This window comes from Salmo trutta, chromosome 13, assembly GCF_901001165.1.
Source record: "Salmo trutta chromosome 13, fSalTru1.1, whole genome shotgun sequence".
In the NCBI taxonomy this organism is placed as follows: domain Eukaryota; kingdom Metazoa; phylum Chordata; class Actinopteri; order Salmoniformes; family Salmonidae; genus Salmo; species Salmo trutta.
In genome coordinates, this window is record NC_042969.1 from 65,220,214 (window position 1) to 65,292,302 (window position 72,089).

At 43.8% G+C, this 72,089-nt stretch overlaps 2 protein-coding genes across 14 annotated transcripts in view; both read right to left on the minus strand.

Moving 5' to 3' along the window:
* Window positions 1-2,376: 2,376 nt before the first annotated feature.
* LOC115206335 (synergin gamma) lies at window positions 2,377-46,327 on the minus strand. 11 transcript variants are annotated; one of them, XM_029773144.1, is made up of 25 exons: window positions 46,278-46,327; window positions 40,817-40,857; window positions 38,617-38,750; window positions 36,425-36,552; window positions 36,184-36,289; window positions 35,906-36,020; window positions 34,921-35,265; window positions 33,239-33,517; window positions 31,615-31,677; window positions 31,250-31,446; window positions 28,702-28,974; window positions 28,379-28,515; window positions 27,589-27,704; window positions 27,283-27,348; window positions 26,738-26,770; window positions 25,079-26,077; window positions 15,415-15,990; window positions 14,125-14,291; window positions 13,872-13,925; window positions 13,652-13,748; window positions 11,195-11,343; window positions 9,513-9,623; window positions 9,186-9,224; window positions 4,753-4,791; window positions 2,377-3,796 (listed from the first exon to the last, which is right to left on the minus strand). In XM_029773144.1, exons 1-25 carry the CDS (start codon window positions 46,310-46,312, stop codon window positions 3,665-3,667), a joined length of 4,431 nt encoding a protein of 1,476 aa, XP_029629004.1. In that variant the 5' UTR covers window positions 46,313-46,327; the 3' UTR covers window positions 2,377-3,664. The 11 variants fall into 11 exon arrangements, with proteins under 11 accessions (XP_029629004.1, XP_029629003.1, XP_029629009.1 ...); XM_029773143.1 differs by having other exon boundaries at window positions 31,615-31,680; XM_029773149.1 differs by lacking the exon at window positions 33,239-33,517.
* A 10,044-nt stretch (window positions 46,328-56,371) lies between these two features.
* The window catches only part of LOC115206337 (hepatocyte nuclear factor 1-beta-A-like), an 18,052-nt gene continuing 2,334 nt past the window's right edge, over window positions 56,372-72,089 (minus strand). Inside the window, exons 2-10 of one of the 3 annotated variants that reach the window (XM_029773155.1) lie at window positions 70,980-71,179; window positions 70,365-70,635; window positions 69,744-69,979; window positions 63,103-63,254; window positions 61,500-61,626; window positions 61,045-61,236; window positions 60,626-60,744; window positions 59,783-59,827; window positions 56,372-57,832 (exon numbers count right to left, since the gene is read on the minus strand). In XM_029773155.1, the coding sequence (XP_029629015.1) occupies window positions 57,812-57,832; window positions 59,783-59,827; window positions 60,626-60,744; window positions 61,045-61,236; window positions 61,500-61,626; window positions 63,103-63,254; window positions 69,744-69,979; window positions 70,365-70,635; window positions 70,980-71,179 (1,363 nt within the window). In that variant the 3' untranslated portion in view covers window positions 56,372-57,811. Of the gene's footprint in view, window positions 57,833-59,782; window positions 59,828-60,625; window positions 60,745-61,044; window positions 61,237-61,499; window positions 61,627-63,102; window positions 63,255-69,731; window positions 69,980-70,364; window positions 70,636-70,979; window positions 71,180-72,089 lie in introns of all 3 variants that reach the window. The other 2 variants (XM_029773154.1, XM_029773156.1) reach the window with 2 other exon arrangements.

Genomic DNA, 72,089 nt, shown 5'->3' on the forward strand with positions numbered 1-72,089 from the left:
TAATTATGTGGATTGTAATTAATGGATATTTTGTGTATAGGTTGATGCATTACACATTAGGGCAAATGTTAAAGTGGAAATTGCAAACTTTAGAAGCCTTTCTAAACCTTGAATACACTACAAGTTTGCATTTCCTGCTGTGCAAGAAAATTCTCATCAACAAAAGAGTGATCAAATTAGATCCTACATCTGTAAGCTTACTTTTAATTAAAGCAGCTGATACTTTTTTTCCTGGTATATATAATGCTTTTCTATTTAATAACAAGGTACAGACGGAGAACATAGTCAATATTCAGACAAATAATAATCACGCTTGTTACACCATTGATGGCATAAGAGAAGGCTGCCTAAAAGGGACATGATTTTCTAAAGCAACCAATCCTCATACAGGAGTGGGGAGATGCACTTTGTATGACAATACCTTGACAGCAAATGAAAACTACAGTAACCTTGGTAATGGTCACCAAGTGCAGTGGTGCTGTTAGTGATGAACATTAACACTGAATCAATGCCTGGGCACAGTAATCAATTGCTGTGGCAAGCAAGTGCTGTGGAGGAAAAAATGGTGGGAGAAGGTGAGGAAGAGAGTATACTGTATGTATGAATGACAGACTGAGTTCATGTTCATTTGAAAGTGAAACTCAATAAAAATGGAGACAGAATGTGATGGGTTATGAATAGCCCAAGCATCATCAAAGCAGTTATATTTGTCCTCGTGTTCATTACAAAACCATTTGGTACGACGACTTCTACTGAAACACAATCATGGATGTTTCAGAAAACGATCACAGAAAATCACAGAATTCTTGCTCCTTTTCCATAGTCATATAGTCAAAGATTGAAGTTCAATCGAGAGAGGGAGACTGACCTTGAAGTAATTCAATTTAAGCAGGGGTGAATGAAGTCATTCTTTCTCAGTGATCGGTTGACTGAGTGGGATTCTATCCTCTCTTCAAGCCTGCCTTTGACTCATCTGTCCATTCCCCTTTAGAATGAACACTGATGAGCTCTAAATCCATGGCCCTGTTATCTGGATCAGTTTATAGAAATGACATAGATGCTGAATACTGTCATCTATTTGTAATAAATCATTAGTGATTAATACATAGTAAGGAATTCTGTCATTTTTAAACTGAACAATTGAAAGTGACTGTAGGAGATATCTGACTAATCTTGTCAGTGCCTTCTTCAAAGACCCATATTTCACCAGACAGGGGTTTCAAATCCTTCATTTCAAAGTACAAGATCTTGGACACAAGTGAAAATCTTCACAGATCTCAAGTCATTTAAGCCTCAAGCCTTTTTAAATCAGCAAAACTACAGCTCAGTCTGAAATATCACCCAGATTAGGCTGTGAACACTAGCTTTCATGGCCGATAGGATGTTTGTATGAATTCTAAAGAAAAAAAAGGAAAATATACATTTTTCTAGGGACATCAAAGTAATAAAAATCCCCACTTGTGAATTTAGGGTAAAGCCATTACTTGCGAGTCAGGTGAGCAAAAAATCTGCCTTTAATCAATACTGTAACTGACAATGGGCAGAAAATATGAAAGAGCCTGTGGCTGAGGAATAGCAGTCAATACAGTAGGGTAGCACTCCCTCCCATCTCTCCAGACCCATTCTCCTCAGGGGATCCTACGAGGCACAGCCCTGCAGACAATACTAGGCATGAAGAAGACAGGACATGGGGACAGACGGGTGGGTCTGCATTTCAAATTTACAAAGCCTTATTATTCAGTAATTTGAGCATTTGTAATTTTCAGTAATCTGGCAGCTCACGGTGAGAAGACGGAGAGAGGAATTCATTTTCAGCAGGATGTTCAATTAGGGAATGGTGAGAGATAAAATGTATGTTGGAGAACACACATACCTGTCCTGTACACATGAGACAGAATGATAATGAGACTGGTTCCATGCATGGTGCCACTACAGGCATCTTTTTCATTTGATTGTCTTAGCTCTCCGTCCTCCAGCGATGGCCCAGCAGGCTTGTCTGAAGTTAATGTATTTCATTTGGTCACAAAGTGATAGAGATGAAACCTCTCTGGTCTGAGAAATAACATGTTATTGAGTGAAAAATTAAAGACGTGACAATCTCAAACCATTTGGCATTTTAGGAGAAGTAGTGCTAATATGATATTGCTGCATTAGACTCTGAACCTGACTTTGTTACAGATGTCATCCAGATTAAACGACTCGTGCTATTGAGACAATAGAATGCCTTCAGGATTCATGTTGACATTCAAACCAACCTTGATTATATTCAGAAAATATTGAGAAAAAAAAACCAATTCAGCAGAATTGTACAATACTCTTAATTAATGTGTATGGTAATAGGCTTCCAGGTAATACATTCATTGATTAATTGATTAATGACCATGAAAAGTATTTAATTTATGCATCAATGTATTATTTATGTAAATGTCATCACTTCACATTACAGTTAGTCATTGTAATTACAATACTATGATACTGTAATCCACACAAAGTGCTGCTGCAATAGTAGTCCATAATCACAGTTGACTTCATTCAAGACTTAGATCTGCAAAAACATCACCATCAGTGCGAGTATATATACACTGGCACAGCAAGACAGAAAAACAAAACCCACAGCCAACAATCTTTAAGAATTAAGACTCCCTTTCAAGTCCCAATGTCACAAAAAATTTCAAACAGCACATTAGCATTAATTTAGATAAAGCAGTCCTTTTCAAACAATACAAAGACATTAAAAAGCAGTTAATGTCACACAATACCTAAAAAGTTAAATATCAATTAAAATGTTAGCAACCATAGACTATCCTTTTAGAGACCCGACCGTAAAATTGATTCAGTTCCAGCAGTGTGATGATACCACAACCCCGAAGAACAAAGGACAAACTACTACTGTAAGACCGAAACACCAACACAGTCCCTCTTTCTTTGCTGAGCTCAAGCATTAAAGAGTAACAAAGCAACAAGTGACAATCAAGGGAAACGACAGAAAACTTTACACTTCAGTTCGTCTCCAAGTTCCTTCATTAGTAGTATATTGCACAGTTTTAATAGTTTGTTATGGACTTGTTGAGTCACAGAAAGAGTGCATTACAGAAAACGTTGAGACCCATTACCCCATTCATATAACTGTCCACATTTTCTCCTGCTCTGACATAGGGACTAGACCTCCTCTGGGTTACCGTAGCACAACATTGGTTCATTATCTGAATAATGTTTGCCAAAATAAATTCTGCCAGAGAAGTCGCATAAGCATCAATGCTAAAAGGCCAACTTGTAACTTCTATTGCATTATACTGTATATGAGACCAGACAATGGAGAAAAAAAAATGAAAAATGAGAAAATGACACCATTTATAAAGTATAATTTTACAATACATTATGATACAGAATAGTCTTTACTGTGTCAAGCCTTGAATTTGTACAAACTAGCAGATTTGCACTTCTTCACCGCCGCAAAGAGCACAGAGTACCTCTGAGAGAGAAAGATAGAGAATAAAAGGCAAATAAATAAAGATGATTCCAGTGACTTCTGAGGTCTCTCTGTGATCTCTGTATTCGCAGCCCAAGGTGTGAGGCTGTGCGGTGTGCGGTGGGGAGCCCGGCTGTTGCACCTCGCCGGTGTTGATTACCTGGCGCCCGTTGCCATGGCAGCGGTGTCTGCAGTTCAGAGCAGGTCGGGCAGAATGAGGCCCGGCGGTTTGGGCTCCACGCAGTTAATCCAGAAATTGGCACAGCTGGCGTGGTACTGGTGGCCCCCATACGGCAGCTTGAAGTTGTCCGTCTCTGAGTTGAAAGCCTGGCGGAAGGGTCAAATAAGAGCGAAACGGGGGGGATGTTAGGACAAGGTTCTACTGAATAGTTAATAAACAGATGAACTTGGCAGTAGCTCAGGCTAACAAATAGAAAGCAGTGGTAAAGATAAATCAACGATCAACACAAGCTAAATAATTGATCTATGAGAGTAATGCTAGAAGCAGGGATTTGTAGGTAGCTTAACCTGCATACAGTATCTCCACTGTGGCATACAAACAAGGGGTCAATGAAAACTGGTCCTTTGAAAATATGACTCATGTTTGGCACAATGATCTGTTTACTGATCAATAAGACTGCTGCTCATTGCCTGTCCTCCTGACTGTTAGTTGAATATATTGAGATAGCTGAATGGAACTCCCACATAACATCTGAATATAGCCGTTGAGAAAATAAACTGAGTGAACTGAGAGGGGCAGAGAGCTGTTATGTGAGCTTGCATTTAGCTGAGCCCAGCTGTAGCAGCAGGTTGGTGATAAGGAGGAGATGCTAATGTTTAAGAGTTTGCATAACCCCTCGTCTCCACGTCCTCCCTCTCCTCCTCCTCACCCTCACCTCCCCCTCCACAGTCCCAGCCTGCAGAACTGTAATGATGTGCAATTTACCCATCAAACATGATTGTGCCAACACATATAATGTGGTGAGACATAACAGAAGTAGAAAGTGCTGGAGAGAGGATATGCTTGGGAGAGTTAGACAATTTGAAAACAGATGGAGGAATAAAACCAAAATGAAAGGTCAGCATGATTAATCCTAGGTGACCTTTCTAACTGTAATCTAAAGGTTAATGACTCTCCATTAGGAAACCAAGAGGACAGTGCTGCTCATGGTGCCACAGGGCTCCAGACTAGAAACACCACCTGTAAATGCAAGGGGCATCATGCCTAAAGAGGGAGGCTACAGTCTACTGCTGCTTAAGAGGCGGAAATAAGTGAAGCATACCTTTACCCTTAACCTCTTGTCATGGTCTTTAGCCAGTGCCTGTAAGTAGCATAAGAGGTGTCAGCATTTTCCTGGTTTCATGCATTGTCCTGAGTAAGCAAAGTTAAACTGTACAGTAACTGAGGATCAGTCCATCAGTTTGTACAGAACGGAACGTTGGTACACCAAAGGAATTGAAAGAGCAACATTCCAAGAGCCCCAAAGTGAAAGAATCTAAAGTACCACCTTACAATCATCCATCTAATATTCCAATAAACATCAAACAGGGATGGGCATCTTTCAAACAGGGATGGGCAGGATTCAAACAGGGATGGGCAGGATTCCAGACTCTGCAATAGACTGAGAGAAATACTGTGCAGTCTGCAAAGCGATGGAATTAGGCATCCACTGCCAAGTAACTTATTTTAATGTTATTGGCCTATTTCCAGATAAAGTCATAACCAAATTAAGCAAACTGAAAGATAATTTAAAATACAGTATATTTCAGAATCTGACATTTATGAATAATAATGCATCATACTGCATAAATTATTATTGGGAAAAAATCCAAACCAGTACTTTTGGGAATGATTGCACTCATTAGCATTTATCACTGACCAAAAATAGCAATACTTCATTAAACCCAAATGATCACTCAGAGAGTTTATAGCTTGTTGCAGTCTCCAAGGAACAAACTATGTTTAGATGCTACCTTTTGCTTAGCCTGATAGCAGATCTGTATGTGCTGTAACCAACTCCCTTGTCATTCGTTGTCATCCCATACATGTTTGACATGACAACAAGCACATCAGAGGACTTGGCTAAAACCCATTCTGATCTGCTACCAGGCTACATGGTGCTGCTGTTGCCCATCCCTGACTCAACATATGAAGGTGAATGGATGAAGAACATGGAGACAGGTCTCCGTTGGATAAGTTAAAACCCAGAACCGAGTCAGCAGTATCAAAGACCAACAGCCTAGGTCCAGTCTGTCAATGGTGCCCATCATAATACACTGCTCAAAAAAATAAAGGGAACACTTAAACAACACAATGTAACTCCAAGTCAATCACACTTCTGTGAAATCAAACTGTCCACTTAGGAAGCAACACTGATTGACAATAAATTTCACATGCTGTTGTGCAAATGGAATAGACAACAGGTGGAAATTATAGGCAATTAGCAAGACACCCCCAATAAAGGAGTGGTTCTGCAGGTGGGGACCACAGACCACTTCTCAGTTCCTATGCTTCCTGGCTGATGTTTTGGTCACTTTTGAATGCTGGCGGTGCTTTCACTCTAGTGGTAGCATGAGACGGAGTCTACAACCCACACAAGTGGCTCAGGTAGTGCAGCTCATCCAGGATGGTACATCAATGCGAGCTGTGGCAAGAAGGTTTGCTGTGTCTGTCAGCTTGGTGTCCAGAGCATGGAGGCGCTACCAGGAGACAGGCCAGTACATCAGGAGACGTGGAGGAAGCCGTAGGAGGGCAACAACCCAGCAGCAGGACCGCTACCTCCGCCTTTGTGCAAGGAGGAGCAGGAGAAGCACTGCCAGAGCCCTGCAAAATGACCTCCAGCAGGCCACAAATGTGCATGTGTCTGCTCAAACGGTCAGAAACAGACTCCATGAGGGTGGTATGAGGGCCCGACGTCCACAGGTGGGGGTTGTGCTTACAGCCCAAGACAGTGCAGGACGTTTGGTATTTGCCAGAGAACACCAAGATTGGCAAATTTGCCACTGGCACCCTGTGCTCTTCACAGATGAAAGCAGGTTCACACTGAGCACGTGACAGACGTGACAGAGTCTGGAGACGCCGTGGAGAACGTTCTGCTGCCTGCAACATCCTCCAGCATGACCGGTTTGGCGGTGGGTCAGTCATGGTGTGGGGTGGCATTTCTTTGGGGGGCCGCACAGCCCTCCATGTGCTCGCCAGAGGTAGCCTGACTGCCATTAGGTACCGAGATGAGATCCTCAGACCCCTTGTGAGACCATATGCTGGTGCAGTTGGCCCTGGGTTCCTCCTAATGCAAGACAATGCTAGACCTCATGTGGCTGGAGTATGTCAGCAGTTCCTGCAAGAGGAAGGCATTGATGCTCTGGACTGGCCCGCCCGTTCCCCAGACCTGAATCCAATTGAGCACATCTGGGACATCATGTCTCGCTCCATCCACCAACGCCACGTTGCACCACAGACTGTCCAGGAGTTGGCGGATGCTTTAGTCCAGGTCTGGGAGGAGATCCCTCAGGAGACCATCCGCCACCTCATCAGGAGCATGCCCAGGCGTTGTAGGGAGGTCATACAGGCACGTGGAGGCCACACACACTACTGAGCCTCATTTCGACTTGTTTTAAGGACATTACATCAAAGTTGGATCAGCCTGTAGTGTGGTTTTCCACTTTAATTTTGAGTGTGACTCCAAATCCAGACCTCCATGGGTTGATAAATTGGATTTCCATTGATTATTTTTGTGTGATTTTGTTGTCAGCACATTCAACTATGTAAAGAAAAAAGTATTTAATAAGATTATTTCTTTCATTCAGATCTAGGATGTGTTATTTTAGTGTTCCCTTTATTTTTTTTAGCAGTATATTATGCCAGTGATGCCATCAACACCACACCTCTACTTCTAGTTGGAAGACAGACAGAAACTACCTGCACTCTGAAAGATAATAGTTTCCCTGTGGCTCAGTTGTTAGAGCATGGTGTGTGCAACACCAGGGTTGTGGGTTCGATTCCCACGGGGGGCCAGTACAAAAAAATATGCATGAAATGAAATGTATGTATTTACTACTGTAAGTCACTCTGGATAAGAGTGTCTGCTAAATGACTGAAATGTAAAATGTAAATGTTTTATCAGCTTCTGTATTAAAACGCTTTCTGTGATTTCATTATTCTCTGAGGGGATGTTATTCTCTGTTTGGCTTTTATGCTTTCTTACAAATGTTCCTCTGGACAAAAGTTGAATTAAAAGGTGGGTTATTAATCTGATGTCAGATAAAATAAATAAATAATAAAACTATTATTCAGCCTGACTCAGTCCACGCGAAAGAGAGAGAGAAAGATGGAGATGAACACAGAGAGTGTGAGAGAGAAAGATGGAGATGAACACAGAGAGTGTGAGAGAAAAAGATGAACACAGAGAGAGTGTGAGAGAGAAAGATGGAGATGAACACAGAGAGTGTGAGGGAAAAAGATGGAGATGAACACAGAGAGAGTGTGAGAGAGAAAGATGAACACAGAGAGAGTGTGAGAGAGAAAGATGGAGATGAACACAGAGAGAGTGTGAGAGAGAAAGATGGAGATGAACACAGAGAGTGTGAGAGAGAAAGATGGAGATGAACACAGAGAGAGTGTGAGAGAGAAAGATGGAGATGAACACAGAGAGTGTGAGAGAGAAAGATGGAGATGAACACAGAGAGTGTGAGAGAGAAAGATGAACACAGAGAGAGTGTGAGAGAGAAAGATGGAGAAATACCCTAACCCTCAGCAGATTTCTTAGCACCTGTGCTCCCAGCTCCTGACTGATCTGATGCGTGAGCCACATCAGCTGTCTAAACTCAGCCATCCCCCCTCCGCCTCGCCTCACCAATCTATCTCTAGCTAAATGATGCAGGGGAACATCGCAACAAACAATCAAAGCAACCTTGCCCCGCAGACTGTTCAGTCAAACAATACAATTAATGGACCCCAATATGACAAATAGTTACTGATGATCAGGGTTTGACAAGTGGAAAAGAAAGTGTCATAAACACATTTTAAGTCACAGCAGAACTCAAATGATGAAACAAATGAGCACACAGATATAGATGAGTATTGTTTAGACTTGTTGTTAGTAGCTGGTAAGAGGTGAAGTGAGAGGTGGCTGTCAGATGAGGGTTGAGCTAAAAGCCTGTTATTGTCAGAGTAAAGCTGCATGCTTCACTGACCCTCCAGAAACCTTCCCACAATTCCCTCAGCCCAACCAGAGGTGCCAAAAGAACAACTTCACTCCTCTCACGTCCTGTCTGTCTGTCTCCTCCAACTCTCTTTTTATCTTCCTCTTTTTCTCCGTCTCTCTTCCTGAATTGTTATCATCTTAACAGGTGTCATTTTATCATCATTGTTTCATCACCTTCTCTTCTAAGACTCATAAATGAAGGTGACCTGAAATCATTTTGGAGGGATATTTGGTGAAATCGGATTGTCTGGTCATTTCTAACACATCTGTGCATGAACACAGTGCTGGCAGCATCTCAAATAGCACTCTATTCCCTGTATAGTGCACTAGTTTTGACCAGGGCCCATTTTGTCTTTTGGGATGCAGTCAGTGTAAAGGGAGGGAGCTGTGAGGAAAAGAGTGTGCTGTCATTTTGGCACCCCATCGCCTGTCTATCAGTGGAGAATTTGGCCCCCAGGCCCCCAGTAGCAGAGAGTGAAGTGAGATTCAGTTGACAGTTCACGGCCTCATACTCTTTTAAACAGACGTCCAATAGTTGTCTCTTCTTTGCTCTGCAAAATGTTCAAAGTCAAAGAAACGATCATTTAGTTATTATGCGTCAACCACTAGTTTAAAAACAACTCTAAAATAAATGGCAAAATGATTCATGGTTTATTCAGCTTGAGAAATTTGTTGGAACGGATTTGTAATCAAATGTTTCAACAGTTGTTGGGTCCATCTGTTGAGGGATTGAGGGTGTGTTGGTTGGCAATCATGATTGTGTGTTGACTGAGAATTACTGTATGCTTATTGTGTTGTGTGTCCTGTACATTAGTGTGTGTGTGTGTGTGTGTGTGTACCTTGCTGAGTGAGTCCACGTTGAGCAGGCACACGCCACAGGCCAGCTCCTTGGCGTTCTTGATGCCGTGTCTCAGGATACAGGAGGAGAAGTCCAGCGAGCTCTCATCAGGCTGTACAGAGAAACACACAACACAACATTACACAAGGAGAAACACACACACACACACACACACACACACACACACACACACACACACACACACACACACACACACACACACACACACACACACACACACACACACACACACACACACACACACACACACACACACACACACACACACACACATTTTAATACTTTATTTGAATCCACAAATTGCATTACATTCCAGAAGGATTCAAAATGCATGGACACTTAAGGATACAGAAAGCACCTTCTCATAACAGCTGAAACAGAGCAGTACCTAGCCAATTACGTTGTGTTAGGCTGGCCTGCAACCTGGAGGCCACGTACTGTAAGCCTATGTTTGTGACCGAGACACACGGTTGGTGGCTTGCCTCCTGTATGGAGGTGCTGGCAGATTGGTCTGTTCATAGTGGGTGGGGCACACTATGTTGCTACGCCTCACATCAACAACCATTTGCAACTTTACAAAACACTGCATGAAACGAGGGATCTACAGTTCTGAAATTTGAGGAAATGTACCATATTTGCAAGGATTTTATAAGGGTGCCAACCAATTTACATTTAAACAAATAAGTTGTATATTTAAGCAATAAGGCCCGGGGGCTGTGGTATACGGCCACCATACCATGGCTGAGGGCTGTTCTTAGGCACGACGCAACACATTCAAGGCTCGAACAACCTGGTTTACAATACCTAGATACAGACCACTAGCTGTACAGGTGTAGCAGCTTCCTCTCCAACACTGAGCTACAGAACAATAGCTCAAAGGAATAGACATGTCTCTATTCATTCATTAACCAGCTAAATGAACTGAAGTAGAAATATGTCTTTAATCTGGGAAATGAAAGTAAATACAGTCCATTAGTCTGTTGGCAGCAGAGCTGTGTGAACAAGTGAGTGTGCCCAGACAGCGCTCTCTCTCTCTCTCTCTCTGAGGAGGACAGAGCCTGCAGAATCAAAAAGCAGCTGCAGGTCTACGGTCTGAGATAACGTAGCATTACTACTCACTCACTGACTCCGTCTCCCTCTACCTCCCTCTGTCCCTCTCCGCTAATTCTCGCTCTTTCTGTACTGACATTATCTCGAGTCAGGAGATGACCAGCCTGTATTATCTGCTGGCATTTGAGAAGCAATGTTATTCCTGAGGCTGGCTGTAGAGGATAAGGCCACCACATCTCCTCTCTGCCTCTGTTCTCAACACATCACTACAGCCTCAACAGACAGCTCTACACTCCCTGTCCCCTCAGCTACACACACTAACAGATACCACCATAGGGCTTGGTTTAGTACACGGTCACACAATCAAGGTTTCATTGATAATCCTACTAGACAGTCTTTATCCACTCAACATTTCATCAGGAACATTTTCTAGACAAAGTTGTTACAATCAAGTGTCAATTTCTCAGGTCTGTGTGTAGCCTAACCAACTGAATTTTAGGAAGGGAGGTCTGTGAGTGTGTGTGTTGACTGTACTGTGTGTGTGAGTCTGAGTCTGGGTGTGTGTGTGTGTGTGTGTGTGTCTGTCGGTACAGTACTGTGTGTGTTTCTTACCGCCAGGTTGGCCAGGGACATGAAGCCCATGAGGTTGTTCCAGACGTGGCTGATGTCCTTCAGCAGCTGCTGCAGCTTCTCAGAACACACGGCCGTGGCTTTGATCCCCAGCTCCACACGCTTGGTCACGCGGTACACCTCCACCACACCTGCCACATAAACACAGGTAGACAATAAGACAACACCCCTGCTCCCAGTTCTCTCCCACAGCCAGCTCCAACATAAGCCAAAGATAAGACAGTGAGAAATACAACAAAGACAATAAAAAACAGCTAACATGTCTACACTCCCCTATGTTGAAACCAACCTGACATAATGTTGGCTGTAACACTACCCTCCCTGGGGATTGAAGGGTTAACATGGAAGGGTTGTTGATAGAGTTGTTGTTCTCCGTTGAGAGGTCAAAGGTTTATAATGGTGTGTTTTTGGAAGAAGACTCATTGGTGGTACACTGTGTTCTGTTCTCAGCCCCTCACAACGGTATGTGTGCCTGTCCCACTCTCACCGCTCATTAAAAAGACACACTGCTGTCTGTCTGGTCAGATACACACTCTTGTGCATCCCAACTGGCACCCTATTCCTTACATAGTGCACTGCCTTTGACCAGAGCCCTATAGGGCTGACGGTCTGTGGATCCTAGTGCGGGGCTTGTCTTCGCTCGGCCTGACGGACTGTGGATCCTAGTGGGGGCTTGTTCTTTAATCCCTTAATTATCTCTGTTCCAGTTGCTGCTCCAGTGGGAGACCAACATCATATAATGAAAGCTGTTTTCCTTTTCGTCTCAAATGTTACCTTATTCCTTTTGACCGGGCCCTTTGAGACGCATCCACAGTCTGTCAAGCCGGGCGAAGACAAGCCCCGCACTAGGATCCACAGTCCATCAGGCCGAGCGAAGACAAGCCCCGCACTAGGATCCACAGTCCGTCAGGCCGAGCGAAGACAAGCCCCCACTAGGATCCACAGTCCGTCAGGCCGAGCGAAGACAAGCCCCGCACTAGGATCCACAGTCCATCAGGCCGAGCGAAGACAAGCCCCGCACTAGGATCCACAGTCCGTCAGGCCGAGCGAAAACAAGCCCCCACTAGGATCCACAGTCCGTCAGGCCGAGCGAAGACAAGCCCCGCACTAGGATCCACAGTCCATCAGGCCGAGCGAAGACAAGCCCCGCACTAGGATCCACAGTCCGTCAGGCCGAGCGAAGACAAGCCCCCACTAGGATCCACAGTCCGTCAGGCCGAGCGAAGACAAGCCCCCACTAGGATCCACAGACCGTCAAGCCGAGCGAAGACAAGCCCCGCACTAGGATCCACAGTCTGTCAGGCCGAGCGAAGACAAGCCCCCACTAGGATCCACAGTCCGTCCGGCCGAGCGAAGACAAGCCCCCACTAGGATCCACAGACCGTCAGGCCAAGCGAAGACAAGCCCCCACTAGGCTCCACAGACCGTCAAGCCGAGCGAAGACAAGCCCCCACTAGGATCCACAGTCCGTCCGTCCGGCCGAGCGAAGACAAGCCCCCACTATGATCCACAGTCCGTCAGGCCGAGCGAAGACAAGCCCCCACTAGGATCCACAGTCCGTCAGGCCAAGCGAAGACAAGCCCCGCACTAGGATCCACAGTCCGTCAGGCCGAGCGAAGACAAGCCCCGCACTAGGATCCACAGTCCGTCAGGCCGAGCGAAGACAAGCCTCCACTAGGATCCACAGTCCGTCAGGCCGAGCGACGACAAGCCCCCACTAGGATCCACAGTCCGTCAGGCCGAGCGAAGACAAGCCTCCACTAGGATCCACAGTCCGTCAGGCCGAGCGAAGACAAGCCCCCACTAAGATCCACAGTCCGTCAGGCCGAGCGAAGACAAGCCCCCACTAGGATCCACAGTCCGTCAGGCCGAGCGAAGACAAGCCTCCTCTAGGATCCACAGTCCGTCCGGCCGAGCGAAGACAAGCCCCGCACTAGGATCCACAGTCCGTCAGGCCGAGCGAAGACAAGCCCCCACTAGGATCCACAGTCCGTCAGGCCGAGCGAAGACAAGCCCCCACTAGGATCCACAGTCCGTCAGGCCGAGCGAAGACAAGCCCCCACTAGGATCCACAGTCCGTCAGGCCGAGCGAAGACAAGCCCCCACTAGGATCCACAGTCCGTCAGGCCGAGCGAAGACAAGCCCCCACTAGGATCCACAATCCGTCAGGCTGAGCGAAGACAAGCCCCCACTAGGATCCACAGTCCGTCAGGCCAAGCGAAGACAAGCCCCCACTAGGATCCACAGGCAACACTGGAGCGCTGGATAAATCTCTCAGAGGGGATCAGGCAGAGTTTGGGGTTCTAGCTGAAGACTGTTGGACCTTGTTTAACAAGCTCAGGACCTCCCTGTCGGCGTGTGTGTGTGTGTCGACGTGTGTGTGTCGGTCTGTGTGTGTGTCGGTCTGTGTGTGTGTCGGTCTGTGTGTGTGTGTCTCACCCAGTAGGTAATCCATGCCCTGAGCAGACTGGATGACCTCAGTGCAAACAGTAGAGCAGCTGATGCTGTTTAGGGTGTTGTTGGCTTTAATGATGACCTGGGGACAGAAACAGACAGCAGAATGGGTTAGGGTTACACACACACACACACACACACACACACACACACGTTCAGATACGGCAAAACAGGAGAGGGGGAACAGTCCTGCACACTATCTTACCTGTACAGCACTCTCCAGGCACCTCTGCCACTCATATGCATAGCGCTCACTCTCCTGAAACAACATGCTATAGTTGTTAGAATGACTTCAGATATATGAGAAGACATTTACACATTTCCATAAAGACACTTACAAAAATACAAAAAAAAACTAAAGAACTTATTAAGGCTACTGAAATCAATGTCTACTGACTTGTAAACACTCTACAGAGCATCTGGATAATTGGAATATAGTTAACATGTCTGGGTCTCACCTCCACCTCCCCAGTCAGGTCCTTGTACTTGTCTCTGATGACGGGCAGGGCAGGCTTCTTCTCACTCAGGGTGCTGGAGCGGTCTCTGAAGGGCTGCTCCGGGGCCGGGGAGGGGGGCGAGCGCCCAATCTCCTTCTCCCCCAAACTGTGGCTACGCTTGTGGGAGCCTGAGGCAAGGAGAAGAGGAGAGAGTGTCTTGATACGTACATAAATAGTATATACAGGCAATGTCTGGCATACATTCAAATGCCATTTTAATGGCCACTTCTACTAACCCAGAGATGTTGGCTAATTCCAGATATGCACCCGTTTGTTTACTATGGCATAATTGGGACTTTTTACTGAGCTCATTTTCTGTTGTGGCTAATTCCTTCCGGACAAGGACACAGACGTCAAAACACTTTATTTACAACAAATGATAATTATGTACAAAAAAGCGCCACGGCAACCAATGCAAGTATGAATAATTCATGATGGCTCACTCATTCACACAGACAGACACACACAGAAAAAACAGACAGACACATAAAAAAAGACACACAGTCACATGCTGAGCCCAAACTATGCCACAGGGGCTCTGTCTGTCTGTGTCTGTGTCTGTGTGTGTGTGTGTGTGTGTGTGTGTGTGTGTGTGTGTGTGTGTGAGAACCAGGTAATCACCCCCTGCGGAGACATGCATCATCCTCCCCACAGCATGACAGCACTAATACATTCCCCCATTACCTCACACTGATCAGATTACCATTCAATAAGGACAGAATAATAAAAAGTAATTAGGGTTAACACTGGGAGAGAAATCATTGAGGCAAATGAGCCTTTATCACTTTGGAGGTAGGAATCGCTAATTAACTATGCATGAAACATAACACCGGAAAACAGCAGTAAAAAATGAACACACAAGGAGTGAATACGGTTCATTTCGTCTGGGCATGGATTTTCTGGGCTGCGCTGTTAATTAATCTAATTTGCCTGTGTTGTGTACGAAGGATGTGTTTTACAGTCTCTGGGCTGTAGTCACCACATTGCCATCTATTGTCTGTCAGTGGAACTGCACTGAGCTGCAGGAGTAGCCACAGATGCTCCAATACGAGGTGATGAAAGTCCTGCTATGTCACATCACAGCCAGCGGATCTGATTCACACCACTACATCAGAACTAGAAGGCATGGCGTAACTGGACACAATATACCACCATCTACTTACTGAGGATCAGAAAATGTACGTATATCTACTTATCAGAAAATAAATCAACAAGAGGAAAGAGAGACAGAGTACCGATCAGATGACTCACCTTGTACAGAGAGGTCAAAGGTGGCCAGTTCGCTCTTGATCATCTCTTCACTGGACTTGACCTTGGTCTGAGAGCTAGCCTTCAAAAAGTCAGACTTCCCAAACTTGGCCTTGTCCCCCTGAAAGGCCCTGAACTCATCCGAGGCCTCGTTCAGGTTCCCCTCTGAGCCTGGCTCGGCCGCTGCCGCGGGGGAGTCTGACTTCTCCGACACCGTGCTGGCAAAGTCCCCAAAGTCATCATTCTCATCCCCACCCAAACCTCCCGGCTCACAAGAGCCAAAGTCAGCGAAGGCCTCAAACTTGCTGTCGGTCGACCCACTATCCTTTGTTGAGAAGGTGGTGATCTTAGTCTGGGCGGTGTGTGTGATGGGGATATTCTCTGTGCTGTCGAACGACGTCTCCTTCCTGTGGACTACGTCTGAGGGGAGAGAGGAGGAAACACCAACACTGTCCAGGCCCAGATGCTTCTTGGCCTGATCCTGAGCGGACAGGCATTCCTCTCTGTCTGACCAATCATAGCTGGCCAGGCTGCTGACCGCTGACGTTCCGAAGGGGTCAAACTTCACGTCGTCTCCTTCTGTAATGACATCAAAAAATACACACTGGTACCTCTAAGTGGGAAAAGGGTGCTGAAATGATAGCTACTACTCAGTCAGCCATGATAAAGTGAAAAAGCATTTGGGCAAGCTATGATACGTTATATGAAAAATACTTACTGTGGAAGCCATATTGTTTCTGACGCTGAATGTGTGTTGACTTACAACAAGCAGCTTTACTTTGCTCAGAGTACCACCTCATCTCCCCTACATTGTAACAGCGAGATCAAATGCACTGCATTTAATCTTGTGCTGCACTATAGCGTGTGTAAGGGTTCACTTACTAGGATGTGATCACCAGCTTAAAGGAGGGATAAAAAGCTGAAATTGATTGGGTTCTAAAAATATCTTTCTTCACCAGTCTATTTCCAATTGGTTACATAGATGACAGATAATATAGGGGTACAACATACGCTCGTTGCTCACATACAGATACAGTGAAATATTAGTTTGGATAATACCAATAGGTTTAAAACCTCTACAGGATCCACCCCGCGGGATGGTTGAGCTAACGTAGGCTCATTAGCATGAGGTTATAAGTAACAAGAACATTTCCCAGGACATATCTGATATTGACAGAAAGCTTAAATTCATTGTTAATCTAACTGCATTGTCCAATTTACAGTAGATATTACAATGAAAGAATACCATGCTATTGTTTGAGGAGAATGCACAGTTATGACCTTGAAAATGTATTAATAAACCAATTAGGCCCTTTTGGGTAGTCTTGATACAACATTTTGAACAGCAATGCAATGGTTCATTGAATCAGTCTAAAACTTTGCACATACACTGCTGTCAGCTAGTGGCCAAAATCTAAACTGCGCCTAACCTGGAATAGTACATTATGGCCTTTCTCTTGCATTTCAAAGATTAAAAAAAACTATTTTTTCTATCTTTTACCAGATCTAGTTTGCTATATTCTCCCACATTAATTTCACATTTCCACAAATGTTTCAAATGGTATCAAGAATATGCATATTATTGCTTCAGGTCCTGAGCTACAGGCAGTTAGATTAGGGTATGTCAATTTAGGCGAAAATTGAAAAAAAGGGTCCGATCCTTAAGTTAAAGGGATACTTTGGGATTTTAGCAATGAGGCTCTTTATGTACTTCTCCAGAATCAGATGAACTTGTAGATACCATTTGTATGTGTCTGTGTCCAGTATGAAGGAAGTTAGAGGTAGTTTTGTGATCCAATGCTAACTAGCGTTAGCACAACGTCTGGAAGTCTATGGGTATCTGCTAGCATAAATTAACCAAGGGTTGTGTTAGCTGTCCTCTGATCCAAAGGAAATAGATGTCCTGTCAGGGTTGGTTGTTGGGGTTGTGAGTAGGATTGGAGATCTGACAGTTCTGAGGCAGATAAGACAGGATAGGACGAGGCCCTGCTATAGAACACCTCTCTACTGTTTTCTCTAGGTGTGTGACAATACTGTAGCACAAACTATTAGGAGCAGACAGTTCTGCTAACATGATGATACAAAATGACATCCTTTTCATTACAGATTGCCATGGCAACCTCAGTAGTGAGTGGAGACGTTCTGTCTCTGTATTGATTTTCTACCCCACAAACTGTGTTGTACAAGCAGAACACTGTTCAATTCATAACATATCGGGCAGGAATTGTAGAACTACCGGTAACATAAACAAGCACACATTCTTACAAGTGCTCACACAGTCACACACTCAAACACTCAGATACACACTCCTTCTAAGATACAGTATAACCTGCAGGTATGTGTGGACCCCAGTCAGCGTAGCCTCATGTGTGACACAACCCTTGCACGCAAAAAAGCAATTTGTGAAATTGACAAGGAGCTAGTGTAGTAGTAGGCCTAATGTAGCTGATCATAATCTGGACTCTGAGGATAGGAAAGGGAGAAAATAAGACGGTACGCATTTCAGCAATACCAATAGTAATATTTATTATGACAACATGGGTTAAGAGAGCGAGAAAGATCACAAAATACTCTGAGAGAGGTCTACTGTTACAAGAGGTTTGTCAAACTAACACTTGTAAAAGTATATTTGAATCATTTAGAACACAAGGGCATGCAGAGTCAGAAAATAAGAGAAGAAAAACAAACAGAGAAAACGGTAAAAGAAAGAAACCCCCAGAAGAATATAGCTGCAGAAAGCAGAATGAGAAGGCACATTCACAGACTAAAATGAGTAGATCTCGGTAGAAGACGACACACTGTAGTTGTACTAATAGGGTGGAAAGCAACAGGTTGATTGATAGAAAGATAATTGAATACAGAACACTTGAAAAGCCAAAGTGATTTACAGTGAGGGAAAAATGTATTTGATCCCCTGCTGATTTTGTCCACTGACAAAGAAATGATCAGTCTATAATTTTAATGGTAGGTTTATTTGAACAGTGAGACAGAATAACAACAAAAAAATCCAGAAAAACACATGTCAAAGATGTTATAAATTGATTTGCATTTTAATGAGGGAAATAAGTATTTGACTCCCTCTCAATCAGAAAGATTTCTGGCTCCCAGGTGTCTTTTATACAGGTAACGAGCTGAGATTAGGAGCACACTCTTAAAGGGAGTGCTCCTAATCTCAGTTTGTTATCTGTATAAAAGACACCTGTCCACAGAAGCAATCAATCAATCAGATTCCAAACTCTCCACCATGACCAAGATCAAAGAGCTCTCCAAGGATGTCAGGGACAAGATTGTATACCTACACAAGGCTGGAATGGGCTACGAGACCATTGCCAAGCAGCTTGGTGAGAAGGTGACAACAGTTGGTGCGATTATTCGCAAATGGAAGAAACACAAAAGAACTGTCAATCTCCCTCGGCCTGGGGCTCCATGCAAGATCTCACCTTGTGGAGTTGCAATGATCATGAGAACGGTGAGGAATCAGCCCAGAACTACACGGGAGGATCTTGTCAATGATCTCAAGGCAGCTGGGACCATAGTCACCAAGAAAACAATTGGTAACACACTACGCCGTGAAGGACTGAAATCCTGCAGAGCCCACAAGGTCCCCCTGCTCAAGAAAGCACATATACATGCCTGTCTGAAGTTTGCCAATGAACATCTGAATGATTCAGAGGACAACTGGGTGAAAGTGTTGTGGTCAGATGAGACCAAAATGGAGCTCTTTGGCATCAACTCAACTCGCCATGTTTGGAGGAGGAGGAATGCTGCCTATGACCCCAAGAACACCATCCCCACCGTCAAACATGGAGGTGGAAACATTATGCTTTGGGGGTGTTTTTCTGCTAAGGGGACAGGACAACTTCACCGCATCAAAGGGACGATGGACGGGGCCATGTACCGTCAAATCTTGGGTGAGAACCTCCTTCCCTCAGCCAGGGCATTGAAAATGGGTCGTGGATGGGTATTCCAGCATGACAATGACCCAAAACACACGGCCAAGGCAACAAAGGACTGGCTCAATGTCTGGAGTGGTCTAGCCAGTCTCCAGACATTAATCCCATAGAAAATCTGTGGAGGGAACTGAAGGTTCGAGTTGCCAAACGTCAGCCTCGAAACCTTGGAGAAGATCTGCAAAGAGGAGTGGGACAAAATCCCTCCTGAGATGTGTGCAAACCTGGTGGCCAACTACAAGAAACGTCTGACCTCTGTGATTGCCAACAAGGGTTTTGCCACCAAGTACTAAGTCATGTTTTGCAGAGGGGTCAAATACGTATTTCCCTCATTAAAATGCAAATCATTTTATAACATTTTTGACATGTGTTTTTCTGGATTTTTTTGTTGTTATTCTGTCTCTCACTGTTCAAATAAACTTACCATTAAAAATATAGACTGATCATTTCTTTGTCAGTGGGCAAACGTACAAAATCAGCAGGGGATCAAATACTTTTTTCCCCTCACTGTAAAGGACAGGTTCAAGGCAGGAGAGTGATTAACCCTTTGAGGACCTGAACGCTTCTCTACTATTCTCGCCATGACAAACTCAAATGTTATCAGCAGACTTTAGAGATAAAATAAATAAGGGTTTTGTCATTTTTAAATCAAAACTTTGTGTCCTACTACATAATGACAACATCATATACATTGGATACATTTCTACAGTCTACTACATCCAATAGGACCCCGAGGCATTACATTGCCTTACATTCTATTTCTGAGAATTTGGAGGAGAGGTATGGATCACCAAATCCAGTGTTTAGCACATGTACATTACCGGTCACAAGTTTGGGGTCACTTAGAAATGTCCTTGTTTTTAAAGAAAAGACCATTTTTTGTCCATTTAAAATAGCATCAAATTGATCAGAACAGCGCAAACTGTCTCTAACCAGAATAGAAATAGGAGTGGGAGACCCCGGTGCACAACTGAGCAAGAGGACAAGTACATTTGAGTAGTACACAGCGTTGTACGAGATCTTCAGTTTCTTGGAAATTTCTCGCATGAAATAGCCTTCATTTCTCGGAACAAGAATAGAATGACGAGTTTCAGAAGAAAGTTCTTTGTTTCTGGCCATTTTGAGCATGTAATCAAACCCACAAATGCCGATGCTCCAGATACTCAACTAGTCTAAAGAAAGCCAGTTGTATTGCTTCTTTAAATCAGTACGAAACAGTTTTCAGCTGTGCTAACATAATTGCAAAAGGGTTTTCTCATGATCAATTAGCCTTTGAAATTATAAACTTGGATTACTTAATAACACAACGTGCCATTGGAACACAGGAGTGATGGTTGCTGATTATGGGCTTCTGTCCGCCTATGTAGATATTCCATTTAAAAAATCTGCCGTTTCCAGCTACAATAGTCATTTACAACATTAACAATGTCTACACTATATTTCTGATCAATTTGATGTTATTTTAAATGGACAGAAAATGTCCTTTCCTTTCAAAAACAAGGACATTTCTAAGTTACCCCAAACTTTGGAACGGTAGTGTATGTAAACTTGTCAAGTGATCCAACTACATTTTTCTCTATTATGATTCTTCATAAAACCATTCTGCTCAAGCTCTCAAAGGGTTAAAGAAACAAAGCAGGCTATCTTACCACAAGACCTCAGAGAGGTTCTGCATCTTGTCCAATCACAGGTGACAAAATAGATTTAAAGAGACAGTATAATTTTTCTCTTGCTACCTATTAGTTCAACGCTCCTGTGTACAAGCTCTTAATAAGACTAATTCAATAACTAACAGCAAGATAGGGTTTCTCAAGATAATAATCAATCTTTGATTCTGAACCAATCTAAAATATTTTCCATAACTAGCCTATCCTCATAAATACATTTAATCTTCAAATAGTTTACACAACACAGTTTAAAACAATATCAGGAAGTCTATCTAGTTTGAAAATAAATAAGAATTCATTTTCCTGTAATAAAAATACACTATTAAATCTGTATACATTTAGAATTTTTTGATTTTCTTTAATAAAAACAACTAGTAATACTGTTAAGCAGAAAAATGGCATCCTATAATATGTTCTTGTCAATTTCACAAATTGAACAGGCAGGCACACTGCAGCAAAAAAGCAAGGCAGGGAGGGTATCACTAACTTCAGTGTGTTCTCAAGGAGCCTGTTCGTAGACCAACACATAACAAAACATACCTGAATATCAAAGACAAATGAAAAGGCTTCCTTTTGAGCTGCTCTGACCCAAAGGAGCCCCGGTCGGGGAAAATAAATACTGTCTCTTTGAGGTTGTTATATCCAGGATTGAACACAGTGCAAGCATGTTGAGACTTTCACACTCCAAGGCCTGCTACTGTACGCTTTCTTAAAGATGAGAATTGATTGGTGCTGTCCAAAAACAAAAATACTGATTGGATGAACGTGGGCCAGAATAAAAGCGAGCAGCAATTAACAGGTTCTGAGGAATGTTTTCAACTCTCCACTATCTCCATCATATTAACGGCAACCATTTTGCTGCAGCTCCGGGATCCGTTGCCATTGGTTATTGTCTTACTCTCTCCTTCGAGAGTAGCCTAACCATTTCAGTTAAACTGAAAGTTGATTTATTCTGATGTGCAATAAAACTTAAACAAAGAAATGGGTATCATTACATTGATCATTTCCGATTTAGAATAACTAAAATGGTGAATTCCTAGACGGAACTTGATTGTGATGCCTCTTTGCCCGAACTGCTAAAACCAATAAACTGATATGTTGGCTAGTGTTGAAATATTCTAGGCTATAAGGACATCTCACTGCACACTTATGCTAATAGATAAGCACATGGGTGTTAAAAGGAGTGTGCTGCTCACACACAGGGGATGTAAGGAGAGACCTTGAATGTACTCAGAGGAATATGAGACGTGACATGGAAGATGAGATGCTTGGTAAATTAATTACGATCATGAGAGGGGAGAAGGGTGCTGATATGGACAATGCCTGGACATTAAAGGCTAATTAGATTCCATGAGAGTGTTTCCATTTAGAGGTTCAGTGCCCTGGTCTGCTAACCTCTTATCTCTTTGTAGTGATGTGGGCTTTGTGGGGTCAGGGCCAAGAGACCACTTAGGTTTAGGGAGATGGAGCAAAAGCACTATGGGAGATTGATGCCTAACACTGGGAGTGTCAAGGAATACTATATGGGTACTCTCACACACAGTAGGAAAACTCACTCGTACACATACAAAACACAACCAAGCAATCACACTCACACATACCAACACATAACGAGCAATCAAAACAATTTACTCAATGCAATAAGATAAACTGTATGATATGATAAACTGTAGGTGATTTCTGCCATTCATAAAAACTTTTTGCCTTTTCATAAATACTTTCTTTTCACCTAATACTTAAGTACAGTGCATTCGGAAAGTAATCAGACCCCTTCCCTTTTTCCACATTCTGTTACGTTACAGCATTATTCTAAAAGTTATTAAATAAAACATTTCCTCATCAATCTACAGACAATACCCCGCAATGACAAAGCAAAAACTGGATTTTAGAAATGATTGCAAATAAAAAAAGAACACCTTATTTATAGAAGTATTCAGACCCTTTGCTATTAGACTCGAAATTGAGCTCAGGTGAATCCTATTTCCATTGGTCATCCTTGAGATGTTTCTACAACTTGATTGGAGTCCACCTGTGTAAAATGTTATTGATTGGACATGATTTGGAAAGGCACACACCTGTCTATATAAGGTCCCACAGAAGACGGTGCATGTCAGAGCAAAAACCAAGCCATGAGGTCGAAGGAATTGTCCAAGACAGGATTGTGTGGAGGCACAGATCTGGGGAAGGGTACCAAAATAATTCTGCGGCATTGAAGGTCCCCAAGAACAGTGGCCTCCATCATTCTTAAACGGAAGAAGTTTGGAACCACCAATACTCTTCCTAAAGCTGGCCGCCCAGCCAAACTGAGCAATCAGGGGAGAAGGGCCTTGGTCAGGGAGGTGACCAAAAACCCGATGGTCACTCTGACAGAGCTCCAGAGTTCCTCTGTGGAGATGGGAGAACCTTCAAGAAGGACAACAATCTCTGCAACACTCCATCAATCAGGCCTTTATGGTAAAGTGGCCAGACGGAAGCCATTCCTCAGTAAAAGACACATGACAGCCCGCTTGGAGTTGAAAAAAGGCACCTAAAGGACTTTCAGACCATGAGAAACAAGATGCTCTGGTCTGATGAAACCAAGATTGAACTCTGGTCTGAATGCCAACCATCACGTCTGGAGGAAACCTGGCACCATCCCTACGGTGCCGTATGGTGGCGGCAGCATCATGCTGTGGGGATGTTTTTCAGCGGCAGGGTCTCGGAGACTAGTCAGGATCGAGGAAAAGATTAACAGAGTAAAGTATAGAGAGATCCTTGATGAAAACCTGCTCCAGAGCGCTCAGGACCTCAGACTGGGATGGTTCACCTTCCAACAGGACAACGACCCTAAGCACACAGCCAATACAATGCTGAAGTGGCTTTGGGACAAGTCATTGAATGTCTTTGAGTGGCCCAGCCAGAGCCCGGACTTGAACCCGATCAAACCTCTCTGGTGAGACGCCATCCAACCTGACAGAGCTTGAGAGGATCTGCAGAGAATAATTTAAGAAACAGGTGTGCCAAGCTTGTAGCGTCATACCCAACAAGATTTGAGGCTGTAATTGCTGCCAAAGGTGCTTCAACAAAGTACTGAATAAAGGGTCTGCATAACTAAGTAATATTATTTTTAATTATTTTTATTTTTGCAAACAAATCTAAAAACCAGTTTTTGCTTTGTCATTATGGGGTATTGTATGTTGATTGATGAGGACAAAAAACAATTTAATCAATTTTAGAATAATCCTGTAACTTTCCGAATGCACTGTATGTCCACGCTCAAGGAACATCTTTACAAATGTTCCTTGTATGCCTCTTATTATCATCATGTTTGATTTGATAACTGAGCATTAAGCATCAATATAATACATCTGAGGAAGAATTTGGCTTGCTGTGAGTAAAGGTAAAGCCTACTGCAGCATACAGTAACTGGGCATTCTGAAAGTGATAAATAAAAGAAAATCTCCTTGTACAGAGGCCCATCCCCATTACATGGCCCTGCGTTAATCTGCATTCAGCCATTTTAGTTGCATCAGTCAACACACAATCACGACTGGGGAGACAAAAGGTGCATTGAGGAGATGAGCGATGTGTGCTATGACAGCACAGACAGGGAATGAAGGCCAGTGGTATCATAGAGCAGCATGACTGCATCACATCAACCTGACTGTCTCTCATCAGAGGAGGCGAGGAGGCCTGTGCTTTTTAACTGTGCTACAAATTCTAAACAAATTAGTAATAAATAATAAATTAATCAAAAGTACCTTAATACGTTTAATAAATAAATAAATAATAAATAAATATTAGGTGAATAAATATGCTGAATTTAATACCAGGTAACGATGGGTTTGGGAATGAATGACTGGTGGATGTGATGAGATGACTGTCTCCTCATGATTCAGCAGTAATGTGGATGAGCTAGCTCACTGCTTTGCCCTCTAGTCTAAACCCTAGTTTAATGGGCACTAAGGGGCATTGAGGAGGGTGGAGACAGAGGCCACCGCCAGGCCTACGATTGGTTCTCTATGTGTGACTGGGCGGGGCCTCACCAGAGGAGGCGCACTAGTTCCTCACCTGCGGCGGGGGGTTGGTGAGCCGAGAGGCCCGGCAGGTCCAGAGAGCTGTCTGACATCACGTGCTTCAGGTCTCCACCCATGTCCGACAGCTTCATGTCCAGCTGCACTGACAGAGCGTCCTCAGAGTCCTCCTTGCCCACGCTGCTGCCCCCGATGGATGGGAGGTCTAGGGACTTAACTGAAGCCGAGTCCTCCTTGCCTCCGTGTTTGAAGGCTGACACCTTATCCACCAGGCTCTTCTCTGAGGCCCCCAGCGCCGTGCAGAACTTGGACGACTGGAAGTCGGCGAAGTCGTCTGCTTCGCTCCTGAGTGAAGAAAACGAGCCGCCGGCACTCTCCTTGTTGTCGTCGTACGCCAAGCCTCCCTCCAGAGACAGCTGCTTGAACACGTCGTACTTGTCAGAGCCCTGCTGGGGCCGCTGTGGAGCGATGATGGTCTCTCCTCTCCCCTCTGCCCTGCCCTCTCCAGACCTCAACCCCTCACCCTTGGCCTCCCCCCCAGAGCTGCCGAAAGCCATGAAGTCTGCAAAGTCATCCTGAGATGCTGCCACGCCCCCTCCCAGAGCAGTGCCAATAGGAGCACCCTCAGAAGACGAGGCGGGGCCAAAGAGGGCAAAGTTGCCAAAGTCCTCAGCCCCTCCCCCAGGGGGCTTGGCCCCACCTGGTGGGAGCACTAGGGAGGGGGGCACAGAGGGGAAGGGACTGGGCTTGGTCTCAGCAGGGGTGGGGGCTGAGGGAGCCATAGAGGAGAAGAGATCCAGGTCAGCCATGTTGAGAGGGTTTTTAGGCTGAGAGAGAGACACTGCTGGTTGTTGTTGTTGATGTAGCTGGTGTTGTAGTTGTGGTAGAGAATGAGAGTTAGGGAAAGCAGGAGGGAAGGCTGGCTGAAACATCTTGGCCTGGTCTGGAGGGTCTAGTGGAGAGATGCTGTCGGCGGTTTTAAAGTCTGTGAAGCCATCATCCACGCTGACAGACTTGAAATCGGCAAATCCTTCCCCTGCGAAACAAATAGAACAATTGAAGAGGATTGCAAAAGCATTTAACACAGCAGCCAGACAGGGAGGACATTGGCATGACACAAAGTAACATCAGTCGCCTCAGTTCCAGATTTTTTTATAATTTCACAATCCTACAAGAAAGAGAGAGGCGGATTAGTTACGCCTCTGTAACATAGCAGAGGCGCGTGGTGAATTTCAAGCAGTGGAGAGACCTGCGCTGGGCTGTAGTCCAGAGACACACTGCTATGAGAGAACAGCAGCAGCACACAGTAGTACACAAACCAGGCTGGGCTCTCTACAGAGACACACACAACACCACAACATGCAACAAGCCGTCTGTCAGTCCCTAACCGTGGAAAAGAACTCCCTACAATCTACAAAGACTTCCTTCCAAGTCTTAGAACAGCATCTTATTCCCAAACCACACATTTTACTTCAATCATGACAGGAGGGCCCTAGAAAACCACAAAGGAAAAGGGGGTAGAGAAAGTTGTGGTTGTAGGGGCTGCTACACCGCTGCACTGACAGAAGCAGGAAATTGTGTTCACACCACTTCTGTTTTGCTGGGAAAGAGAGAACTAATGTGCTCATTATGGAGAATGAGCCTGGCAGGCAGCACACAGGAAAGGTCACTGCAATCACACTCAGGCAGGACTTACTGGAGTCGTGAGAGCTGCTGTCCCCATCGGAAACTGTTCTAGTGAAACAGGGAGCAGCAGGAAACAGATCTACATCAGGGATACTTCTGAATGTACTGAACACTCTGGAAATGCGCGCAAGATAAAAGCACACACACTACAAAGCAAACACAGCACTCAGAAATTATACAAATAGTATTCTTCTTGGTACTCAGTCTCTAACCCCGTCCCATTTACACAACTCTACATTGGTCTAAATCTAGGTAGAAAACATGGCTATTTCGGTCTACCTACAAAAACAAGTCATCAAACATATTTTCTCCTCCAAGGCAGCTGTGACTTTGTGTTTGAAGGTCTGTCAGTTTCTTCCTCTAGCCATCTGTTGAGTACAGGGACCATCTCAGCCCAGTCCCACTACACACTCTCTGAGAGAAGGCTTGGGATCTGTGGGGTTTGGCTTGGGAACAGTGTGCGTGCGTGCGTGCGTGCGTGCGTGCGTGCGTGCGTGCGTGCGTGTGTGTGTGTGACCCAGCCCAGAGCCAGGGAGGAGGGAGAGCTCTACTTACCTACTGGTTTCCTGTCACCTGGTGGCTCTAGCTGTCGGAACACACTGTATTTGTCTCCGCCAAAATCTGGGTCAAAAAAGAGAAACGAAACAGGTAAGCTTTCAACTGAATGATAAATGACAGCATATTTGGCAGGCAGGCAAGCAAATGTACTGAACTACAATACCACACAAAGACTATTAGGTAAGTATTCTATGACAAACAACATGAACAATGTCTATTTCCTACACGTGTTAGTTGTGGTGGAGGACGAGCGTATCAGCAGTGAATAGTTGAGGTGTGTTGTAGGGCCAGGAGGGTGTGTACCTGAGACAGGCTGAGAGGGCTCTGGAGGCTGCTCCACAGAGAGCTGCTTGAAGACAGCATACTTATCAGAGGATGACGAGGAGGAGCCAGAGACCGGAGTCAGAATGGCAGGAGCACTGCAGATAGACAGACAATACACCATGCTCAGTCCACAGGGGAGTCTGGGGCTGTGTCCCAAGTTGCACCCTATTGCCTATATCGTGCACTACTTATGACCAGAGTGCGCTATGTATGTAGGGAATGTATGTAGGGATTTTTGGACGCAGTCTGGGGGTCAATGCTGCACCCATCTCCCCTACCTTAATCCCTTTAAACTGCCTGAGTCGATTGGACACATACAATGGTGAAATCCCATGGCAGTTTTACACCATACTGTCCCGCAGATAAGACACAGGGAATCAGGAGGAGGAAACAATTAAGCTTTTGTTTTTTGGGAGAGAGGAAGGGGATTGTAAGGGACTAGGCCACCATGCCACTCAGACGTGAGATCCTTTATTTCCACATTCTCTTTGTTCTTTGTCTTCTAAGATAACTGGCTTTGGGCTGCCTCTTCCTGAGGGACACTCCCCACGCAGGGTTTGAAAAGTAACATAAAAAAACTCATTAAGAGATGGTGAGGTGCAATTGTTACGCTGGAGAGACTATTACAAGCAACTAAGAGACCATGTACTTGTTACCCACAATACCTGTATAACATGTAGTATTCAGCTTTACTTCCATACAGAACGCATCATCTTATTTAAAGTACTAGCAAACACTGATCCAGCCACTCAGTCAGTCTGTACGGTACCTGTTCTGGTGCAGAGAGGGTGTGGTGGTGGGGAAGGTTTCCCCTGACTCCCCCTGGAATTCAGTGAAGGACTGGTCCCCTCCTCCTGCCCTGGGGGCCTCCTGGAAGTCCTGGAACTCATCATCGTCTGCTTTCCCCTAAACACACCACCAAGACGATGGACACATGAGTGAGTAAACACAGAATGAATGAACACACTACTTTGGATAAAAGCATCTACTAAATGGCATAAATTCTATAATTATACATAATGTGAAATGAAACCACATGTATCTGTATATACTATGGAGAGGCTTGGTTGGCTCATTGGCTGGATGTGATACCTGCAAATGTGGGAAGTTGGTGATGAAGTTGGTGGGTAGTTGGGCAGAGGGTAGAGGAGTACCAGGAGGAGCCCTGCCCATGACTGCTGGTGCTGGGGTAGGCATGGCCATGGACACGGGGACGGGGACGGGGGGCTGAGTCATCATGGGCTGCTGGTGTTGGGGCTGCTGGGGCATGACAGGGGCCATAGCCATAGCCAGGGCAGGCAGGTTGGGCACCGGGGGAGAGGGGAACTGGCTCAGGATCTCCACATTCATGGCTGGAAGACCACTCTGCAGGGGAGGGATGAACAGGGATCAGTGATCAGGTTCAGATAAGGCTGCGTCTCCTGAATGATGATATATATCTTTTAAAAAAAAAGGTATTTATGCCCCCTTTTACTCCCAAATTTTGATCTTGTCTCATCGCTGCAACTCCCCAACGAGCTCGGGAGGCGAAAGTCGAGTCAAGAGTCTGTAATGAATACGCTATTGTCCGGTTGGAATATTATCTAATATTTATGTTAAAAAGACCCTAAGGATTGATTGTAAACACCGTTTGACATGTTTCTACGAACGGTCATGGAACATTTTGACTTTTCGTCTATGGTTTTGCGCTCACGCATTTTGCCTTTGGATAGTGATCTGAACGCGCGAACAAAAGGAGGTATTTGGACATAAATATGGAGTTTATCGAACAAAATTAACATTTCTTGTGGAAGTGGGAGTCCTGGGAGTGCATTCCGACGAAGATCAGCAAAGGTAAGTGAAGATTTATAATACTATTTCTGAGTTTAGTTGACTCCAGAACTTGGCGGGTAACTGTATAGCTTGCTTTGATGGCTGAGCTCTGTACTCAGAATATTGAACAATGTGCTTTCGCCGTAAAGCTATTTTGAAATCTGACACACTTCTCCTTAATGCAACCGCTGTATCTATAATTCTTTCAATTACTGTTGCAAAGTTTATCAACGTTTATGATGAGTATTTTTGTAAATTGATGTGCTCATTCAAAATGGGGTTTTTGGACATAAATATGAACTTTATCGAACAAAACATACATGTATTGTGTAACATTGAGTCCTGGGAGTGTCATCTGATGAAGATCGTCAAAGGTTAGTGATTCATTTTAGCTGTATTTCTGGTTTTTGTGATGCCTCTCCTTGCTTGGAAAATGGCTGTGTGGTTTTCTTGTGAAGTTGATGTCCTAACACAAATCTAATGTTATGCTTTCGCCGTAAAGCCTTTTTGAAATCGGACAATGTGGTTGGATTAACGAGAAGTTTCTTTAAAATGGTGTAAAATAGTTGATTGTTTGAGAAAATTGAATTATGATATTTTGCTGTTTTGTATTTCGCTCCCTGCTATTCCATTAGCTGTTGGCTAGGGGTCCCGCTAGCGGAACTCCTGTCCATAACAGGTTACCCGGAAGCCAGCCACACCAATGTGTCGAACGAAACACCATTCTACTGACGACTGAGGACAGCCTGCAGGCGCCCGGCCCTGCCACAAGGAGTCGCTAGAGCGTGATGAGCCAAGTAAAGCACCCCCGGCCAAACCCTCCCCTAACTCGGACGACGCTGGGCCAATTGTGCGCCGCCGTATGGGACTCCCGATCACGGCCGGTTGTGATACAGCCCAGGATCGAACCCGGGTCTGTAGCGACGCCTCTAGCACTGCAATGCAGTGCCTTAGACCGCTGCGCCACTCGGGAGGCCACAGTAACTGCTTAATGCGTTAATGTAGATTTTCATATGTTAGACATTTAGAAAGTTACATAGACAGGGGCATTAAACTTCGCAAAGACACCTGTCATCCTATAGTGAATAGGCAGTGCTGTCTGTAAGTGCATCATAATTATAAAGCAGTGACACTGGAAAATTGTGCTTTTCCTTTCATCTAACCCAATCATCTATTATAATTGTATTCCATCCAGCAGGAGCCAGACAGATGTTTTGCTGAAATAAATCATTCATTAGTCAAGTTCCATTTTAACAGCCATCACTGGCGGCGGCTTCCCAATCTTTTTCATCATTGTACAAAGGATGTAGCTCATGCCGGCGCTCCCTCAAGACTCTTACATAACAAAATAAGTGATATTATTCTCGCTGTGGCAGGTGGCGGTGGCGTGCAGAGTGAGTTGTGCAGTGCAGAGGATTGTCAGTCTCCCAGGGGTGCTGGTGAGCGACAGGGCCGGGCCAGGCCGGGAGAGATAAGAGGTCTGCTGTCATACTAGGCTGAGAAGAGACTCAGTCACTTTCACCTGGCTGCCTGAGCTCAGTCACACCACCACCCTCACTATCAGTCTCCCTTTCACATGTCTGGGGTGAGACTGTAAGACCGTTCTTGGAAGATCAACTGCACACATAATAATATGCAGTAGGCCTAACTACTGAAGTGAAGTAAGGTGCTATGAAACATAATATTAGGGACTGTCCTTTACTTCACATGAAGAAAAGATCACAGTGAAGGATGGCCTTGTGTCCCCAATGATAGAACAGATCTTCAAATCTTTCTGTTGTTAATTACTCTGACCCTTTAAAAAATGTAAGGTGATGCAAATGCCTACCTGTGCCACACCAATCAGAGCCAGGACTGTGTAGAGCTCCTCCTTGGTCAGCATGCCAGGTGTGGTGCGATTGGCTGAGGCCCAGATCTGGCCCAGTGCTTCCCTGGGCAGGCCTGATGACATCAGGATGGGGTAGAGCTTGGCTGTGTCGATGCCCCCCGGAGTCATGGTGAACTGCAGGACCTTTTTGAACATCTCTGGAAGGGAGAAAGAGAAGGCATAGCAACAGGTCAAACATATTACAGAAAGACTGGGTAGAACTAGGAAGTTCTCTGACTCAATGGAGAAAGCGTTGGACAGGATCTGAGTAGACACCATAGACATGCATCATTGGTAGAAACCTGTTCCAAAACGTAGGTGTTTACCTGGGATGAGGCTGTCGTTGTAGAGCCAGCCTGGTACCATGGGCTGAGGGTACCCACCAACACCTGCTGTCAGCAACACAGGGACAGTTAGGTTAGGAGCTGAAGCAGAGACTTAGGGCTGGGTGTACTACCTGCTCTGCTCAGCATCTCACCCGACCAGAGCCTGCCTGTATAGTATTCTCCACCTACTGGAGATCTGAGTGGCAATGTAATGCTGCTCTGCACTGATTCACTAAGGACACATCCAAAATGGCACCCTGACGCACTACCTTTAACCAGGGCCCATATGGATCTGGTCAAAAGGAGTGCACTATAACGAGAAGAGGGTGCCATTTGGGATTCCACATCCTAAGCTTCCTGCTGCTTCATATAGCTATTCATCTGTACTTGTACCAGAACCAACTACTCCGACAGCTCCTGAGGGGGAAGAGCGGGTTGGATTTGGGTTATCAAACAAATAAAGGAGCCTCTCTCTTTAATTCATAGTGACGTTGATCTAAATATTCTGTGTAACCATGAGGCAACCACGTACTAATTCTGATTCAGCAGGTGTAAAAGCAGCTCCTAAAACACACTGAAGAAGATGCCTTAATGGATGCCTTAGACTAGTACGTCGAAATGACAAATGTTGACTCAAGCAGCTACTAGGCTACATCATCCCCTCATCAGACCAGCTCAACCGTCTCAGACACTTAAATAACTCTATCACAGTTCACCCAGTCTCTGATGAGGAGCCTCTACATTGCCCTGGATGACAGACAGCAAGCGACTGAGGAAAAAGACCAACAAACGAAACCAAATAGACAGCAGCAGAGTAGCAGAGTGGCATGCAGAATAAGAATGAGGCCCCAGGTCTAAACCCACGGGACCCCAGTAGGTACGGGTCAATCCAAGCGTAGCATCTCATCCGTGTTAAACCTAAGCAGTCAGCAGCATGCGCCAGTCTCTCTATGACTGCGTCAAATGACACCCATTACCTACAGAGCCCTATGGGCCCTGGTGAAAAGTAGTATACTATATAGAAAACGGGGGGCCATTTGGGACACAGCCAGAGCGAGAGAGGTCAATCTCTGGGAAAGTGATCCCCAGTAGAGGAACAGACAAGAGGATTATTTAGTCAGCAGCCAGGTATTCCTCCAGGGGATCTCCACATTGTGCAGGCTAGCGTGAGACAGGCCTAATGAGATCTGGATGGAGAAGAGACCCAGCAGAACGATTCCTCAGCTATATAGGAGTCCCGAAGCAGTTACCCAAGGAGGCAGAGATGGGACACTCTAGTCCCTATGAGTGACTCATACAAAACAGGATAAATGACATCAAGAGCTTTTAAGCTTTGCCAAACCAATCTGTGAGCCCAGAGGTGGTTAGTATGATTTCCATTACAGATTGGAAAATCAAGGGAAGTATCAGGGTTAGAAACAGTAAAATCACATTTTCTGAAGTCTTATCAGTCAACGTTGAAGTGTTTGCTGAAAAATAAGAGAGCGGAATTGGGGGCATTCGGCCATAAGCTTGAGTGGAGAGTGAAAAAATAGATAGGCCCCATGCTCTGCATTGGCTGTGTTAATTCTGCAGTGATCGAAGGCAGAGAGAGAGACTGTTAAGAAATGGTTTATTTTCTCACCACCGTCACTACTGGTTTGGGGAGGAGGGGTGTCGGCTTGCGGTGAGGGGGCTGTGGGCCCCTGTGCTGGTGCCTCTGGTTGTGGTGTTTCTATAGTGAAGGCAGAACTCAGGTCCCCAGGAGCCTCAGCCCAGTTCCGGGCCTTGGTGCTGGAGTGAAACTGGGCCGAGACTGTAGCTCTGTTAGGGGCCAGGGTCCTCTGGGACTTAAAGCTAACCTGGGCCTTCTTTTCAGCCGTTAAATCACATGAGGAGAACAGTTTCTCTTCCAGGGACGGGCCTAGAGAGGTGGGTGAGGAGGAACACAGCTGCTTGATATCCCAACCATTCATACTGCCTGTTTCTTAGTTCTATTGAATTTAGATTTCACAGAAACTGACCATCATTGCTTTACAGCTGTTATTCAGTATGCCAATTTAAACTCAGGGACACTGTAAGAGTGTAGAACTGAAGTGCATCAGCAGCTTCACACATTACATGACAAATATGTTCAACTTTTGCACCTAGGTGGAGCTTCTGGCCGCTTACTGAATGCTACAGATAGGCTAGGCTATCAGTTTCTAGGTCGGTGGCACTAGCAGCATATCAAAGAGCTAGAGCAGGGGAGTCAAACTCATTTTTCCCCGGGGGCCTGCATTCGGTCTTCAGCGAGGTCCGGAGGGCCGCACTGAAAATGTGTTATAATTTGCAAAAGATAGTCCTCTATCCATCGTTTTTGGAATTTTCGATGCAGTCTAGCTTTCATTTTGGTGATTATTAGCGAGCAGGACACAGACAAGAAACTGTATGAATGTAGGTTCATTATCATTTCTACAGTGTTTCAATTTGGTTTTAGTCATTTTAAAATATGTTTTAAAATAACCACCCGCGGGCCGGATTGGACCCCCTTGCAGGCCGGATCCGGCCGTATGATTGTCAATTTTTTGCTAGAGTATGTATGTACCACCTAATTGGCTTATTACAGATGGTAGACAAGTAGGTCACTAACTCCTTAAAGGATTGGAGATTTAAAAAAAAATATATAATTTAAAAACGGAATTCAGATGTGTGCGTGCGTACCAGCTCTCGGCTGGCATGTGTCCTCTGTAGGCCAGTTAGAGCTCCCTCCTTCTCCGTACAGAGAACACAGCGAATGATCGAGGAGATTACAAGGCAGGGGACACAAAGAGCCAGGCTGCGTCTCAAAGCGCATTCCATTAGGGAATAGGGTGCCATTTGGGATGCTGCCTCAGTCTCCTGTCCTCCTGGTGTGTTTACTGTCTGTCAGAGTCTTCCATCTCTTCCTCACTATAGCTGGCTTATCAGGGCCACTGCCAGCCAGAGTGAGCACTAACAGTCCCAGCCCATACTGGATGGTACAAATACCTGTGCCACTGGGAGTATTTTACTAAATGTCAGTAACACAGAACTGGATGTTGGGTTGGGCACTCACACGGTTTACTTTCTACTGTGCATTAACTTAAAGGCTTAAGTAATCTGACCATCTGTCGTACCGTCTGTATGCTTACACACAGTAAACAGACTACAAGCCGAGTCTGACGTTAGAGGGTTTTCAACACCCCGATGCGGTACGGCCTATCGTCGCATCAGCAGCACCGGTGATATCTTCCAAACTGTGTTATTGGTTGATTATGAACACTGAACACTGACTTATGAGGTTGATGCAAACAAAAAAACTGTTACCTTGAAATGCAGATTGAGAGCTGGAGTTTCCAGTAGAGTGTTGGGTGGCAGTAGGAACAGACACAGAGGCAGGAAGGGACTGGGAGGAGGGTCTCTGACCAGGACCTGGGTCTAAAGACTGGGGATGGGCCTGGGAGGAGGGGGGGAAGGAGGGTCTCTGACTAGGACCTGGGTCTAAAGACTGGGGATGGACCTGGGAGGAGGGGGGGAAGAGGGAGGAGGAGGAAGGGAAGGAGGAAGAGGCATCTACAGGCCCCTGCATAAAGTCACTAAACTCGTCATCATCATTGGTGAAAGCAAGGGGGGGGGAGTGAGAGGTGACAGAAGAGTGGGATGGCGATGAGTCTGTAAAAATGGAGGAAGACAACACAGGCTACGATGACGGGAGGTGGACACAGTGCACAGCACTAGAGCAGTGACACAAAGGCTAGTTTGTGCAGGATCAGAAAACATACCATGGATTCTTAAGCTAATTATTGTTGAATATGTTTATCATATGAATGAATAAATATGATAATGTCCATAGTTAATATGAACTAAGGATGTCAGATCGATTAATACTAAATAAATAAGGTGGTTAGTTTGATGTTTGTTAATAGACAACTTTCTGTAATGCACAAGATAATGACAGTGAGAGACACAGTAGGTCAAGTTGAAGATCTAAAACAAAGTGAAACGTGATAGAAAAACAGAAGATTATGTTGCTCTCTTAGTATGCTAGAATCTTTGTGAGACACAGAGGCAGATACAGGCTGCTCTGTCCTTTGCAACAGCTGCTGTCACATAGTCTGGCTGTCGCCAGCCTGTTTGTCTGCCTGTCTGTCTGTCTGTCTGTCTGTCTGCCTACACCCCAGAGGCAGCCTTATCAATCTCAGGGGAGGCTGTTCAGTCAGGCAGCAGGGGAGTGGAGCTGTGTCCTGACTCCTGGAGGACAGATACGGAGGAAACACAGAGTGAAGGACAATGACTGTACTGATGAGTGTACCTGGCTTCTTGGGGTGTGAGGATGGCGTGGGGTGCATCTTGGCGTCTCTGCTGAACCCGTCCAGATTGCCTTTGATGGCCTCCAGCGCGTCGTCCCGACTCGCCCCCATCTGTCCCTGTGGATGGGACAAAGCAGGGCTCAGGAGGGGAGTGTATCTAAACTGACAGCATTGAAGCGTCCTAAATTGCACTCCATGTGTCCTTATCACAGTGTGGGAACTAGGACCGGATGAGGGTAGGACTGAGGCAGTAGCCAGGCATGATGATGATGTGGCTCACCTTGGGTTTGACGCTGCTCAGCAGTCTCAGCTTCTGTTTCTGCTCCTCAAACTGCCTCCTCTTCCTGTCCTCCTCCAGCATCCGCTGCTGCTGCTCCAGACGCTTCCTACACAACATAACACATAGAGAGCATACAGCTAACACACACACTGACCACATAGACAGACAGAACAACATGTAGAGAGAAAGAGAGAGAGAGAGAGAAAGAGCGAGCGAGAGACAGTGAGAGAGAGACTCTTACTGGTGTTCCTCAGCCATCTGTTTCTGCATGTCGGCAGTGTACTGGGGCCCGGGGCCCCTCATGCCCATGAACTGCGGCTGGCCCATGAACTGCATCCCAGGGGCCTGCATCCCCATGGACATCCCACCCTGCACAGAACACACACGCACACAAAGCGGAGGTCTCGTTAGCATTCATAGCATTCCTTTCATTCATTATTATCACAGCGCAATGTCAGGAAACCAATGCATTTCTAAGTGGTTTTAATACAGAACTCACTACATAAGTACAATCAGACTGGAAATAATGTGTGCTATTAACACTATGCAACACAGGGAGGTCCTAACACTTCAGCAGTGAATGGAGGAAAAGTTGTCATTTGATAAAAGAAAGAGCAAAGAGAGAGAGATAAAGGCTGAGGATTTGGTAAGGATGAGGCAATGCCCTGCAAAGTGCTCCTTCTTCTAAATGTCTAGCCTGAAAGAGAGAGAGATAAAGGCAGAGGATTTGGTAAGGATGAGGCAATGCCCTGCAAAGTGCTCCTTCTTCTAAATGTCTAGCCTGAAAGAGAGAGAGAGATAAAGGCAGAGGATTTGGTAAGGATGAGGCAATGCCCTGCAAAGTGCTCCTTCTTCTAAATGTCTAGCCTGAAAGAGAGAGAGATAAAGGCTGAGGATTTGGTAAGGATGAGGCAATGCCCTGCAAAGTGCTCCTTCTTCTAAATGTCTAGCCTGAAAGAGAGAGAGATAAAGGCAGAGGATTTGGTAAGGATGAGGCAATGCCCTGCAAAGTGCTCCTTCTTCTAAATGTCTAGCCTGAAAGAGAGAGAGATAAAGGCAGAGGATTTGGTAAGGATGCGGCAATGCCCTGCAAAGTGCTCCTTCTAAATGTCTAGCCTGAAAGAGAGAGAGATAAAGGCTGAGGATTTGGTAAGGATGAGGCAATGCCCTGCAAAGTGCTCCTTCTTCTAAATGTCTAGCCTGAAAGAGAGAGAGATAAAGGCAGAGGATTTGGTAAGGATGAGGCAATGCCCTGCAAAGTGCTCCTTCTTCTAAATGTCTAGCCTGAAAGAGAGAGAGAGATAAAGGCAGAGGATTTGGTAAGGATGAGGCAATGCCCTGCAAAGTGCTCCTTCTTCTAAATGTCTAGCCTGAAAGAGAGAGAGATAAAGGCAGAGGATTTGGTAAGGATGAGGCAATGCCCTGCAAAGTGCTCCTTCTAAATGTCTAGCCTGAAAGAGAGAGAGATAAAGGCTGAGGATTTGGTAAGGATGAGGCAATGCCCTGCAAAGTGCTCCTTCTTCTAAATGTCTAGCCTGAAAGAGAGAGAGATAAAGGCAGAGGATTTGGTAAGGATGAGGCAATGCCCTGCAAAGTGCTCCTTCTTCTAAATGTCTAGCCTGAAAGAGAGAGAGAGAGATAAAGGCAGAGGATTTGGTAAGGATGAGGCAATGCCCTGCAAAGTGCTCCTTCTTCTAAATGTCTAGCCTGAAAGAGAGAGAGATAAAGGCTGAGGATTTGGTAAGGATGAGGCAATGCCCTGCAAAGTGCTCCTTCTTCTAAATGTCTAGCCTGAAAGAGAGAAAGATAAAGGCTGAGGATTTGGTAAGGATGAGGCAATGCCCTGCAAAGTGCTCCTTCTTCTAAATGTCTAGCCTGAAAGAGAGAGAGATAAAGGCAGAGGATTTGGTAAGGATGAGGCAATGCCCTGCAAAGTGCTCCTTCTTCTAAATGTCTAGCCTGAAAGAGAGAGAGATAAAGGCAGAGGATTTGGTAAGGATGAGGCAATGCCCTGCAAAGTGCTCCTTCTTCTAAATGTCTAGCCTGAAAGAGAGAGAGATAAAGGCAGAGGATTTGGTAAGGATGAGGCAATGCCCTGCAAAGTGCTTCTTCTTCTAAATGTCTAGCCTGAAAGAGAGAGAGATAAAGGCAGAGGATTTGGTAAGGATGAGGCAATGCCCTGCAAAGTGCTTCTTCTTCTAAATGTCTAGCCTGAAAGAGAGAGGTAGCTTGAGGCAGTCTGCTCTCTTATAAAGAGCAGCATTACAGGAGAGATGGTCTTGCCCTTCTTCTTCTTTTGGCTTATTTAATACCTCAGAGGACCAAAGAGACAGTAACGTAAAACAGAATACCTTTCACTCTAGGGTAATGAAAGGAATATGTTGTGGCCATTGCATTCAAATACACACACCCGTGCACGCACACACAACACACCTGCATAGGCATGGCACCAGGAGGCATCTGGACTCCGAAGTTCATTCCCATCATCCCTTGCATGTTGGGCTGCATCTGGACATGGACCATACCAGGGAATCCCTGTTGTTGCTGCTGCTGTATGGGCATCATGCCTGGACGAAAACACACCACACATGTACAGTCACACCACAAGCTCTGCAAAAGGCTACACTGACAAAGGTTTGTTGCAAACCATAAAGATAACATGTAGTCACTAAAGCATGAACATGTAGTGTCAAAGAGGACAATATAAGTAGAGTTGGCCCAACTGGACTGGAGTGTGTTATTGGATATAGACTAGACGTACATTGTGCAGTATATTATTATTGCAAACACATTTCCTGGACAGTGAAGAGTAAACAGAAGCTCAGCAACAACCCAATCTGTTTTGCCAGTGTGAGTGGAGTGCTGTAACAGCTCAGAGCAAAACAGAGGAGTATCAGGGAATAGAACTAGAGAGAGTGTGTTTGTTTGCACAGATGCTCTGGCTGACAGTCCTCCTGGAGCCGCCACATGATTTACCATATAACGCCCCAACCAGGCTGAATAATGGGTTACGGATCATCCAAACAAAGTGCTGCATGCATTCTGATGCGTATTTGCTGAAACATCTAAGGACCCCTAACACAGCCACAACGGTGTGTGTTTGTTTTACGTTTTTGCACGATATTCCAAATGCCTGTATCGCAAGAATCGATGTTTTGTTATTTTTCGTGTTTATGAGCTTGTTCTCATGTTGTATTTTTAGTCTCCTCGCTTTCACTCCTCTGTGCTGTGTGCGCCTTCCCCATTTACACCAGAGATCTGTATAACTTTTCAAACGATATCCTTTTTATGCCTCAACTAGTCAAATTGCACGATGAGCAGACACTACTAAAACGAGACGATCAATGAAAATTGATTCTGGAAAATGAATGCTCAGTTTGTCGCAACGCGGCATTGGTACCACGTACCGGTAGCAGCATTTTAGCCAACGACTGTTATACTATCTGTCTAGTCTGTGTTTTAGAACCATAAAACACATTATATAAGGAATTGCCAGCTCGTTGTCATTCTGAGAAATAAGGTAGGCCACTTGATTTCAACATCTGAACAAAGTGGAAAGGCTAGCATGCTGTTCAAACAGTTGGAGACAGACAGAAGGGTGAGTTAATAACAATTCGATTGTTCAACTTTGTTAGCTAGGAAATAGATTCAAGTTGGCTAAACTTGAAATATAAAGATTAGCTGGCATGAGGGAGGTTGTTGATGAGACCTGTGTTCATTCTCCATTGCCTAATGCCTGCTACAAGAAGTCAGTCATTACTAGTCAATACGCATTGTACATATTCTAGTTACATTTGGAACCAAAAATTGCATTTTCATAGACAGACTTGAAAGCCAGAAAAGTAATTATTGCAACAAAAAGCAAGTTAAACTATTTGAATCAAATAATGAAATGATTAGAGGGTCTTATGGTTGTGGAAGGCTTATATTTAGTCCTGAATTCATTAGATTATTGCTGACTGTTTTAAATGCAGTGTATTTTACCTTTAATTATACAACAACGCTCATTTAAAGACAAAAATGTTTTTGTAAATCAAGATATATTTAGTGAATCGCCCATAAATTTGAAGAAAATCGAGATGTGATTTTTAGGCCATTTCGCCCAGCCCTAGTTTGTTTATGAAGAGTGTCATTGTAAACTCAACAAACACCTTATACATAACACAGCTACAACATAAGCTACATGATACCAGAGAGTTGTCATGGGTAATGACCAACGCTTAGTATTGTTAAGTCATCAAGGTCAATTCCAGAGCTTACTATCACACTGCCAATGTGAGATGATGAAATATCCCCATTACCTAATAAACTATTACAAACAGATAGGCCCTAGGTTTATGTCCTATGTATTGTATTTGACGGATGTTGTTGATGATAGCGCAGACTGCACATCTGAACTGACTTTACTCTGATAAACATCATTATGAGTTATTGGTTAGGCCTATTTACTGAATCCAAAAACCAGGGCACATAAGAGAGTGAAGTGCCCGGGTAGATCTGGAAAAGTACCGCTGACTGACAGGACGCATCACAAATGGCACACTATTCCCTATATAGTGCACTACTGGTCAAAAGTACTGCACTAAATAGGGTATAGGGTGCCATGTGGGACGTAGAGTGCAGGATGACTCACCTTGTGGCGGTCCCAGGCCCCCTCCAACAGGATAAATAAAACTGCAGGAGAGAAGGAAAAACACAGGTCAATAACACAGCTAGAGACTAGCCTAAAGGGAAGACTAATAGAGAACATCTAGGCTGAAATCATTCAACTGTCACTCACAATAGGCTATCGCATAAAAGTAGGAAAGATTGGGCTATTCACCGAAAATCATTCAGCAAATGGAGCATTATCAGTTCACACCAATCATTTGTCTGACTATAAACAATGTGACACAATAGCTATCATTTTAACAACGGAGTCATCATTCACATCACAAAGCATTACCAGAGCTGGAGATTGGATATGATTTCCTTACAATGGCACGGAGAGAAAGTCAAATAATTAACATGCAACTGTATGGTAATGTGGCAATACCTAGCCTCCCTGTTTCTGTTCTGTCTGTATATTTTGGACACTTTTCTGTTCGGCTAGGCAGCCTGGACTTGAATCCAGTGTGGTCCTTATTGTTCTAGCTCACTGCTTTCCAGGGAACGCATGAATAAATATTGCATTGACCGCGAACACTAAACCTGACAGGCAGGAAGAAAAATCTATCCAATAACCCTTTGCTGTTGCTCAGAAGAACACTTATCGATCAGGGAATGAGCTCCTCTGAAAACAGTCGTTCTGGAATGCTTCTCCTAGCATACCCATGCTCTGTAATTTTCCATAGTGGTTAAGTAATAACAGCTAGACATGAAGATTTTAAAGGCAATGCACGTCAGTGGTCGTTTCATGTGCTGTAATTGATGGAGAATCTGTGTCGATCAGGACACGGCAGGGAAATGGAGACAAGAGCAGGAATCTATAGAAACGTATTTATCTATAGAAACACAAAGACAGACTAGATTCTAAGAACAGACTGTGTCAGAGAATTAGGTAAGAGAGAGGGATAAAGAGTCAATAAGGCCAGCTTGGAACTTTGATGCAGTCTGCTTCTTGTCTGACTCCTCCTCTCACTGGCTCTATGGTCCTACTGATGCTGGAGGAGAAAAGAGATGGATGAGGATGAAAGCAGACAGCTTTAGTCTACCTGCTGCCCATCATAACACCTGAACATCCAGAGAGACTACTAATACCCAGGTAAGCCCACTAGCCCAGTCCATCCTACAGAGCAGTACACTGGACCTTGGAGCTTCACTTTACAATTGCCATTTCAGGCAAATCCATGAATCCATCCAAATAGCACTTGCAAGCTCTGTTTTTTCCCCATCCTGTCAAAATAATCCTTTCCTAATGGTACCAAAATGCCATGCGAGACAAAAACTTTGTTTTTCTATTTTAGGATGCCAGAATCATATAATTATAATTAGAAAAAAACAGTATCCCTTTGTTTACAAATGTAATAATACAATGCATTAACAAAACCAGGATGCTTTCCCTTAACCTGGGCTTGATGTGGAGTGAGACATTCTGGTGGCATCTGTTCTGCCTCAGATTTAGCCTGTAGCTTTACAGAGCTTTCATAGCAGCGCTATTCTACGCAACCACAGCAAATGAAACCCCCTGGAACAACAGTGCAGATTAACCCAGAGTGAGATCAGCAGTGCCAGTGATACCAGCTGTGGGCTCTGTATAGGCCATTGCATTGTACAAGGCCTGTGTTCATTGATACAACCAACATTGTTGGGCTAATTTAAGGCTTGGGCCATGCCACATGCATACAGGTGCTTCTACCACATGCATACAGGTGCTTCTACCACATGCATACAGGTGCTTCTACCACATGCATACAGGTGCTTCTACCACATGCATACAGGTGCTTCTACCACATGCATACAGGTGTTTCTACCACAGTAACTAGCCTAGCAGATCCGTGTGTATCATTAGACCTAATGTGCCTTCTCCTTTTCACTCTGGTAACGAATTTAAACAGAAGCACTGATCTTTCAACATCAATGAACTCCTCATATGAGCCTTAAATTATGTAATGCATCCATCTACTGCAATGTGCACTGACTGCACTGCAACCTAATGTAAACCATATTTCTGCAAGTCTTTCATTCTTTTGGCATTTTGGACATAATGAATAAATAAAGTGCATAGTGAAAGTCTGGAAGCACCAGCACCAGTCATGTACCCTCCCAAAGTCTGATTAAACAGCTCAGCTTTAATATGATACTTAACTATGAACCTATTAAATAACACTTAACCCTGTCTTGAGCAATTCATCCAAGTACAATTTCTCAGTCTCACCCATCAAAGCACTTTAAATGAAGATGAATGCTACATATAGCTGAGCTTTTCCCACAAGCTCAACACAACTCCAAAATGTAGCTCATACCTGTTGTACATTACAGCTCTCCTATCGCAACTCCCTATAGGCCTCATTTTGATTTTTTTACTTATTTAACCTTTATTTAACTAGGCAAGTCAGTTAAGAACCAATTCTTATTTACAATGACGGCCTATACCGGCCAAACCCAGACAACGCTGGCCAATTGTGCGCCGGCCTATGGGACTCCCAATCACGGCCAGTTGTGATACAGCCTGGATTCGAACCAGGGTGTCTGTAGTGACGCCTCTAGCACTGAGATGCAGTGCCTTAGACCGCTGTGCCACTCGGGAGCCCAAAGCGGTGTGCTAGTCCCATGATGTGTGAGACTTTCTGGTCAAAAGTAGTGCACTACATAGGTAACAGGGTGCCATTTGTGACACATCCTCAGAGTGCTATGCCAGGCAGCAGGGCGAGTGAAGAGTAGACTCACGCCTCTGGCTACTGTTGACAGCCTGGGATCAGGATGGGTTTCATTAATTTCAGGCTAGCTTGCCAGCACAGCGCCTGCTCCTCGTCCCTGGCTCAGTGTGTCACATTCTGTCATCAAGTAGTATGTCCACCACATCGCACAGCCTTCACCACACACTAACACAATCACACACACCCAGCAGAGCTATGCACAGCTAGCCATGGTCACGTTCGCTGATCTGAGACCACTAGCCAGCACGTTGGGTGTAGACAGCTAACTAATAGAGAAGGGGGCGAGGCCTGAATAATACCAATAGTACTAGAGAAACATAGGCTACACTGGCCAACCTAATCTGTAGGCCCAGCCTAATCTAAAGCTATTTGGTTTCTCCAGCACCAGTATCCGTATCACCTGGCTGGTCGGGTCCAGAGGCATGTAGCAGGCAGACATGAATTATTCACACCGCTCAGCTCAGGCCGAAGCTGCTGATGAAAAAGTCATGAGGATAGCCTTTTCAAGTCCAATGTAGGGCGAGCTGCTGCTTCACCAATATCAACAGGCTCATGCAGGACTCAAGATTTTACTAAATATTTACCATTTCTCATAGACCTCTACACCAATCGCTAAAAACTGAGAGGAGATTTAAAGCAAAGGCTTTATTTCACTACAGCAGCTCAGGTTTAACATGATAACCGCCTGGCCTTTCAGCCTATAAGTACCCACTAGAGAAAGTTGAGAACGTTGCCGGCCATCCTCTTTAGCATAATCATCAGATTCACATCAACCCGCAAGGTGCGCAAACATAAGCACCTAGACTTGATAAATAGCGCATAAACAATTGTAAAGCATGAATTGCATGAATAAATATTTGTGGAAATATATCCATGTAAAATATAACAATTAAAAAAACATAAGCCTGAAGTACATTTTTGACACATTAACATTCTAACAGTCTAATAAATACATTTCATATAATGCTATCGGAAGAAGAAGAATTTGGTTGTTTATAAAGGTCTTAGGTCACATTAGAAAACTAAAAAATGATTCTTTCAAAAGAACATAATAGCATTTTCATTCGTTTATGTTACTTTAGGCTCTAAGTAAAAACGAAAAACCACTAGTTCCATCACAAAGAACTCCATTATAATTTTCATTTTGGTAGGTCAAAAGAAACATTGTGTAAATAAGAAAATGAATTTAAAAGAAAACAGAATAGCATATTTTACATTTATTATGTTACTAGTCTTTGCTTAGTGGCTGACTGGCATCGTTTGTTTCCCCTTGCTCATCCACTAGATAGTCAATTATATATTTAGCATTATTCTAAAGGCCTACTGCAACACGTAGCATGTTTTCGTTTCCAGTACAATAAATGTAAAAGAAAATCATATCAACCCGCAAGGAGTCTGGTCAAATGTTTTGCTATAAACATAAGCGTCAACGCTGATTTAAATTCAGTTGTGAAGTAATGTGCACAATTATCATGAATTCAGTGAGTGAGAGACTCATTAGCGCCTGGCTGGGTAACAACGTTCTACAGCGCATTGGGAATAGGCGGGGGAAAAATGGGTAAAAAGTCTCTAAATACTTTTCTGTTTGTGATTTAAAAATCCTAACAAATGAGCAATGTAAAATAGAAACATTTAGGAAAAGTTAGGGAAGGCTCAGGACCTTGCATTCTTTTTGGGCCAATTTGTTTAATTTACAAAATCAAACGTCAGTGGCCGTTGGCCTATAGCGGTTCTAGTGTTAAGACATGACTGATAGATCTGACTGACTGAACTACATTAGTTGTATTATAATGACATCAGACCAGAAGCAAAGATCAGAAAAGCAAAAGTATTTTTAGTCTAAGCAGAGAGGATGTATCTTTCATGGGGGCAAAAACGAGATCTAGGCTATATGCAGGTGTGATGAGATCATGATCAAGCCTGGATTTGGCCACTGAAAGCATGAGGGCATGGCCGCTTGCTTCATGATGTCATCCAACACCTGATCAGACATCAGCTTTGTCCAAGAAGATTCACCATGGCAGCACAGGTTAGCTGCTTTAGTGCTTGAATGTTTAGGGGATAACATCTTATGGGATATTAGCATGATTTGACCTCAGTTTTTTACAAGTTCCCTGTTGTCTTGAAAGCACCATCACCATTGAAGGAGGTTGGGGAGAATGTGTGCAGTGTGGATACTCTGACGTAACGTTAGTTGTTACCGTCCTTATTAGCTCGGGCTATGTTAGCTCGCTAGCTAGTCAGCTCAATCCAACAATCTAAAGATGACAGTGTGTTCAGCTATCGAATCCGCTTAGCCTGCCAATCCATACCTGGGCTGCTTGCACAAGCAACTAGCGTTAGCTAGCAAACAACATCTGACAACTCAGCTGATCTAGCTACTCGCTAACGTTAGCTGGATGGCTAGTTAGCTAACTACATTACTGTGCTGCAAATACGCTTTATATAAACTAGAACACATTATTTGTTATTATTATTCGACAGCCAGCAAAGATGTGTCAATACATCTAACCGTTAACACTTCACTAAAAAGCTGCATTCCTATGATAGCTAGCTAACTTAGGCATCTAGCATTATTAGCTGTATGGCTAGCCTGCCTCGCCTAACGTATTGCAACGCTCATTCTTCACTCGCTATTCCGTGTGTAAATTTAAACCGCAGTTGTCAAGTGCAGAATACCGTGAGACAAATAATTGACTCGTTTCTTATATATTTATACAGACAGAAAATAAGTACCTGCCACCTCCCCCAGATCCTGGCCGTAACGCCATCTTGATAACATTGGTCTGTGACAGAAAGATGTCGTCGGCAGTGACGGTGTGTGACGGATCTTCCGGGTCACTGTTGTTTCTCCTCCACAAGATGTCGCTGTGGTGCTTCTGTCAAGCTCACTAAAATGTTTGGCATTGCGTCCATGGAACATGATGCCAAGGCTCTTGGAAAGTTTACAGTAAATATGTAAATTGTGTACCTGTCTTGATTATATGCTTCTCATATCACAAGACAAACCTTTCAAATAGTCCCACATTTCCAAAGTATTTTTGATTTTAGATAAATAAAAGATTAATAAATGTCACTAAGTCAATGCTGATGATTAATTTCCCTGGGTCTTCCATATCACTGACATTATAACCCTGTCCTGGGCTGGATAGAATTAAACCTGCCTCTGCAAGGTTTGCAATATGTGTGTTTTACTTAAATACTGTCAGTTCAACACATGCATCGATCATGGTGTTTTTTCAGTCCCTCAAACGCTCTGATTTTATTTGATGACATGGGAAAAGTTATCTTCGTGGATAGGCCTACTGCAACATGGGTTCAATTGACTTGACCCCTCAGTCTTCCTAATTGATAAGATTAGATTTCCCTAATACAGATGTAGGATCTTCATTTGATCACCCTTTTGCAGAACTTTCCTGCAATGAGGAAATGTAAAACTTGTAGTGTATTTGAGGTTTAAAAAGCCTTCTGAAGTTTGTAATTTCCACTTTGACATTTCAGACATTATTTTTCCTTACGAAATGTTTTATCAACCCCTACAAAAACTTCCATGAAATATAATCTACATAATAATAGAATTTCCTGTTGCTGCAGGATTCTTTTTCTGATGTAGCAAACTTATATTTTTACAGCTTGTTATATTTTATGGCACCTGCATTTGTCCCCTGGGGGATTTGTCCAACATTTATACTGGCTGAATGAGGTATTGAGGCTATTGTGTGGCCCCTCACATAAACGTTTTCAGCAAGCTTCTTCATTGTTGCGCCAGTGACAAGGTGGAGTTATAAGAATGAGCCCTTCTCCCACTGCTCTGTCGGTGTTGTTGTGAAAGATTTACAGCTTAATGAGGGTAGGGTGAGACATAGAATGACAGGCCCCTCTGCTATCCATCACCCGGTCGCAAAGCCACCAGCTAGGATTGACCCCATTTATATTATTTTTACTCTGATGCTTTCAATAGATCACAGACAGGGTATATCCTGATTGTGTAGAATAATACCCAAATATGCAAAGGAGGATATTGCATACTTATTCCTTTGAGTATACCATTGTGCATCCACATTAGTATACTGAACTTTCTGACAGAAACTACAATTTCCAGGTTACAAATTGCTACAAATAAATTACTGCACTACAAATATAAACAAATGACTTGACCCATTAGTCCATATTGCGTCCATATTGGTACAATGACACATGGCTACTGACACAAATTTAACTGATACTTGGTGCAATACATTCTTTGAAAGAAAGTACTAACTACTCATTACTAAACTATCATTACAGACACTGATTAGCAGTTGTCCTATCCTGTGATTTGTTTTAGTGTGAAGTGCTGATTTATACAATATCTTCTGAAGGAATTTAATTTGTTTGCTACTTTGTGCTACTTGTGAAACTCATCAGTCTCCTCAGTCCCTCCTACACAGCTCTTTGAATCCATTCACAGGCCTTGAAGAGAGCATGGGTCTCCTACCCTGCTGGGAGCACAGAGTTTAGCTGGAGGCCGGCAGAGTCAGGCAGGTCCCCCTACGGTGGAGCTACCTGGGCAGGCTGTGGGCAGGCAGACCCCAGAGGTGGCCCTGTGAGAGAGTCGAACATTAACCCAGGCCCACTCTGGGCATCCTAACATTCTCCATAAATCATTAACCTCTTCAGCACCAGGCCAGTGACAGCATCAGCATGACAACTGCAATCTGTCAGGATCCTTCTGTACTGTATATGATCTGTCTCTGACGGGAGAAGACAAGATGAGACACATCTCATTTACTATCCATTTAGAAACAATGAGCCAAAAAGAGCTTTCATTCTTATTCTGACTTATTCCTCTGATGGCCTGCTAGTAAGATTGATTCTCTCAGGCTGTGAAAGGACTCCCCATTTGACTTATTTATCCTTTAACAATGTTATGTATCACATCTGAGAGTTTATGGCCTACTGGATAAAGCTAATTTGTTTATATTTGTAGTGCAGTGATTTACTTGTAGCAGTTTGTGTCCTGGGAATGGTTGTTTCTGACAGAAAGTACAGTATAGTGTACTGTGACAACAACTCTCAGAAGTATAGCACTTCGTTCTATTGACTGTTTGTTTCTCTACTTCAGTTGTGTTGTCTCCTGTGTTTATGATACACAACTGTCAGACTCTCAGCTAAATTATGGCTTGTAATAGATAGAACATCTTCTAGGAGGATTTGTCCTACTTTTTACATGCTAATTGAGCCCTTTGTGTTGCCCTGGACAACTACTTTTCATTTAGTATGGCATAAGGGTTTACATACTTGCACACTGAAGACAATAAAGTAATCCCACAACAATGAGCAGGTTACATCAATTTACAGTACTTTTTACTTGACATTGCAATTTCTGCCAGTTACTGCAGATGAATTATATGCTGAGAAAAAAAGGGGATGAAATGTTTTTTTAAATAAACACAAAAGAAAAAGAGCTTTGAAATGTAATCTGAACCTACAACAACAAATAATTGCATTGAAATACATCTGTAAGAAAGAACCAAAGGCCACCTATACTATCTATACTTGTCAAACTGCATCACTGTAGGTGGTAGTGAGGGAGATGTACAGTGAAGGGCTAGGATTGTTCTAACTCAGGCCTGTCTGAGAACAGAAGCACAACAGAGGAGCTCTCTCTCAGTCAGATCAAGGGCTTTGATGGAAGACGCCTCTATCAAAGCTGCTGTATACATGTGTATGTATTTCTCCATGGAGGGCCGGCCGGTGGGCCTGAACTCTGTTCACTGTGGCCAATTAGCCCTGGTGGAGAGTGGCCTCCTGACCCCTGACCCCTGCTGGGCAGTCTTATCCATTAACCTCTTGGGCCCCAGCTGGAGTTGATGTAGTACCCATTCTTTTGGGACTGCTAAACACACGGCCACATTCACCCTGCCGCTTCCACTTTCCGTCCCTGTGTCCCTTCCTTCTGTTCCCCACGTGTCCATCTCGCTCCTTGCGTTGACCTCTGGGTCCCCACTGGAACTGAAGATTCACTCCTCTCTCTTGGCAATACACCAGTGAACAAATGTCAAACTCTCTGGTCAGTGAAACCTATCCTTACATGTTCTACTCTCTTATTACAATTTAGCTATGCTGTAATCGGTATCTCCATGACTTTTCTCTTTCCCGGGTTAACTTTCTCCTCTACCTCCCTTTTTCACCAACTCTACATCTTCCTTTTTCTGTCCTCTTTGTTTTTCACAATGTGGTCGATGACATGAATGATGACAATACCATGTCGGTCATTAACCTGAGCTCTCTGGCTAGAGATTCCATAACAGAGACAGACTGGATGACAAATGGGGACAGAAGTTGGGGAAGAGACTGTAGGTTCATTTGTTTAACAAAGGTTGATGGATCAACATCACATCAAATACTATTGAAACAAAAGGCAATGTTGTAAGACTAAAATAAATGCATAAATAGAATCACTAGATTCTAAGTTCAGATATGGAGATATTAGAAGCTGCCTGGCAGTTAGATTTCCCACCAATTTTTGTTAGACTATAATATTTAAAGATAGACAGTCAAATATTTCCTCTCACAGAGCCAAAATGCAAACGTAGCCAAAATGATGCAATAAAACACACAATGATAATGTACAATATTAAATATTCAGTCCAATGCTATTGTCAATATGTGCTCACATGAACAAACATAATCTGTGATTTCAATTATAAATTACTCTCAAATTATAACACACAAAAAATCAGATTTGCCCCAGAAAACTGCAACAATATATTTAATTATAATTTAATTGAAATTGTTGTGTTTAATTTACACACAGCAATTTTGATAGAGATTATGTAAACTATTGGGTGACTTTAATGCTGTATGGTATAGCATTGTAAATTCCCTTTTCCAAAAGGATGCAAATGAGTATAGTGCTCTTTCTTCTATAACCTGTGTTTCTTTCAGTGAAAAGTAGTTAAAGAGTAGTAGTCAGATCTTCAGTGGCTCCCTGGGCCTAAAATCAAAGGGCTCATTGATAACCAAACAGAGCAACATCATTGGATTACAAGGGTTTCCCCAGCATGACTCCTCCTCTTAGAACTATGGAGGACAGTCTCTTTCAGGGTCTTTCAGTTCTCTTTAAACTCAGGATAGAATAGCTCAGCCAGAGTATTACTACAGTAATTTGCCATCACATTACATTAACTCTTACAATAAATATCCATTCACCCTCCTGTATATTGCGGTCTCTCATTGTGTATTCAGGTTTTCTTGGACAACACACAATAAAGTGCATTCTAACACTTCGTAAGATAACGTGCTCACTGACTCACAGATGAATTTATCAAAGTTGTCCCCTTCCAGAGAGAAAAAAACCCAGGGGCTAATCTTGAACGTTGCTTTTTGTATGGCTGAGATCCTGTCATAAACAAATGATATGCAAAACACTCACTTGTGTCAGTGGGGGAGAGCTGACCTTAAGAGTTGGACACTATAAACTGGATGAATGCTGGACTAAAATCATATCATATTACTCCACATAGGATGCAGTTTAAGTTCAGATTTGAGACACTGTATGTTTGTTGTAGTTTTGAGAGAATGCTGTAGTGTTGTACAGCTGAATTAGTTTTGCCTAACTGACTCCCGCTATAACTGTGCATTCGAAACAGTTTCTACATGTGAATATTTACATTTCCATGTGTCATCCTCCCATTGTTCAACTTTTGTAGTAAAGTTTGCATGAAGGAAAGACCCTTGAGTATTCAAGCAAAGAAACGGTAAGCTAACTTGTGAATGATTCATTCATTTGAAGTGCAATACATTTCTCAATCACTTCTTTCTCAACCATAGCGAGTAAAATGTATTATTACTTTGATAATGAAATAGTGTATACCAATTGGTTTTATATTTGTAAGTACAGTTGAAGTCGGAAGTTTACATACACTTATGTTGGAGTCAATAAAACTAATTTTTCAACCACTCCACAAATTTCTTGTTAACAAACTATAGTTTTGGCAAGTCGGTTAGGACATCTACTTTGTGGATGGCACAAGTAATTTTTCCAACAATTGTTTACAGACAGATTATTTCACTCATAATTCACTGTATCACAATTCCAGTGGGTCAGAACTTTACATACACTAAATTGACTGTGCCTTTAAACAGCTTGGAAAATTCCAGAAAATTATGTCATGGCTTTTGATGCTTCTGATAGGCTAATTGACATCATTTGAGTCAATTGGAGGTGTACCTGTGGATGTATTTCAAGGCCTACCTTCATACTCATTGCCTCTTTGCTTGACATCGTGGGAAAATCAAAAGAAATCAGCCAAGGAATCAGAAAAAAAATTGTAGTCCTCCACAAGTCTGGTTCATCCTTGGGAGCAATTTCCAAACGCCTCAAGGTACCACGTTCATTTGTTCAAACAATAGCACGCAAGTATAAACACCATGGGACCACGCAGCCGTCATACCGCTCAGGAAGGAGACGCATTCTGTCTCCTAGAGATGAACGTACTTTGGTGCGAAAAGTGCAAATCAACAGCAAAGGACCTTGTGAAGATGCTGGAGGAAACAGGTACAAAAGTATCTATATCCACAGTTAAACGAGTCCTATATCAACATAACCTGAAAGGCCACTCAGCGAGGAAGAAGCCACTGCTCCAAAACCGCCATAAAAAAGCCAGACTATGGTTTGCAACTGCACATGGGGACAAAGATTGTACTTTTTGGAGAAATGTCCTCTGGTCTTATGAAACAAAAATAGAACTGTTTGGCCATAATGACCATTGTTATGTTTGGAGGAAAAAGGGGGAGGCTTGCAAGCCGAAAAACACCATCCCAACCTTGAAGCACAGGGGTGGCAGCATCATGTTGTGGGGGTGCTTTGCTGCAGGAGGGACTGGTGCACTTCACAAAATAGATGGCATCTTGAGGCAGGAAAATGATGTGGATATATTGAAGCAACATCTCAAGACATCAGTCAGGAAGTTAAAGCTTGGTTACAAATGGGTCTTCCAAATGGACAATGACCGCAAGCATACTTCCAAAGTTGTGACAAAATGGCTTAAGGACAACAAAGTCAAGGTATTGGAGTGGCCATCACAAAGCCCTGACCTCAATCCAATAGAACATTTGTGGGCAGAACTGAAAAAGTGTGTGCAAGCAAGGAGGCCTACAAACCTGACTCAGTTACACCAGCTCTGTCAGGAGGAATGGGCCAAAATTCACCCAACTTATTGTGGGAAGCTTGTGGAAGCTTCTCACATAGCCTCTCACATAGCCTCTCACATACCCTCTCACATAGCCTCTCACATAGCCTCTCACATACCCTCTCACATAGCAACACAATCATGCTTAACCTCAGCTGAGCAATGTGAGAGACGGTGGCCAGGGTCCATGTATGAATTACACGTCATACATGTTGTTAGCAGTAGCCTCCCCTCTGTGTGCCCTCTAAAGACCTAGCCCACCCATAATAACAATGTGAGACTCCCAATACTGTGCTTACCGAGACACCAGATTGGCCCTTTCAAGTTGTTCTTCCTTGGGGATATTTCGGTTGTTGTTCCAGACAAGTGGGAAAGGTCTTCCACTGACTCCCTGTACTATTGGTCTGTCTGTCACACTGGAAAGGAAGGAAAATAATCCTCTGCGTTGAAAATATTATGATTTAATATGGGGACGTGTTCATTGGTTTGCTCAGATCATAAGAAACATACTGATGATGCTTATACACACTAAAGTTTAGAACACACCAGGGTAGGTGAAATGAACTTGCTAGATTGCTTGGTGAAGGTGCCTTCCTGTTGGAAATTGAACACACACTTTAGATTTACAAACTTCAAAGACGCCGTTGTCTTATCACATAGAAATACAACAGATCTTTGTAGAGGGCGCTGTCGTCTTATCACATAGAAATTCAACAGATCTTTGTAGAGGGCGCTGTCGTCTTATCACATAGAAATACAACAGATCATTGTAGAGGGCGCTGTCGTCTTATCACATAGAAATTCAACAGATCATTGTAGAGGGCGCTGTCGTCTTATCACATAGAAATACAACAGATCATTGTAGAGGGCGCTGTCGTCTTATCACATAGAAATTCAACAGATCATTGTAGAGGGCGCTGTCGTCTTATCACATAGAAATTCAACAGATCTTTGTAGAGGGCGCTGTCGTCTTATCACATAGAAATTCAACAGATCATTGTAGAGGGCGCTGTCGTCTTATCACATAGAAATTCAACAGATCATTGTAGAGGGCGCTGTCGTCTTATCACATAGAAATTCAACAGATCTTTGTAGAGGGCGCTGTCGTCTTATCACATAGAAATACAACAGATCATTGTAGAGGGCGCTGTCGTCTTATCACATAGAAATTCAACAGATCATTGTAGAGGGCGCTGTCGTCTTATCACATAGAAATTCAACAGATCTTTGTAGAGGGCGCTGTCGTCTTATCACATAGAAATTCAACAGATCATTGTAGAGGGCGCTGTCGTCTTATCACATAGAAATACAACAGATCTTTGTAGAGGGCGCTGTCGTCTTATCACATAGAAATACAACAGATCATTGTAGAGGGCGCTGTCGTCTTATCACATAGAAATTCAACAGATCATTGTAGAGGGCGCTGTCGTCTTATCACATAGAAATTCAACAGATCATTGTAGAGGGCGCTGTCGTCTTATCACATAGAAATTCAACAGATCATTGTAGAGGGCGCTGTCGTCTTATCACATAGAAATTCAACAGATCTTTGTAGAGGGCGCTGTCGTCTTATCACATAGAAATTCAACAGATCATTGTAGAGGGCGCTGTCGTCTTATCACATAGAAATACAACAGATCATTGTAGAGGGCGCTGTCGTCTTATCACATAGAAATTCAACAGATCTTTGTAGAGGGCGCTGTCGTCTTATCACATAGAAATTCAACAGATCATTGTAGAGGGCGCTGTCGTCTTATCACATAGAAATTCAACAGATCATTGTAGAGGGCGCTGTCGTCTTATCACATAGAAATACAACAGATCATTGTAGAGGGCGCTGTCGTCTTATCACATAGAAATACAACAGATCATTGTAGAGGGCGCTGTCGTCTTATCACATAGAAATACAACAGATCATTGTAGAGGGCGCTGTCGTCTTATCACATAGAAATACAACAGATCTTTGTAAAGGGCCAATAAACACAGAAATTGACCAACAGGGCTCATTGCTTCAAGGGTTTTGTGCATTGTGTTACACATTGCTCCTACTGACAAGGAACACACACACACACACACAGGGACAATGTGACAATGTGTACACCTGGGAATTCAGTGTGTCAATCAGATAGCTTGAATAAACATGATTTGCAAAGGCATGAGGGGTGTGGGGTCATCTGGTCGATAGGAATACATTCCTTTCACACATCTCATAAGGAAACAGTCAGGTGAAAAGGTAACACTCGGGACGTTAATGTTGTAAAATGCCAGGTAATTTTGTGCTTAGGTTAGGGTGATAACCATTTACCTCAAGGTCCCTCTGAGTCATGATTAAGTATACATGTTGCAAGGGAGGAAGAATCAATCTATTGCAAAATCTGTCAACCACTCATCCCACTGAGCAAAAACTGGTTGAATCAACATTGTTTCCACGTCATTTGAACAAGAAAATTCAATGACATTGAATCAATGTGGAAAACTGATTGGATTCGAGAAAAGTCATTAACTTAAGGGAATTTAGTATTTTTTCACCCAACTTTTATGCTAAATCCAATGACATCGGTGAAATTGTTTGGGGATTTCACGTTGAATTGAGGTTAGTTGACAACTCAACCAAATGTAAATCAAAACTAGACGTTGAACTGACGTTTGTGCCCAGTGGGTTATTATGTCATCAAAAAATATAACCTTTCTGTTAAAACACACGAAAACAGAAAACACTGACCAACACTGATTCATTCATTTTGAAAAAAAAGCTTTACTTGAATATCAACATTTTCTCAGAAAGTATAAATAATGATTTTAAAGGATTGATTTCCATTTTATACAAAAATACATCAAAGAGACAATAACTTGTCTTCGTCTGTCATCTACAGTTGAAAGTGGACCTGCGTGCCCTCTGATTAGATGGCAGTGGGTATGTTTACAACAGATTGAAACAAGGTAGTACAAATAATAACAAGATAGTGACCTATTGAAAGGGAGTCTGTACAGTATGTGCCAACCAAAATATGGAGGTGGAGAGGGTATGACTTCAATTTAGAAAATATGAAGTAAAATAATTATTCAGAAAACACGCAGACAGTCTATACAAATGTTCATTATAAAAACCTGATTGTTTGTATCCTGTGCTTGTTTTTCTGGACCCCTCTGGTGGATTGGGATTTCATAAGTAACTAAGTGCGGCTGGTTATCCAACTCTCCATAACATTTCTCAACCTCTGTGGAATCCAGGCTGATTACATTGGCTGCTGTCACAACAAGAGATGCTTTCATCTTCCACCCATTCACAAGTTACAAGACTCATATCACTGTTTTGCTTGCAAATACCTGTAAATATTGTCATTGTCACGGGGGGAGGCTGTTATGATTTATAAAGGAGAAAAATAAAAAAGGGTCCAATTCCATATGTGTCTTTAAATGAGGAAACGTTGGGAATGAGGAAGTGGGAGGAGAGGGGAGGGAGCCTGGGAGGGCTAAAGTCCCATTCCTGAAATTCACCTGAACGGTGTGAGCAAACATCAGTCAGAGAGAGGTCTCCCAGGCAGGCATGCAGGCATTAGCCACCCTAGGATTGGGACAATGTGTGCATCCTAAATGGCACCCTATTCCCTATATAGTGGACTACTCGTTTTAACCAAGGGTAGTGTACTATATAGGGAATAGGGTGCCATTTGGGACAAAACCTAGAAATGGGTTTGAAGGCATACAGTGAATATGTGAGTCAACACTCCCACAGGGCAGACTTTGTTTATGATATCATAGCACGCTGACTCTCTCTTCAGAACGAAACATGGGAAATGGGTGAAAGAAAAACACCCAAAGTGTCCAACTGAATTTCTGACTACTTTATATACAGTATCTACTGTACACGTATATAAAAAAACAAAATAAAACTTTGGTTTAATGTTTTGTGTCATGTTGTGCGCAGCTCTGACAACAGAAACAACATGAGGGTCATTAAGTTCATAGAGTAATGGTGCGTCTCAGAAATTCCTCTGTCTTCTGTTTGTAGAGTACTGTACACGTTTCAGTCTTCTGAGGCTTCATATGCACTTCATATGCACTTCTATGCACATTGCATAGTCCTTTAGTTCTAAAGATTGTCATATCTTTCAATCACAGTTTACAATTGGAACCAAATAAAAAATACAAATATATTGTCTATTATATTTCCCCCGTGTTTGGGAATTACAAATGTTGAAATCCTTTAGACACATGAACAAAGTTATAATTATCTGCACTATTGACTGTTCAGTACAGAAAATCACATTATGAAAAACAAACATGGAAGACTCCTTCAACCAGAACAGGTACGTATGTATATGAAATATCTATCTACAAAAACCTATACAGTTGCTCAGGACAAAGTTAATATGATTGTCATCCAGTAGTTCTGATAGTTGTGCATTGCCGTTGATAACATACAGTATAGTGGGGATCAGATTATTCAAATCTGCCCATCATGAGTCCGGGCCCTGTGCCAGAGGGAATCACCCAGTCCCCCATACAGTCCATCCCCACCACAGCCCAACGTAGCTGGGCCGACTGAGGCAGATCGTGTCCTCTCCCCCCAGCCTCCGTACGCCTTCATCTATCCACATCAGATCATAGTAACATGTTAGTTCTTCATGGACATCCACTCCACCAGTCCTATTCTTACATACCACAGCATGTAAGGCATAATGTGAAGATCCATTTGTTTTGTTCCTTGATAATGTCACAAATGACTGGCCACATAGAAGCGATGACTTGTCATTTGCACACATTTTCAATGAAAAGATAGAGAAATGAATACTGTTTTCACAAGATTGTGTTTGTAGTGAAAAATCATACATCCTTGTTGTTGATCATCTGTATGTCAGGGGAAATCCAGTTCTCCTCCCTTCATTTAGGTGTCTATTAATGCAAAATGTTAATTTCTCTCCCCTTCTCTCACTCCTCCTCTCCTCTCAACCTCCACCACTGTGGATTTATTGACTGACTCATCGTCCAGTGCGCTGTTGCCAGTTATTAGGAGTTGTCATGGTTACCACAGTGAGTGGGTGGAAAAATGTGCTCCTGTTGCTAGGCACCAAGGAAGTCAGGTGTGTACTCTCACCAGGCTTGAAGAGGACACTGCAAAAAGAGAGACCAAGAGAGAGGGAAAAAAACGTCAGAGTGAGTACATCACACAAACAAATTAAGATAACCTATTCAATAACACAAGAAACATCTTCTGGTGAGGATGTATTTAATATGTATTGTCATGATAATAGGTCCCATTTCTAAAGTCCCCATGGTGTCAGATTCAGATTGGATGTAAACGGCTACAGCAGATTTATCAGCCCTGTGGCCTACTGCCTACCTACGCCACACCTGACCAAATACATTCCACATCCTTCTTCCACTTCACTGAAAAGCCTTGCTTCCATTCAAATGGCCTTTTGGAGATTGTTTGTGGAATTCATGTTTTCCTTTCGCTCAAGGGGTGGAGGCAGTTGACCCTGGCGTGACCCTCTGGCCAGCAAACAGCCCTACCTGATAAAGGTGGAGGCCAGCTGCTCAGACCACAGTCTAACCCTAAGTGGAGGTGAGTTTAACATGGGGTGGGAGGGGTGTCCTCAGCAAACAAGAGAGTTATAAAGTCTGAGCATGTTGGTCATGTCATGAGAAGAGCCCACTGGCCTCTCTGCACCACCCAGTCCAAATAAAGACCTGAGAGGCAGCCTGGAGGAGCCTGCTGTCCAAACGCTGGCTCGTTTAAATGCTGCTCCACCTATAAAGCTACAAATATACCATGATATCATCAGAGCTCAAAACTAGACACCAATATGTTTAGGTTTATTTGCAATGCTCTGAAAAAACATTACTGATGACCGTCTTAGGTTTCGTTACTCAACACTGTAGAGCGATGGGTTCTACATACATATCAAACCAAAAGCCCCCGGTCAGTATCTTTCCAAAACCACTCTAACAAGGGGACAGTTTGCTTTCAAGCCAATCGGAGCATCTGCCAGAATGTTGCTCTGAGCGAGACATCTCAGCACTTCAGCCTGCCACCCAATGAGCAGTGACAGTGCTGCGGCCGGGCAGCATAGAGTGCTCTGTCTCAGGCAGCGTGGGAAATTGAGCGTGTGAAAGCAAAGCACAGAGGAAGGCATTTCAGGCTAGAGCGATCACTGGGACCAGGGAGATGTAGGAAAGGGGAAGAGCTGTAATTACAACAAAAAACACCCCCACCCTCACCCTATACTCCCCCACTATCAACCCCCATAACAGGGAAGTAAGTAGCAGGACACAAGCCTCCTGAACTTTGATTAACAGTGGGGTTCATTTCCTGATCAGGGGACTAGGTCTTGCCAGGCCAGGGAGCGACCAGCCCTCTTTCTCCCCAATGGAGAGGAAAGCGAAAGGAGGCATCATTAATCAAATGCCGTTCAGGATGAGGGCACGGGTGATTGATTGGTCCGGCCTTTCAAAGGAAATAGGAATTCTGAGGAGTATCCATACACCCGACTCCTTGGGCCAATGATTGAGATTTGTGGTCCACATGCTCAGACAAAAGCAGAGTGAACTGAGTACTAGGGTCAAACCCAGCATCAAAGCCAGAGCCTCACAAAAACATTAGCTGTGAAACCATTATGTGAATAAATAAAGATTGCATTATTCAATATCTCATTAGTCTGATCTCATATTGCCATTCATTGACTTTAGATGCATAAGAAGGGTAGTGTATGTTGATTACATGAATTAAGGTTCCTGTATCAGTCTGTATTAACATTAATTTATGCCTATATAGTAATCTAAAGCACAGACATTTACTACGCAAAATATGGTATATTGCACACAAATATTCAGTTGAATGACCTTGGCTTTGGGACAACAACACATCACATTGGGGTGAATTCACTGAGCCAGTGCAGTTAAACTAAGTTTGCCTGGTACCAGATCGGTTTGTGCTCTTGCCAACTCCATTGCTGTCATTTTCAAGACCAATAGAGATTGCATGATGGCACAAACAGACTGGCACTCGGGCTAAAACTAAGGGACTTTATTAGGTGACTGAATTAAGAAAATAGTATTTACCCAGGAGAGACCCCCCAGTTGCACCATCTTGTTTACGGTAGAATCCTAATGTAACAGGGATTAAACAAGTCAACACACAATCACAACACACAGACCTAGTGTGCAATCCAAAGGGCACCCTATTCCCGACATAGTGCACTACTTTTATCCAGAGCCCTATGGTGCATTATATAGGGAATAAGGTGCCATATGAGACACAGCCCTACTGTATCTATCCTAGTCTATCAGCCTACTGTATCTATCCTAGTCTATCAGCCTACTGTATCTATCCTAGTCTATCAGCCTACTGTATCTATCCTAGTCTATCAGCCTACTGTATCTATCCTAGTCTATCAGCCTACTGTATCTATCCTAGTCTATCAGCCTACTGTATCTATCCTAGTCTATCAGCCTACTGTTAGTGAGTGCTCAGTTCGGGGAGGGGGTTGTGTGTCGGCTGTGAGGAAGATTTGGTGTGTTAGTAGATAAAGAAATTAATCAAGCCGATCTCTAATGGGAGGTTTGCACAAGAAACAGTACAGCGCCTAAACTCTGCAAGCTCAGAATTGATTTTCAAGCTTTACAACTTACATTTACAACCACCTATATTTCACAAACATTTTAGTTTAAATACAGCTTATACAGCGTAACTTGTGCAAACATATCTCAGAGAGCAGCAAAAGGGATTATTCCTCACATTATATATGTACATGCTCTAATATACAGAGAGGTCAAATATCAGAGACTGAGGACAGACACTGAGGACAGACAGAGAGAGGAGACTGTATTGACAGAGTCAGGGCCAGGGTAGAGGGAGAGGGGCCTGATTGTGTTAGATGAGACTGAAGCAGGTTAGTGACTGACTTGTTTGCTGGATGACATGGAGCTGAGAGTACTGAGGCTGTTGGTGTCTGTCACCACCATGGCTGAGGGAAACCGTGACTGGTGGGAATACTGCATGGGCTCCTGCTTGTGAGGGTACACTGCCATAGACAAAGACATAGAGAGAACATCTCATTGTTAATTTTAACCCAATTGATTTGCCTTTATTAATTGGTTAGCATTAGGGTTAGGATTGGGGTTAGGATTAGGCTACATCTGTACATACTGAAATTGAGTTTCAAGCAAATTGCATATTAGTCTGTTTCTGCTCTCTTGTCAACTCCTTATGGAATTGTCACGTTAAACAGAGCGTGTCAATGAGTGAAAAAGTATCTGGGACCAGGCTAAATCACCATTATATCCCATCTATGACATGGCATTAGCATTCGTTTAGTGCTTACTAAGAGGCAGGTACTGACTGTGTGAGTGAGTCACGGTGGCCATGAAGGGCTGCTGGCTGGGGGACTGCTGCATCAGGCCATGCTGGTGGGGACTGTGGAGCTGCTGGGAGAACTGCACCGGCTGCAGCGCTGCAAGGCTCCCCGCCACGCTGTTGATCACTGGCACCGACTGAGACTGCGACGTGTTCAGACCTACAACCAAATAGAACCTCAGTGATTTGGCTCATGTCAAAAGCATGACAATAAAAGCATGACTATATTCCCTATATAGTGCATTATTGCCAATTGGAGCTCAACCATTGTGTTCATACAAACGCACAAGAAAATAATACAAGAATGTGTGCATAAACAGAGGAGAATAAATGGGCAGTTATTGCAGTAAGAAAGTCACTTGTGGAGACATGGGAAATGCAAAGCGCTGGCTGGTTGGTTGATTGGTTGGTTGGTTGACTCACTCTGTGCGATGGTCATGACTCCAGAGAGAGGCATGATGAGGTTCTGTGTCTGCTGGTGTGTGTGGTGGGAGTTGTGGATGTTGGTCAGTGTGCTCACAGGTGGCAGGCCTCCACCTGACGCAGACATCTAGAGAGAGAGACACACTAAGAAACTTAGTGATACCATTCTGGACCAAAAATGAAGTCATGTACTGACAATATCCTAAATCTAACATGCTAACTGGATATAAGGATGGTTAAATCAGGGTATAGAGTAAAGTAAATCACTTTAGAAGTGAAATCAGATGTTCTCAGCAATGCAGCTCACACAGATAAATGTTGAGTTAGTTCTGCTGCGTTTTTATTGTCTTCCTTCTCAGGATTTGCTCGGTGTAGATGACTGGAGTTATACAAACACAGTGTAACTCCAGTCTGTGTAACTCCAGTCATCTACACCGAGCAAATCCTGAGAAGGAAGACAATAAAAATTTTAAAATCTGATGATAAAGCATAAAAGCACAGACTGAATGTAGTAGTGTGTATGCATGTGTGTGCACGTGGGTGTGTGTGTGTTCATATTTCCTGCCAGCTGCTCTGAGAGGAGGGGATGATCAGACAGGGGATGTATCTGAAATCGCACTCTGTTCCCTATATAGTGCACCATGGGCCCTGGTCAAAAGTAGTGCACTATATAAGGAATAGGGTTCAATTTGGGACTCAGACAGTCATCTGTACGGTACCCATAGATAACAACCTGTCTGCTCTGACCTGTTCCACACTATACTGACCTGCCCTCCCTACGAACATCTAACTTCCTACTGACAGGAGAGGATGACAAATGTACTATGAATCATCAGGGATCTTCTCACTAAATAAAATGGTTTATTTTCAACTTTGTTAGATTTAAACATGGCAAATCTGGTTAGTGTCATAAACTCGTTATTATTCTGATACTAAGAATACAATATAATTGTTTTTTGGCACCAGCGTACAATAGTTAGTCTCTGCATGTACTGTACTGTCAAGTTTCACTTTCACCAATCAAATGTTGGACTAGGGCAGAGGGCTGAGTTTCTCCCCTCGCGCTCCCTTTTCTGAAGGTAGAAAAACATTCAACATAATCAAGCGCTGTCGTCATTTCCCTGGCAGAGCAAGCAGTGCTGAGCGCTCCAATCTCCGCTTCTTTTTACAGGGCATTTAATCAATAAGCGCATAATGCAGAATGTTTCTTTGTCAGGTTTATTGGCTCAGCTCTGGACCTACCCGGTTCACTTTGGTGGTGAAGGCGTACTGTATGGCCTGAGCCAAGGCCTGCCGCCTGCCTGCCTGCCTATCTGCACTTTCCACAGAGAGAAGCACAATGCTCTAACTGTTGTTCCCTACAGACTGTTCCATGGGAGTCTTGCTCCGGGACCTACTTTATATGTCTACGGTTGCGTACCAAATTATACCCTATTGCCTTATATAGTGCACTACCTTTGCCCAGAGCACTATGGTGCACTATATAGGGCATAAGTAATGCAGTATAGAGGGAATAGGGTGCCATTTGGAACGTACCTCATGTTAAACGCAGCCCTGGTCCTTATCTAATCAGAGGCCAGGAGGGCCCAGGTGTGTTACTCACCATCTTGGCATCAGGTGACAGCAGACTGTGGCTGGGGTCCAAGCTGCCCGGAGACACCTGCTGTAACACCGACTGGCTGGTCGACATGCTGCCGTGGTGACTGATGGTCGTCGAGGAGCTGACCTCACCGGGTCCCTGTTGGCTGTACCGCACTGGAGGGAGGGAGGGAGGGAGGGAGGGAGGGAGGTAAAGAGTGAGAGAAATTGACAGATTGTTAGATTGAGAGTTTATTTCTTGACCTAACAACATCTGTGTTACACAGGATAACAGTATATAGGGTAGAGAGATATGGTAGCAGGCCTCTCAGTATGACTAAGTGTGCTATGTCAGCAGGTGCTCTAACCCATCAGACTCACCTGCTCTTTGACTCAAACAGGGAGAGCAGAGCAAACAAACACACTGACCCCTCCACTGGTGCTATCAGCCCAGCTCAGCCAAGGCCATTTAGTGAGTACAATACACCGTACACCAGCCCCCCACAACCCCAGTCCTAGACTTTATGAACTCAAGCACCATTGTTTTTTAGAAAATCAACACTACAGCTTCAAACACCACAAATACAATTATTTACATTCAATCCAAACAGTTGCAATTCTCATTAAATTCATTCAACATTAAAGTCCTAAACTGCCATAGAGGCACCAGAGAGTCAAAATGCAGGGAGTTCTGTAGGTTATTCCAACAATGGGGGGCACTAAAACGGTACATAACCATCCCCATGAACGGGTTTGGTGTCTCATATTTTGTCATTTTAACAGTTTAAAGTGAGGTAGGTCGGAAGCTTGTGTAGTTGAGCTTTGTAAACAAAAAGGGAGTAATGAAGTGATCTACGGGAATTTAATGAGGACCAGCCAACCTTTTGATACAGGATGCAGTGATGTGTATTAAAACAGTCACCCGTGATGAAGCGAAGGGCGCTATGATAGACGGCATCCAAAGGTTTAAGAGTAGTGGCTGCTGCATTCTGATAAATGGTGTCACCATAGTCAAGGACTGGCATGTAAAGTTGACTATACAATCTGCTTCCTGCTGTTTAGGGAGAGGCATGATCTGTTTCTATAAAATAAGCCTACTTTAAATCTCAACTTTATAACTAGCTCATCATGTAGTAATGTAAAATTATTGTCAATCCAAAAGGCCATATATTTATAGGTGTGAATCAGCTCGATGAAAGAACCATCCATTGCATAAATGTGTAAGCATCTGAAATATTTCTATGAGAATTATAAAGCAGCAAACACTTAGTTTTTCCCGCCTTACGTACCAATCTTAAATCAAAGCAACAAAATCACATTGCAGCTCCAACATAGCCTGGTCAGCCGTAGGGGCAATAGCGTACATAACAGTGTCATCTGCATACAGATTGATGGTACAGGTTTTTTCAGATAGACCAATATTATTTATACAAATAGAAAAGAGGACAGGTCAAACAATAGACCCCTGCCGGACACCTTTAGTAATATTGAGGAAACTTGACACCATCAGAAAGCACACATTGTGTCTTGTCTGACAGATAGTTCCCAAACCACTTGTAATACGCCTGGTCGAGGCCCATTTTAGACAACCTTTGAATGAGTAGGGGAGGGTCGACAGTATCAAAGGCCTTGGATAGGTCTATAAATATGGCAGCACAGTGATTCCTACCCAGCATGGAAAGGATCCCTCTGTGCCCAGGTACACCTATGAAAGTGAAGAAATGCCTTCTATGTACAGTATGTCATCAATAGGGAGCCCTGCTATGTTCTCACCTATCCTTCCACTGTCCAAACTCTTAGTCACTGAATTCTGTGACATCACTGAATGACCCATCTCTTAATCCCGTGTCTAGATCCCTTGTTGTCTCCCACCTCCATTGGCCACCGGGGCCAAAGGAATGCTGCTCTCCTCCTATCAAATAGATGTTTGCCAATCCTGGCCCCCTTTGATACCAACAGAGCAAACATTACACATTTACAACCAATGTCAAACACATTCTTATCCTGTAGTCTCAGTCTCACACAGAGTCTCCCTCCCTCCCCCCTGCAGAGCAGAGCAGTGGGCTGTGACACTGGGCCAGTACCAAATGGCACCCTATTCCCTATATAGTGCCCTAATTTAGACCAGGGCCTATAGTAGTGCACTATGTAGGGAATAGGGTGCTATTTGGGACAAAACCACTGTGACAGTGTTTACTCTCAGATCCCACATCTTCCCTGGGCCCTCTGTCCCTGACCCACGCATGTCACACTGAGTGCCCTGTCTGTCACAGTCCCAGATAGTCACAGACAGTCACAGACAGTCCCAGACAGCCACAGACAGTCCCAAACAGCCACAGACAGTCACAGACAGTCCCAAACAGCCACAGACAGTCCCAAACAGCCACAGACAGTCACAGACAGTCACAGACAGCCACAGACAGTCCCAAACAGCCACAGACAGTCACAGACAGTCCCAGACAGCCACAGACAGTCCCAAACAGTCACAGACAGCCACAGACAGTCACAGACAGCCACAGACAGTCACAGACAGTCCCAGACAGCCACAGACAGTCCCAAACAGTCACAGACAGCCACGGACAGTCATAGACAGCCACAGACAGTCCCAAACAGCCACAGACAGTCATAGACAGGAGACACCAAGCATCATATGTCTGCCATAAAAGAATGGGAGACCGTATCTCACTCAAAATAAAGTTTACCTTAGTAAAAACATGCTTTACTGCCTGGGAAATACAACTAAATCAGACCAAAGAATTTACCATTTTCATCTTGACTGTATTTCATCCACTAACAACAAACATGTTGTCTAGTCTGTCCAGGCAGACCACAAGAGAACCACAGACAGACCTCATATTGTCTTGAACATCACACTAGCAACCCCACAGCACTTGTTAACACCGCTACAGAACAATACCGCACTCCATCAGGCCCATGACCCCCATACCCTCACAATGGCAGAGGACTCATAAAGAGGCATTTATCTCCAAGCTGGACATCCTGTAAAGTGTCAAGGGGAGAGAGGTGCTATTCAGGCCAGCTTTGTTTTCCTGTGTCAGGCAGTAATTCTGGCTGCAGGGAACCCCAATCCCAGGAAAGCTTCCGTCGTCTAGTCTGTCTGAGGCAATTGGTCATTTGGAAGGAGGAGGAGGGCTCCATTTCTGGGACACCAGTGGGGCGGCCAGCGGCGTCCACATACCAACCTATTCACCCCCAGTTTGTTATTGGGTTATTATAAAGATGCTGTCAATATAGCTTGAGATTAAGAAATCTTTCTTCCTCAAGATAACGTTATATTAGAGAAAAAAAACAACCCAAAATGTAAACAACTACTGTACTTTCTGGCTGCATGACATTTGACCAGTTTCAGACTGTGTCCTACATCCGCTCTTATTTACATCCTAACAAAAGGTAGCTAGCTCCTCTCTATCACTAAATTCTCAGCTGAAATATGGTTTGAGCTAAATCAACCACAATACCAAGCACCCTGAGCACTGGACCAGGGGAGACTAGAAGTAGACCAGGGGGAGGGTGAGAACCCTGTGAAGGGGAGTGATAGCGTAGGCAGCAGGGAGTTGCAGCAGGTTTAAAAGGCTTCAGTGCTCTGTGTGACCCATGTAATATCAAAGCCCCTCTTCCCATCCCCAGGCACTGGTCATTGAAGCTTCGCTGCATATGAGAGACCTCCCGGGTCTCTGCAGGACGTAGCAGGCCTTGGTACCTCTCTGACCAGGCTGGGGCTCCCAGTGGACAGAGCAGGGCCAGGCATAGGGCAGGCCTTGCCTCTCTATCCCGCGGCCAGGCAAACTCCCACATAGCCTTGGGTAACACAAGGCATTGAGGCAACACAACCTGCTCACTATTTTTCCCTCCTATAATATGGGGTTTTACTCTCACTGTTATTAAATTAAATAACACTGTTTTCAGAGGATTACCAAATGAATAGAATGTGCCCATTACACCAGTCTACCAGGTATTGAACCACACTCCCCTCACTGCAGTCTTAATTTTACAGCTTAACACTTTCCAATGTGTCAGATTAGGGGGGAGATTCCTGAATCAGCAGGCTTTGCCGTGTGAGACGAGGGAATATACAAAAAAATGAAATATCAGCAGGTTATCAGGCGTTCAATTCAATCTCTTAGCACATTCTGGTGAAAAAGATGCTACTGTTGCTGAATTATCTGGGTTGATTGGCACGTCAGCGTTTTTATCTCAGCTTTGATGCAGGTCAACATAAAGGGAGGGCCTATTTAGAACTCTAGACAGCACTTACATTCAATATTATTGACACAGAAGTAGCAACAAAAAAGAAAAGCCGCCCACCTCTATACTTTGCTGAGAGATGTATGAAACTGCTCCCTGTGCTTAGCTTTCAGATTCACCCTCAAAGAACAAAACAATACGTTTTTAATGGTGAGCGAGCGTTGCGCCTTTTCCTTTTCAATGATTATCACATTTTTGGGTTGCACCTCGACTCACATTGGTTGAGCGCCCTCTACTTCTTTCCAGATTCACTCTCAAACAAAGAAACATGACAACTATACACAACACAACAGTATGGTCATGACATCCTTTCCCATAAAGTATGGTGAAACACACACACAAACACACACGTATTGGCATCTGTTTCGTTTAGAAAAGGGTTAAATTCCAATTGCCTATTCTCAATAAAAACGTAGGTTGTATGGTTAAATGAATGATCCAAGGGGAAACTATGGCCCTAAAAGTGTTATGGCCTCAGACACATGGATCATTCAGCTGATGAAACAGTTTGATTAGACCAACAGTGTGTGTGAATCACCTATTACATGTATGTATTTACACGTGACTAGTAACAGAAGATATCTATACATTTGTTTTGTTTTGGTCTTTTACCAAACACTGACAGTAGAATAACCTCATCTTTCCCCCCAAAATACTATTTGACTGTTTCTCCCATTGTGACCAATCAAGTTAACTCACCCTTATCAATAGAAGTAAGAGAATCAATGAAAACTCCAGGAGTAAGACGTTTTCCTTGATGTGACCTGATAGTGACCTCCCTCACATAACTGTTGTAGTGGCTCTGAAGGAGGGGGTTACCCACACCTCACTATAGGCTGGAGCACAAGGGGTCATCAGTCCTGTCTGGCCAGAAAAGAGCCAATACCCCAGAGGACAGCTCCTGCTGCTCTGGTCTGCAGAGCGCCCAGCCCCAGCCTCCCTCGGCCACTATACTGACGGCCTATAAAGGTGAGGGGGGAGGCTTTAAAATAGGCCCTCCCCAAGGCCCAGCAGTGATAAATGAACCTAGGTTACAGTCACTGCAGTCTTCCAATACGCCACAGACAATAGGGACCCCTGCCAGGCTGGGGTATAGAGAAGAGAAGTCAGGGGAGCCACTTATCAAAGGACTGGGAGATGTAGTAGCCAAGGATTTTAACTGTCCATTAAGCATGCATAACACAGGCCGTGGCCTAGCAACGCGATGAGGCAACCTGCTGGGGTGCTATTGTCAGGCCAGGGGCTGACACTGAAAAACAGCTGATGCTGTTGGCAGCACACCGGCAGGACACCTTGTAAGCAGGCAACCGAGGGCTAGGGGGAGCAAAGTACCTTCCTCTTCTGACCCTTACCCTATCCCTTCTCTCTCCCCACCACTCAAGCCTATCATTGAACCTAGCTCCTCAATTTGCAACCTGAGGTCAATGCTTGGTCAGGTGTGCTGGGAAAAACCACAAGCAAACAGAGCATGGGCTAATGGGCCCAGTATAACCAAAGGTAAAAGAGCAACCCGAGGCAAACGGCTTGTTTTTCTAGAGAGTTGACCTCGTGTTATAACTTGAAAGAACGACAAGGGGCTTTGATTGAGTTCCTCCAATCATTGCTTTTATGGAGGTGAGCGATGGCACTGAGGATAATGCTGTGCCAAGATATCAGCTCCATTGTATCTCTTATAGACACCGGTAGATGGCTAAATTGCACTGAGTGCAAACAGCATTATGATGTTTAACGGTCAGTTTGTTGGATTTCCTCTTTACAACTTCAGGAACTTTGTTGATTCCCCAAAAAGTCACCATTGACCGACCGACCTTATGCTTATAGAGTGAATGTGGAAGTAGTGGTTATAGGTTGAACTAGCGCTGAATCCCTCCGTGACCCTGCCCTGACCCTGGCCTGTTACAGGACTGCTGCTCTTTGTGCCACTCTCCTGCTCCTGCCTGCCTGCCTGCCTGCCTGCCTGCCTGCCTGCCTGCCTGCTGACTTTGGAGTGGAGATTGCAGGTACAATGTGGATTGTTCTCGGTGTGTTGTCAAATATCAGAATAACAATGACATTTGCTCAGCTCCCTCAGTGACTCTTATTGATCACTTGCCCTCTCTCTTCTCTCTCCCTGATCTCATCAACCATTTTTCTCTCCCTCCATTCACTCTTGCTTGGGGATGAAAATAAAATCATCCAATTATTTTGCCAACCATTGTTCTTCTAATTGTCAAAGACATGTCCCTGATCAGGATACCATAGTGATTAAATGCACTCAGATCATGGCTGGGACAGGTCCAGCAGTAGGAAAGCCCACATGTTTTATCATTCCATGATTGTGTGTAGTATTATATTAGATATAATAGCAGAGTAATATACTGTGGTATGCATGTGATGTGGAGACGCTACCTTGCATCTTACTAGGGGGGGATGCGCTGGTCTGGGAGCTGTGGGGGTGTGGGGAGCTGTGGCTGTGAGACAGGAGAGGGTTCATGCTGTGGATGGGTATGGGGTAGGCGTCCATTGCCAGCTTCTGACGGAAGGCCTCTTCCTTACGCCGGTTGGCAAACCAGTTATAGACCCGTACCTCAGTGACCAGGTTAGAGCCCAGCCCATGAGCTTTAGATGGAGACACCCCTCTCTGGAGACACTCAGCCCTATAGGAGGAGAGATTTAAATAGTATCAATGGAATAAAATGGAAAAGAACAAAGGGGAAATAAAATGGTAGTGGCATTGGAATGATAGTTGGATACAGTAAACAAAGAGAGACATTCAACCCTGTCAAAATCATTCTAAGCTAGGGCCATATGCTGCTGTAATAATGGAGTTAGTATCAAATAAGATGTGCCAAACATTCAATTATTAAATGGAAGAACAAAGTTGTGTCCCTTTTTCCCAAATGGCACCCTATTCCCTATATAGTGCATTACTTTTGACCAGAGCCATATTGGCACCAGTGCACTAAATAGGAAATAGGGTGGCATTTGGGACGCAGCCCAAAAGGCGTAACTTTCTCATTCTCCAACGCGTCCTCCGCTCACCTGTTGCACTCCTCCACTAGAGCCTCCCGCTCCTCTTTGCTGGGGTTCTTCTGTCTTTCATAGGCCTGGTAGAGGATCTGTTGGGATGCAGGCCCCCATTTAAAACGGTTCCGTCTCATTTTCTTGCAGGAGGGTTCAGAGCCCACCTCCTCCCCTTGCTGCCCCATACCCTGACCAGGAGGGTTGAACTCTGGGAAGAAAAACAGCACCTGATCCTGACTGCCTTTGTCGGTCATATTGCTGACAGAACCTTGAACTGCCTGGTTGAATTCTGGAAAATAAGAACAAGGTACATTCAATGCATCTCATGTCACATAAAAACATTGTATTGGGTGGAATGGAGACAAATCAATAAGACAATAAGAAGAAATAAGGCATAATTTATTGAGGGACAATTTCACAATATGTAGCCTATGCCCTAATGATAAATCAGACACATTTGAGGCATAGGCTTACTAGAATATGATGCTGACCATATGTAGAGCCGAGATATGACATTTATTTTCATGCAAATTGTGTTGTGGATGGCCATTAGTATTATGACGCCTAGGCCAACACACCTCTGTGACTCTAACTGTATCAAAGGCTGTGTGAGAAACTCAAATATTAACTTACGTCTGAGAACTTCCCGCTGTTTCCTGACATACCAGGTGTAGAGCGCCGCTCGCTTCTGGGTTTTCATGGGCGTGCCTTTGTTAAGGTGCTGTGAGAGGTGAGACTGATTTAGCCCGGTTACGTCCACCACCTCGCGCTGTGGTATGTTGTGCTGTTGCATGTAGCCTTTGATAATGCGGGCGGCACGCCACGGGTCCTCACTGCGGTTACATAAAACACACATAAAACAATATTCGAATCACCTTGCTAAATACATGTTATTCGTTCTATTAGTGGCCTAATAGTGTTATGTGTATAATGGCCTATAGGTGTTGGTGCTAAATTAGCACCAACTCCTAGGCTATAGACCATTATACACCATAACACTCATACTAATAGCACTGCTAATCTAATGTATTATTCATTGGCCAAATACATTCCTAACCTAGCTTCAGCATCAAGATACAGCACGAACATGTATTTCCCTTGGTTTATTCTATTCGTTTTTCTCTCGGACTTCTTCGCCTGACGTTATCCCTGTTTTGCAAGGCCCAAAGTTGAAGTATTTTTGGGGGGTTGGGACAATTGTTAAGTACCCTAATAAACGACCATTAATCATTGTATTCAATAGGATGTAAATATTTTCAAAGGTTACTGATTTTACTGAGATAGTGTACATCGCCTGGATGACTTCAAGTGGTGTATTACTTAAGTAAAAATACGTTAAAGTACTACTTTAGTAGTTTTTTGGGGTATCTGTACTTTACTATTTATATTTTTGACAACTTTTAGTTTTACTTCACTACATTCCTAAAGAAAATAATGTACTTTTTACTCCATACATTTTTCCTGACAACTAAAAGTACTCGTTACATTTTGAATGCTTAGCAGGGCAGAAAAATGGTCCAATTCACGATCTTATCAAGAGAACATCCCTGGTCATCCCTATACTGCCTTTGATCTGGCGGACTCACTAAACACACATGCTTGTGTGTAAATGATGTCTGAGTGTTGGAGTGTACTTTAGTCATTTTCTATTAAGGTACCTTTACCTTTACTCAAGTAGGACAATTGGGTACTGTTTCCACCACTGGTGAACTCATAATACGTTCAGAAATCAGGCCTATTTTC

What these genes read in the sequence shown, in the direction of transcription:
- LOC115206335 (XM_029773143.1), bottom strand. Translation starts at nt 46,312, where the DNA reads ATGGCGTTACGGCCAGGATCTGGGGGAGGTGGCAG. An exon ending in ACCTGACTGGGGAGGTGGAG is followed by an intron (nt 13,926 to 14,124) that starts GTGAGACCCAGA and finishes ATGTTGTTTCAG; the next exon opens with GAGAGTGAGCGCTATGCATA. An exon ending in ACAAGAGGTTAAGGGTAAAG is followed by an intron (nt 3,797 to 4,752) that starts GTATGCTTCACT and finishes CCCTTCCGCCAG; the next exon opens with GCTTTCAACTCAGAGACGGA.